The 72089-nt window shown below is 37.6% G+C and overlaps 3 protein-coding genes and 1 pseudogene across 4 annotated transcripts; 1 reads left to right on the top strand and 3 right to left on the bottom strand.

Moving 5' to 3' along the window:
- Positions 1-31452: 31452 nt before the first annotated feature.
- Positions 31453-36635, bottom strand: LOC132154915 (dermatan-sulfate epimerase-like protein). Its single transcript, XM_059563640.1, has one exon. The coding sequence runs from the start codon at positions 35877-35879 to the stop codon at positions 32310-32312; it is 3570 nt and encodes a 1189-aa protein (XP_059419623.1). The 5' UTR covers positions 35880-36635; the 3' UTR covers positions 31453-32309.
- Positions 36636-40569: 3934 nt separating this feature from the next.
- LOC132155419 (protein disulfide-isomerase TMX3-like) lies at positions 40570-43178 on the bottom strand (annotated as a pseudogene).
- Positions 43179-44209: 1031 nt separating this feature from the next.
- LOC132154914 (dual specificity testis-specific protein kinase 2-like) lies at positions 44210-69038 on the top strand. 2 transcript variants are annotated; one of them, XM_059563639.1, is made up of 11 exons: positions 44210-44286; positions 47296-47591; positions 53766-53887; positions 55981-56029; positions 62030-62176; positions 62977-63059; positions 64433-64517; positions 64612-64695; positions 64811-64897; positions 65086-65227; positions 67009-69038. In XM_059563639.1, the coding sequence occupies exons 2-11, from the start codon at positions 47367-47369 to the stop codon at positions 67917-67919; spliced, it is 1935 nt and encodes a 644-aa protein (XP_059419622.1). In that variant the 5' UTR covers positions 44210-44286; positions 47296-47366; the 3' UTR covers positions 67920-69038. The 2 variants fall into 2 exon arrangements, with proteins under 2 accessions (XP_059419622.1, XP_059419621.1); XM_059563638.1 differs by lacking the exon at positions 44210-44286 and adding an exon at positions 44293-44817.
- A 207-nt stretch (positions 69039-69245) lies between these two features.
- On the bottom strand, positions 69246-69904 carry LOC132155418 (target of EGR1 protein 1-like). The gene has a single exon (XM_059564268.1). It carries the CDS (start codon positions 69902-69904, stop codon positions 69452-69454), a length of 453 nt encoding a protein of 150 aa, XP_059420251.1. The 3' UTR covers positions 69246-69451.
- Between the last annotated feature and the right edge of the window lie 2185 nt (positions 69905-72089).

Below are 72089 nucleotides of genomic sequence, written 5' to 3'. Positions count from 1 at the left end.
ACAAACACTGTTTATCACATAATAATGCAGAATAGTTTCTATACTGTAATAAATACTATGTCAATCAGCACTGCATTGTTCATACTTTATTTATCACCTGCTGGAGATGACTTGAAGAACAATTTATTGTCGTGATCGTATAGCTATTAACGTATTCGTGTTTGCATAAGTTTCTGTTTTCCTATATATATATATATATATTATATATTATATATATATTCGAGTCCTGATCGGGAGGTAACGTCCGATTCCGATCGAGTTTGAAACCACGCGATCGGGCCGATTTCCGATCACGTGATCGGATCTGGACATCCCTATTTTTGATTTATTTTTTAAGTATAACCCAATTCGAACAACTGAAAGAGCCAAAGAGTTTAGCAGTCTGGTGGACACATGAATTGGGTGATGACTGCAGCAACAGAGGTGGCCTGGGGTGGAGTCAAATTCCGGCCTGATTTACTGTCCCAGTGTGTGTGTGTGTGTGTGTGTGTGTGTGTGTGTGTGTGTGTGTGTGTGTGAGAGAGAGAGAGAGATAGAGAGAGAGAGACGGTCACACGGTGGAGTTAGCTGTCTTAACCATCCGTGGCTTGTGTACTGCAAACACATAGGAGCTTCATCAGTGTGTCTGTCACGCCACTCTGTTCCCATTTCGTGCTTGAACTGATGGTAAAACTAAGGACATTATTAGCTGTCTTTACATTTATTTTGAAAGATGAAGCTTGTGATTGTGGAAAGGGGCGTTACATTTCCAACGAGTGCTTGCAGTGTTCGGCCAATCACAATGCACTGATTGGGGAAGTCATGGCCTTATGGTTAGAGAGTCGGACTCCCAATCGAAAGGTTGTGAGTTCGAGTCCCGGGCCGGCAGGAATTGTGGGTGGGGGGAGTGCATGTACAGTTCTCTCTCCACCCTCAATACCACGACTTAGGTGCCCTTGAGCAAGGCATCGAACCCCCAACTGCTCCCCGGGCGCCGCAGCATAAATGGCTGCCCACTGCTCCGGGTGTGTGCTCACAGTGTGTGTGTGTGTGTTCACTGCTCTGTGTGTGTGCATTTCGGATGGGTTAAATGCAGAGCACAAATTCTGAGTATGGGTCACCATACTTGGCTGAATGTCACTTCACTTTCACTTTCTTTCTTTCTGGGTCAGGTGCATAGGATCTACAATAATGTACAGTATTTGAAAAATAATGTGTTTTTCGAACATTAAAGCATGTCAACATATTCTGTTACACCAAATAGTGATCTTTAAAAAAGCATCATATGACCCCTTTTTAAAGTTGTGGTTGATGGTCAGTTTGTGCTTAAATGTGTTTTTTTTTTTTTAATGTCATCCCTAGCGAGAAATTAGTATTGTAGTAATTAAACATTTGCTTATTTATCACCACAGCTCCTTCTATTTTGTTGTAAATCTTTAAACATTTACGATGCCTCAGAAGCCTGTCCAAAATAAGTTTCCAGATGTACATGCACAAACACAGCCTGCAAAGTCATTGCCTAAGCTTTCGGATGCAGCCTACATTTACATTGTAATCGGGATGCATTTGAAAAGTTCGCTATTCTTCTGGAACAATCATTTTACTATCAAAATATCTCACGGCTTACTGGTGCATCCAGGGCCACTCAATTACCATAGCATGTATATTCAAATTTCTTAGTTTCCCTAATGTTTTGCCACAGGACAGCAATAACAAGTACATATTTTGTCTTCTTGCAGGAACACAATATGAAGTACAAAGTAAAGAATATATTTAGCAATGCCATGAAAGTGAATAGCACATAACCAGGACATATCACTAAACATATAATATTATTGGTACATTTTGCTTCACTTGAATGAGCATGCGTCATCATTTCCAATTACCTCCGTTTTCACAGTCCACACTACAATGTGTAAACAGTGTTTTTTAAATATATTCACTCTGGAAAGCATCTTCAGAAAGCTCAGTTTTTGCAGGACAACAATGCTGCTTCCGTGTGAACAGAAGGCTAAAAAGATTAGTTTTCAAATGTATCCAAAGATGCCTAGTTGAGTCCTTCAGCAATAAATGTCCACCATCATCATTCTCAGAAATTTGTTTAATAAACACATACATGCACACACACACACACACAAACACTGACAATTTATGTTTTTATTTTGAAGCATGCTACATTTTAATGTTCAGCACACAACTAGAATAATTCCAAAGTTATTCCAGTTATTCCAAAATCTTTCTAACCTCTGTTATGATGTGCTGTCCTACAACCCGAATTCCGGAAAAGTTGGGACGTTTTTTAAATTTTAATAAAATGAAAACTAAAGGAATTTCAAATCACATGAGCCAATATTTTATTCACAATAGAACATAGATAACGTAGCAAATGTTTAAACTGAGAAATTTTACACTTTTATCCACTTAATTAGCTCATTTAAAATTTAATGCCTGCTACAGGTCTCAAAAAAGTTGGCACGGGGGCAACAGATGGATAAAAAAGCAAGCAGTTTTGAAAAGATTCAGCTGGGAGAACATCTAGTGATTAATTAAGTTAATTGATATCAGGTCTGTAACATGATTAGCTATAAAAGCTTTGTCTTAGAGAAGCAGAGTCTCTCAGAAGTAAAGATCGGCAGAGGCTCTCCAATCTGTGAAAGACTGTGTAAAAAAATTGTGGAAAACTTTAAAAACAATCTTCCTCAACGTCAAATTGCAAAGGCTTTGCAAATCTCATCATCTACAGTGCATAACATCATCAAAAGATTCAGAGAAACTGGAGAAATCTCTGTGCGTAAGGGACAAGGCCGGAGACCTTTATTGGATGCCCGTGGTCTTCGGGCTCTCAGACGACACTGCATCACTCATCGGCATGATTGTGTCAATGACATTACTAAATGGGCCCAGGAATACTTTCAGAAACCACTGTCGGTAAACACAATCCGCCGTGCCATCAGCAGATGCCAACTAAAGCTCTATCATGCAAAAAGGAAGCCATATGTGAACATGGTCCAGAAGCGCCGTCGTGTCCTGTGGGCCAAGGCTCATTTAAAATGGACTATTTCAAAGTGGAATAGTGTTTTATGGTCAGACGAGTCCAAATTTGACATTCTTGTTGGAAATCACGGACGCCGTGTCCTCCTGGCTAAAGAGGAGGGAGACCTTCCAGCATGTTATCAGCGTTCAGTTCAAAAGCCAACATCTCTGATGGTATGGGGGTGCATAAGTGCATACGGTATGGGCAGCTTGCATGTTTTGGAAGGCTCTGTGAATGCTGAAAGGTATATAAAGGTTTTAGAGCAACATATGCTTCCCTCCAAACAACGTCTATTTCAGGGAAGGCCTTGTTTATTTCAGCAGGACAATGCAAAACCACATACTGCAGCTATAACAACAGCATGCCTCCATCGTAGAAGAGTCCGGGTGCTAACCTGGCCTGCCTGCAGTCCAGATCTTTCACCTATAGAGAACATTTGGCGCATCATTAAACGAAAAATACGTCAAAGACGACCACGAACTCTTCAGCAGCTGGAAATCTATATAAGGAAAGAATGGGACCAAATTCCAACAGCAAAACTCCAGCAACTCATAGCCTCAATGCCCAGACGTCTTCAAACTGTTTTGAAAAGAAAAGGAGATGCTACACCATGGTAAACATGCCCCGTCCCAACTATTTTGAGACCTGTAGCAGAAATCAAAATTGAAATGAGTTCATTTTGTGCATAAAATTGTAAACTTTCTCAGTTTAAACATTTGCTATGTTATCTATGTTCTATTGTGAATAAAATATTAGCTCATGTGATATGAAAGTCTTTTAGTTTTCATTTTATTAAAATTTAAAAAACGTCCCAACTTTTCCGGAATTCGGGTTGTACTAAATACGTGAATTATGGACATATTTGTATCATATTTAATATACTGAATTGAAATGATAAGGGGAAAAAGAAGGCAAAAGTTTATCTTTATGAATCATTGTAATGATGGATTAAAATAATACAACTGGAGCAACGTGAGCACAGTTTTAGAAATAAAATACAAAAACATTAAGCAGGATGAAGCTGCGAGGAGGACAATAACATTCTTTTTGGGGATGAGTTTAAACATTGATAAACTGCCTCATAACTTAATTTAACTCCCTTAGCTAGTCAATTATAAAGCCTGTCTAACAAAATTGTGAATAAGCTACACTAATGCAGAGACAAAAATCAGATTTTTGTGTAAGGTTATTGTATTTTCACATTCAGTATTTCTCACATAGCAATTCCTCTTTTAATGGCCCAGAGATTATACACTTCAATCACTGCAGCTGGACACTGACCCCCAGTTGATTCTATAGGCATTCTTGTGCACTAAGCAAACCCTTCCTAATAACACTCAAAAATGATCATTATATACCACATCAGCAGTTTTATGAGAGGCTGAGCGTTCTGGGAAAACAAATATATCTCTTAGTAATACATTTAAACAACGTGCATATGCTGATAAGAGATTAAGTTATGGTGAAAACACTTTGATTTGCTATTTAAGTGAGGAAAAATGTGAACTGCACTTGCATTACCCCCAAAATAAAGATAATGAAAAGTCTTTAACCCATACTCTAACTTGGTCTTTCATCAAATAAATTAATCTGTATCAACAATGTTATAACCAGCGCCAGATTTGTATGTGTGTGTGTGCTGTCAATATCTTCAAAAGTAATTATTTTATTGTTAACAGAATCAGTGATGTTGTAGTGAAGACACTCAATCAGCGACAACACCAATCATGTATCCGCACAGTTTGTTCATCATTCATTACGCCATGTTGCTCATCCAGCTCGCTGTCGTAAATGACTAATCACGAGTAGATGGATGAGGGAAGGAGAGTGCTATTTTCAGCAAATCACAAGACTGGCTGGCTTCTGAAAAAAAAGAGAGAAAAGAAAGGAGACATTTAAAACACTAGTAAGGTAACAGAAATCTCCTGAGGTTTGGATAATTTGTGGTATTAATTAATTTTTTTTTTCCCTTTTAATATTAATGCTAACTGTCACTAATTAATGGGTGGCAGTTTCCTTCGCTAATGAGAGTCTGGTGAAGTGATGCAGCCCATGAATAAAAAAAAAAAAACAGTGAAGTATTTTTTCCTTGACAATATTGGTATAGGTTTTTTTTTAATGCATTTAATATTCAGACCAAATTTTCCCCACAGCGCTTATAATTTGGTCAGAAAATCTTCTAATTGTCGAATAAGAATGGTCTTGCAAATTCTGCCGTGGTTTGAGCTAAATCATAATTGGAATGACAACATTTGCACCTCTCAGCCATGGCAGCATCTGTTTAATCTCTGATGGTTTGTGTCCGCTGAATTGGTCGGAGTTAATTGCAGTTTCACACTGAGGCAGAATGGCTTCTTGGTGAATATCTAAGTGGGTCATTGTATCTTTTGTTTGTGGGGAGCACTACATCACTCAATGGGGTATGTGTCTGTGATAGCCACAGGGTTCCCTGTTGATGATTTATGCGGTTAATACTAATGCTAGTAATAATAATAACAATGTTTTATTGGAATAAGAAATGAAAGTGGGTCAGCGCTAACCGACTGATTCAGTGTCGAACACAGGCATGCCTTCAGAGGCCAGACGCATAAAGACTCATCCATCAATAACATCCACCTAAATTTAGCTTGCTGAAATATAGCATCCTGCTCTTTTGCCTGCAACTGAGGGATTATTCATGAAGTCATACTTTGATTATATAACTTATTTTATAAAACAGCTCGTTCCAGTCTTTAGAATGCTAATATACAGTCCTTTTCAGTGTTTATACCCTTCTGCTTGTCTGAGATTGCACGTTTCAGAAGGCTTTTAATCTGTGCATTAATGGTGTGTTTTTTTCTTAGTGATCCTTTGTGCAGTTACATCAATATGCCAGTAGGTGGCTGTTTTTTGGAATCATTTACTGAACCAATTCATTCAAAACACTGATTCATTTAAGAATGAAACAAGTAGTTGTGTCCCACAGTATACAGTGTGCACTTAAACTCTGTACACTGCTGTCTAGTGTTTGACATTTAGACATCAAGTTTGGCATCCAGCATCGGTGTCTGATAGTCCTTCCCTCTCCACTAAATAATTAAATCTACGACCTTTAAAGTGAGTGAAGCTATTTAAGTTAATTAAGTGCATCATCCAGGTATTTGAAATGTGCTTCATATTGTTGAAATTTTCAGTGTGAACACACTAGTCCACTATTCATAACAAACGGCATTGAATAGTGCATAAGTACAGTATATGAACTGGGATAGTGTCTTTATGAGTGAGTCTTTAAATAATTCACTTAATCAACTCTTCCATTTAGGAATGCCACTACTGTATGTTCCAGCATTCCTACTTTGAATTAGTTTTTTTTTTTTTTTCTGATTTGCAGAGCAAAAATCAACTGCATACAATATTAGTAAATCAACCGTAACATATTTATTGAACTGTTATAAAAGCAATGATACATTTGTGTGCTGTTGTTCTGAATATCAACATAGATGTGATACTTTGTGATACTACTTCATAGGCTTTTGATTCTTTTCTTAATGAATGGGTATCATATCTCATTGTCAAGAAGGACAAGCATGAACTTGAATTGTTTTATTTTGTTAGTGTCTTCACTCCTGAGACACTGAAGATATTTTGGACATATGTTCAATTCCCATTGCATCATGGGTTTTCATAGACTAAAGTGCATCTGCATGAAGTCATTAATAATGGACAAGCTACATTAGATTTGTATTCCCTAGATGTTATTTTTTTCTCTCTCTCTCTTATGAAGGTCAAAGTAGAAATGATGCTCCATTTGACAACTAGTGCAAGACATTCATCTGTCTACAAAAGCCTGTGCATGTGTGTGAATGCAGGCATGCGTGCAGCACTTCTGTTAGAAGTAGGATAGCTCACAGGAGAGCAGCAGGAAGAGACAGGGAGTAAAAGGTGATGACAGACTCGTGAGGATGAAAGGGTCTAACCCTGTTAACAGCCCTACCTAAAGCCTCTAAATAAATGGAGTGTAAACTAGGTGACTAACTCAAGGAGGAGCGCTGCTCTCTCTGAACCAGACCAGACAAGTGCAGACAGATGTATCGCTGAAGCCTCTCGTTTCGTTAAACTGTCATCCCTCTGGCACAGCCCATCAGCTTCTTTGGATTAATTGTGTCTGACGGACTAATCTGAGTCATGCATGTGTTATGCTGATAATGAGTGCTTATAAACAGAACCTTGCTGTGGGAAGTGGGAACAGCTAAGCTCGCGTAGGTCCTTTGGGCAGTTGGGCTGCATCGCTCATGAGATCAACATTGGATATTTGAATGAAATTAAATAAACAAGGTCAACAGGCACAGAGCACCAGGCACAGTGTGAAAAACCAATTTCACGAGGCCCTGATGGGAAGCTCCATTTAATATGGCACACATGCCCATTGTGTATAGTCTTAAGCCATCTATCACGTTATGAACTTTATGGTTTTGGATATGGCGACACGTGTAAAGCTTGTCAATCCCAGCTCTCTGTCTATCCATCTACTGCTAAAACTTGCAAATGGTAAATGACTGTCTCTTGACATTGTGGTTAAGAAATGGTTTAGCTGAAATTGAGTAGGGCCTTTTTTAACTCAGCGGCAACATCAAAAAAGACAAGTGGAACCTCTAGGGAAAGGATGGTAGTAGGCTGGTTGTATTTCTGACATCGCTCACCTTCCTTTGGTTCGACTTGATATTAGTGGAGAATATTATGCACATAAGATTTTATTACAAGCTTTGAGGCTTGAATTCTTGTATATTTTTTTTATATTTTTTTTCATTACCACGTAAGCCATGATGTACCATAAAGGCAGAAAAGCACCATAAGGCTTTTTTGATTTCCATCTGTGTTTGGGGCAGGCTTCCACAGCCACTTACACAAGTCTGTGTTATGATTTGTGCAGTACTGCACTCTTTTGTAGCTATAGTAAACATGCTCAGGGGGGAAACTAACAAAAGAAAAAGAGAAGAGAATTGGCACTGAACTGGTTTTTTATAAAACATGAAATTGTTTGTGTTGCACTGGCTCTGCTCCTCTGTGATACACATTAGGTGTACTTTAACTAAAACACAACACTCTAAACAAACTGTAATGGCAGTATGAAGAGGTATTTCAAATAAATTATATATCTTTTCTATTTCTTTGTCTCCAGTGGTAATTTAATGTGTTAGAGCACTAACAGACTATGCCAGTGTATGAACGATCCATACATTTATATAAACGTTATGAATTGACAGTATCTGAGGTGTGTTTAGAACTTTCCACTAGAAAATTTGATTCGAATAACTAATTAGCTGCTGTAGAGGTGAAAAAAGCATGTTACTTGCCATTTCTTTGCAATTATTTGTGAAATTTGATAGCAATTTCTGAATGGCAATTGATTCTACACCAAATTTGTTTCAGTGTAGGCAGTGAAAGTGTGATATTTCAACATACACCCCATTTAGGTAAAAGTCATTAAAAACAATTTGTATTCTGTATAATTTATTAACATGCAATGATAATGCAAATTAGCAGATATTTAAATAATTTGACAGTTTAAACTTTATTATTTGATTGATTGATTGATTGTTCTAGTAGTAGAAATAGTATTATGCCAAATACACATGTGGCCAGAGCTTTCCCTATCCAATCTTTTTTTTTCTTTCCTTCTAAAAAAAATTCCATAAACAGCTTTGTCTCAATATATATTTGCATACACACGAAACAATTGAAACAGACTCAAAACGATGTGGTATACATGCCAGACCAGTATGTGGCGTTGTGATTCTGCCACAGAGATGCACTAAAAATGGAGAAGAAGACTTGAAGTGTGCAAAAACCTTATGCACTGTATACAAACAATTTTGCTTTAGTAAATTTATATTTTTCTTTAGTAAAGCTAATAAGCTCAGTAGCTTCTGCAGCACTAACACAAGCATGTCCGCCATTGTTGTTGTCGCTATTATGTGACGTAGTGGGGTCTGACTAGAGTTGAGACGTGAGGTGATGACATCATCATTTCACAAATTATATTATTAGTATTATTATTATAACAGGCACCCACCCATTTATTATTATTGTTATTGTTGTTGTTGTTGTTGTTGTTGTAAAGAGTACACATTATGAGCAAATGAATCCGTGCATTCTCATATTCAACAACACTTAACTATGCATGTGCAAAATGTAGCGGCAGGCAAAAAGACTTAACTGGTCTTTCAATTTAGGTGTTCTTCTTGTCAGATAAAAGCAGTGACTGAATAACCTGAAACCCACATTATGACGCACATTTTTGTTTTGTTGTGTGTCGTTAGATGAAACAAGGACAGAATAACCCCAAATCCACAGTATAAAACAAATTTTGGTTTTGTTGGGCCAAGCACGAAATCTGGAGCTTTTTGTATATCGCTACTAAAGCTGTCATTTGCTGTGGGCAGAGCAAATAGTCAAGCCTCCTTCAGGTGTAGGTGTATGTTGACCATGTCTGAGATCCTGTCCTGCTGTTTTCACGGCTAGCTCTAATACCTATTAATTTAATTTTGTGATGCAGCCTACACTCCTGTCAGGAGAAATATAATTAACAGGGTTTTGTTGCTGGTGTCTCTTTTACAGTCTAACTCACACATTTATATAACGAGCAGCCTCCTACATGACAGCTTGTGGTTGTGAATTATGATCATAAACCAACAGCAGCCCAGTGGTTAAACTTTCTCACTGATATAATGAATACACTCACAGAAACATGATGGCTTGTTGTCTTGAATTAAAGTGCTTGTTTCAGTCCAAAATCTGGTGTGAATAAACAAACAGGACAGGCTTTGTAGATAAATGTAATCAGGAACACAGCATTATGGGACTGTTTTATGCGCTTGAACTGTGATGATTTCCATGTTCCATAATTGCTGTTACTGGCAAGCTGTAAGAAGTGCCCTGAAATATCAACACTCTCTTGTATTTTTCTATTGACTCCACCCACATATTTTAAAACAAAATCTTTTGTTTTAGCCTGAGAGCTAATGAAGCTGGGTCATACATTTTTACAATTTTATAATGGTATTCCATGATTCTTTCTTTAAAGGCTAAACAGTTATAATTTAGTTTTACATGACCATTTCACCTTCCCTCCAACCCCTTTAGCCCTGTTCACACCTCTAGCAGATTGGGCGACAGTGTGACCAGAGCTCATTCATTTTCAATGAGATCTGGCAACATGAGCGACAGCAACCATTAGCGACAGGATATGGGCATGACCAGCAATATGACAAAGCAGAAAAAACTGTAACTTTAAATGACAATTATAATTGCTTTGTTCGGAGCTTGACGACCATTGTCTATCTGTCTGTCTGTCTTTCTATTAGACACACATACTTGTGTGTGTGTGTGTGTGTGTGTGTGTGTGTGTGTGTGTGTGTGTGTGTGTGTGTGTGTGTGTGTGTGTGTGTGTTTCTCTTATGTATAGGTGTATACTGTAAAGGTGTAGGTGTAACTGGTGTGTAAATATGAGACGTTGTGCTAATGTATTTATTTTCTTAACCTTAGTTTCAACAATAGTGACAATAGTGTTTTTGTTTTATTTTTTTATATTTTTCAGAATGTACAGGGAGTCTGTAATTTCAAAAGATAATATTTGCATTACTAACCAAGCCATTTTATTTGAAAATTCCATAATAAGCTGCCTTTAAGACAAGCTAGCTCAGTTACAGCCACATAAGTTGCATCTCAATAAATTAAAATGTCGTGGAAATGTTTATTTTCAGTAATTCAACTCAAACTGTGAAACTCAGGTATTTAATAAATTCAGTGCACACAGACTGAGTTGTTTAAGTTCATTGCCAAAGAAGCTGGCTGTTCACAGAGTGCTGTATCCAAGTATGTTAACAGAAAGTTGAGTGGAAGGAAAACGTGTGGAAGAAAAAGACGCATAACCAAGCGAGAGAACTGCAGATTATGATGATTGTCAGGCAAAATTTATTCAAGAATTTGAGTGAACTTCACAAGGAATGGACTGAGGCTGGGGTCAAGGCGCCAAGAGCCACCACACACAGATGTGTCAAGGAATTTGCTGAACCACAGACAACGTCAGAGGTGTCTTACCTGGGCTAAGGAGAAGAAGAACTGGACTGGACTGTCTTTTCAGATGAGAACAAGTTTTGTATTTCATTTGGAAACCAAGGTCCTAGAGTCTGGGGGAAGGGTGGAGAAGCTCAAGTGAAGTCCAGTGTTAAGTTTCCACAGTCTGTGATGATTTGGGGTACAATGTCATCTGCTGGTGTTGGTCCATTGTGTTTTTTGAAAACCAATGTCACTGCACGCATTTACCAAGAAATTTTGGAGCACTTCATGCTTCCTTCTGCTGACAGCTTTTTGAAGATGCTGATTTCATTTCCCAGCAGGATTTGGCACCTGCCCACACTGCCAAAAACACCAAAAGTGGGTTAAATGACCATCGTGTTGGTGTGCTTGACTGGCCAGCGAACTCACCAGACCTGCACCCATAGTGAATCTACAGGGGATTGTCAAGAGGAAAATGAGAAACCAGAGACTAAAAAATGCAGATGAGCTGAAGGCCACTGTCAAAGAAATCTGGGCTTCCATACCACCTCAGCAGTGCCACAAACTGATCACCTCCATGCCATGCTGAACTGAGGCAGTAATTAAAGCAAAATGGAGCCCCCATCAAGTATTGAGTACATTTACAGTAAGTGAACATACTTTCCAGAAGGCCAACAATTCACTACATTTTTTTTTTTTTTTATTGGTCTTATGAAGGATTCTAATTTGTTGAGATAGTGAATTGGTGGGTTTTTGTTTAATGTGAGACAAAATAATCACAATTAAAAGAACGAAAGACTTAAACTACTTCAGTCTGTGTGCACTGAATTTATTTAATACACAAGTTTCCCAATTAGAGTTGAATTACTAAAATAAATGAACTTTTCCACAACATTCTAATTTATTGAGATACATCCTACTTGAACAAAGCCTAAAACGCAATTATTCACTTCCTGGAAGTCATTTGAAAATCAAACCAGCTCATCAGGACATCATCAACTTTATTTCAGAAACCACATGCAGGACCACGTCAGACCACATTTTATTAACTTTTTTTTACCAGCTGTTGTGTTAACACGTTGTGCAAACATCTAGCACTGCTTGTCACATCACATAGACTAGTCTAGATTTGCATGGATTACAGGTGAAAAAAGATGGCTTTGATATGATAACGAGCGTGTGCTACTTTCTCAGAAATTCAGTAAGTGTCCCTCGTGTGGGTAGCAGCAGGGGTGGGCAGAGCCCCCATATCGTTCACATCAGTACATTACATATATGTTCATTTACATTCCCCTCTAATTTGAGTTTCTCTTTGTATCTAGGAAATTCAATCCAAATTTCGGGAGACAGCCATCATGTTGGTAATTACACTGAAGTCTGGACGTAATTAATTTTATTGGACCAGTTAATCGATTTTTGATGAAAAGGGAGATTAAACTGATAGCTCTCCTCTCCAGTCATCGGGGCTCCACTCTCCCTCACACAGGCATGCACACACGATTTAGCTAAGCCATTACTCCTAAATGAATCTGTAGCGTGTCGCTGGCTGTGAGCCAGGACAGAAATGCTCAGACTGTCTCAGTCCAAGCAGTTACGGCTCAATCTTTTCAGAGAGTGACCCAAATGTGTGACTGTCAGTGGTGAATTCTTCATGCACAATGTCTAAAAAGGTGTGGTACGTCTATAAATCAGATACAGGCATCAGTGTGCATTGCTCATAGTTTGGTGCAAGTAATAATTTAGTTATTGGGTGGACGGGTGTCGTTTTTCATGAGCTGTTTGTTGAAGTAATATTCTGCTCCTTTCTGCCTTTTCACATTGACTATGTGAACTAATTGCCAAAACCGGAGAAGATAAAGCCTCTAATGTGATAACATACAAATTAAACTTATCGCTTTAAATGATGGAGCACTAAGAGTTGTGAGCAAGCAAGCTAAATCAATTTAGTAAGAGTAGCGTGTTCGGGAAAAAGGAAGAAAATGACAAGGGAGATCATGGCGGCTGCTGTTGGGGAAGTGCAGATCCTGGGCGAATGTGAATAAATCTGGCATCTTGGTTTAATGATGAGAGACAGCATTCTGAGTGCCTTCTGGCAGCTTTGTATTACCTGCTAAAATGAGCTGACATTTGCATTTGAAAATCCTCCCTTCTGAAAAGATACAATTATTTTTTAACACCTAATTTTATTTGCTTGGCAAATCTGTGGCACAACAAACTCAAATTTAAGCCCTCTGTTGAGTATCTTGGCAGTAAATTTGCTCTGAACATGCAAGTTTCCTGTCCAATCTTCCAATCTAGTCACCTTGGAGCTCTTCGTAGACCTTGCCACTCCTTCGAGGCAGTACACAAAATTTGATATTCGTTTGTCATTCTCATTGGAGGACTTTATGTATTGGTTCCATTGTCAGGCTGTTCTCCAGGCACAGGAGGTGATTCTTGGCCAGATTTAGCTACATAGAAAAATGAGGAAATAACTGTGACATGTCAAGATGTTTCACTATTCTTGTAAACATCTGCTATCAGACAATACAATGTCTGGCATGCAGCCTTGTTGTTCGAAATTGGAGACAGCAATTCACCATCAGTCCATATTGAAATGCTTGTAGACACTTTTACTTACTCAATTCATTCAATTGCTTAGCAGTATTATGTGAGTGGAAAATAGTATTTACTAAAGCCTGAACGGATTGTTATAGAATCCTTATTGGATGAAAGAAAATGAAGAGACATTCAGAGGCATTTTTTTTTAAATCATTTCAATTAGAGGAACTTTGAGAAATGCCATATCTCAGTAGCACAGGCATTCAACCATTAGATTGTCACACAAAAACTTCACACAATTTCTAAAAAAAAAAAAAAAAACTTTTGCTTTTAGTTTTAGATTTTATTATTATTATTTGGGGGACATTGGTATAAAATAATGTTGGATAACCATTTAGTGTCTTTTTTTTAGGTGCAGGGAACTCCATTGCTTTGAATTGTTTGCCTTATGCATCAGATCCAGATGTACTTGATTCTTTGCATGCACTTGTAAAAGTATGTTTTATAGATTTATTCTTTATTTTTTGAGCATCCAACTACACCGGATGAAGTCAGTGATTGCTTTTGGCTCTGTAGCTCACATAAATCATTTGTTTAACATTTGAAAGATTTGAAATGGTTGTAACTGTTGCATCTGCCTGTTATTGTTACAGGCTCAAGGATGAAGGAGGTCAACAAAAGGTATTTTAATTCGAATATCCAGGAGACAGGTCAATACATCCACATGAGAGCAACAAATAAACATCAATGAGAACGGACAAAATACCAAACAGGAAGAAGACTTAAAGGCAGCTGACAAGGGAAAAACAGGTGGAGGGCGTTAACTAATAATGACTAATGAGCAAATTAATCAAAAATTATAGAAACAAACAAGGCAGGAGAAAGGGAATCATCATGGCTGTTTAAATTAAAAACATATGTTATAATGACAGTATTATGAATTACTTGATTTCTTAAAAATGTAATAAACCTATTTTAAAATAGCAGCTCTTAATGAAGTCAGTGAAAGGGGCAGGATAAAATTATGAGACATTTCTGACTCCCCGGCTTTAACAGCGCCAAAATGGTGTCAAACTGATATCGATGGCAAAGGTGCCCACGAGAACTATGAAAAGCAAATACATTTCTGCATTTACACTCTGAATTTGAATTACTCCTGGCAGGATAAGGTTGCAAAAATCACATCTACAGTTATCTGTGTCCTGGGTTGTAAGCATGACACTGCTCCGTAATCCTGCCAATCAATATTCATGCATCATTCTGCCAGGTTCTATCAGGACGAATTCTATTACCAGAGCCAAGGAAGCAGAGCCTCAGTAATACATTTAGATGGATCCTTATTATGTTTAAAACTTTTATATTTAAGATTGTAATAGCAGCTACATTATATTTAAGGCTGCACAGTGATTATCTTAAAGGGTCTCTTAGCTATTGTGTGGTTAAATGCATTTCCCACAAATAAAAAACATTCATGGGTCAATGGCATGATAAACATGCATAAAAATGTCATAATAAAAGTATAAAATAATACAAATATAATTATTTAAATACATTTTTTATATGATGACCATGTTATTTAATTCATGTTTTTTTTTGTTTTTTTTGGCTGGCATAAACTAAAAATATTATCTACATATATGTTACCTATACATTTAATAATTTTAACAGAACATCTTTACTGTTTATCAGTATTTGTAAAAATATTTGTCTGCATACATACATTGACCTTATATTTAATTTCCCCGGAACTGCTTAGTTTACAACAGTGAGCGCATGCTAGATTAAAGTGATTTTTACATTTTGAATATGCATATTTTTCTTACAAAAACGCAGCGATTCGCTACAGGAGGCCTTTGTTCACCCCCCGGAGCCGTGTTTTTATGGAAGGGCCACTTTTTTTTTTACTTATTTTGGACTGAAGTAATGCAACACCCACTGACTGCAATGATAGAGCTTGAAATATCAAAGACAATTTTTTTTATAACTCCAACCTATCAACCTATCAAGGGCAAGGTTGGGGGTTCGATTCCCCGGGAACACATGATAGGTAAAAATTGATAGCCTGAATGCAGTGTAAGTCGCTTTGGATAAAAGCGTCTGCTAAATGCATAAATTTAATTTTTAAATTTTTAATTTAATTTTTAATTTTAAATTTTATATATAGCCTATATATATATATATATTTTTTTTTTTTACTATGCAATATATTTATAGCTTTTTTTTACTATTATTAAAATGTGTACACAAAATGTACTTTTTTACTTGATAGTTACAAAATGTAAACTTTTCTTAAATGTTATAAATGTATTTGAAAACCAGATGAGGCCAACATGAGTACAAAGAAGGTACATTTCTAAACTAGATTTTTAACTATATTAGAGCTACCCTCCAAAAGATTTTTTTTTTCTTTAGCTGAAACACTTTTATAGTGTGTCTCATTGACCCTTCAAAATAAGAGTACTTTCATTTGTGCTGTTATGGTCAGTCTGCTGTTGATCTTCAGAACTGTGTTAAATGTTTCCACCCATTTGAGCTGTGATTCAGTTGTTACCTCCAGCAAAAACTGTCATCTCAGCAAGATGAGCTTGAGGGTCAGTATGACAATGAAGACTCACACACACATTCACACAGTAGTTTTTGGATCAACCAGCCTCTTTTTGTGGCATAAGCATTTGTTATGTGCTCCAATTCTGTTGTGTAGGTGGCTTGTTTTTTTATTGCTTAGGTATTTTCATCTTCTATAAAGCAATTTGTCAAGAGCATGTGATAGAACTGTTTATGAATAGCAGATCAAATTAGTGTCATCAACCTTGCGGTTGCAACTCATCTATTTGTATTCATACGGTGGTTTATCTGATGTTCACTGGGATGTGGCAGTGCTGCGAGGTTTGAAGTTCTCATGAATGCCAATGCATGCTTTATTTGTTGCATAAACATTGCTAAGCTAAAGCCCCAAACGTGTCTTACAAACATATAGTATAGCACTCTTTTGCACATTCTTCTGCACAACCAAACTGCAGTTTGTTTTATTAGAGTAATTTAAGAGTTCAAGCTGAATGAAAAGTAAAACCATGCAGTAACTAGCACTTTGCAGTGGATATTTATTATTATGATTATTTTTTCTTGAAACAAGAAGTGCATACATAATTACAAATAAAAAGGGCTATCATAAACACGGTGTGGTCTGTTTAACTTAATAAGCTTCCAGAGGGGGAAAAAATGAATAATGCATTACAGTTTTTCTATTTCTCTTTGTCTCAAGGTACCAATGGATAATTCAATTACTTTGAAGAGACCTGACCCAAATAATGCAATTAGATTTTTATAAGCCACACAGAATACAAAACCTGTCATAAACTTGTAATGCTGTGCTATGATATCAGATGCAAGTCCATTGCGAGGTCTAGTCTGAGAAAACTCTATGGAAAACATTATGGAATTAATCAGTCAATCGATGCACCTAGCTATTGGGGTGCATGACACAGGCAGCTCTTGTTGCTCTCATCTCTGAAGCCTGCAGAGATGAATGAATTGTGAAAGTCAGCTTTGTTTTGTCATCTTGAGTTTTTTCTATTTTATTATTTTATTTATGTTTAGTTTGAAAAAGTGCAGATGTGAATTGAAAATGCCTGAGCAACAGTAGGGGTGGAAACCAGTAAAGGTGTAAGTGGTGGCTGTGGGGCATTGGATTGCAGGCACAGGGATGTGTACTAGTCCTGGTGACACTAAGCAAACGTTAACCGGAACAACTATGAATTAATGAGAGCTTCAAATCCCCATGATAGAATGTATAATGTTATATTAATAATCTATATTACTGAGTGGAAGGACTTAATAAATAATAATCAATAAAATCAATAATGACAATCAATAACAAATTTCACTATTGATTTGTCAGGGCGGTGTGCTGCAGGGTTATTTTAGTATCATTAAGATAATATAATTTATATTGATACTTCAAATTAGTCTGTTTTAATTTGACGTTTTTAGTAATTTTGTTGTGTGTTTTTGTCATTTAGGTTTTGTTTTTTTAAATGTCTCTAAATAATTTTCATTCATTTTTATTTAAGTTTTAGTTTATGTACTAGTTTTGATTTAAATTGTAAATTTGATTTCATGCATTGAACATATGTGTGTGTGTGTGTGTGTGTGTGTGTGTGTGTGTGTGTGTGTGTGTGTGTGTGTGTGCTGACATATGCTAAATTTGCTTCAAGATGTTAAAAACGGATCTTTTACTGTTGTATATTTACAGTAGACTGTCAAGGAAAACATGGTTCTTTTAAGGATCAAAAGGGAGATGTGGTCTGGCTCCTCAGCTCAATAGTTTGCTCGCCTCCCTCACATTCTGAAAGCTGTGAGGCTGACTCTTGATCAGTGAAAAACAGGATCTATCACAGTGGTGCTGAGACCTCAAATGATGTGCAGGGTAAGACGTGAGTTTGTCAGTCGGATTCTCCTGTGAGAATTAAGCATCACTCTAGCTGCACACTAGCCTTTTGGTTCACTGTCTAGTGCAACAAATTTAAGGGTCTCAAGTGAAAATGTTGTACAGAACAAAGACCAAATCTCTCATGCTACAGTAGTTCTTTCATGAGGATTACGATTATCATTGATAATAATTGTGACGATTGGCATCTGCTGAGGGCATTGCACTCTGTTTTTCTGAAGACTGAGCTTAGATACTATGAACTGACGGATTGTATGGTAGGCTATTGTTTGACTTTACAATACAGTTGAATTAATGCAGTATGTATCATAAACTAGCACTGAACAATAACTGAACAGTAATTTTATAACATTTATTAATCCTGTGTACTGTGTATAGTGTAGGCCTACTTATGGATTTAAACATTTTTACTAATACATTTTTAAGTCTAAATCACAAAAAAAAAAAAATTTCAAACTAAAAACTAAGCACGCAATTCTGAACCTTAATTTAATACCCAAGAACAAATATTTAAGCAAAATTAACTTTAATCTAGATCTGCTTGTTGTAAGGAGGACCACCCTCTGTGTACTGTGTAAATTATTAACATTTACAGAAAAGTATATAACCTTACTGTAACTTATGTACTGGGAAAAACACACCTCAAAGGCCTTAAAACAATACACACATCTGTAAAGCACCAGATAAGGCAAGCTGTGTTTTTATTTGTATTTGTTAAGTGATTTAGACTTAAAAATGTGTTAGTAAAAATGTTTAAATGCATAAGTACACTGTACACTAGATTAGTTATTGTTCACTGCTAGTTTATGATACCTACTGCATTAATTCAACTGTATTTGTAAAGTCAAGAAATAGCCTAACATACAATCCTTCAGTATCTAAGCTCAGTCTTCAGAAAAACACTGTAACAGAGTGCAATGCCCTCAGCAGATGCCAATCATCAAAATTATTATTTATACTGATATGATCAGATAATCCTAATGAAAAGAACATGAGAACATGAAGCATGAGAGATCTGGTCTTTGTTCTGTACAACATTTTCACTTGAGACCCTTAAATTTGTTGCACTTGACAGTGAACCAAAAGGCTAGTGTGCAGCTAGAGTGATGCTTAATTCTCACAGGAGAATCCGACTGACAAACTCACGTCTTACCCTGCACATCATTTGAGGTCTCAGCACCACTGTGATAGATCCTGTTTTTCACTGATCAAGAGTCAGCCTCACAGCTTTCAGAATGTGAGGGAGGCGAGCAAACTATTGAGCTGAGGAGCCAGACCACATCTCCCTTTTGAACCATGAACCATGAGAACCATGTTTTCCTTGACAGCCAATATCAGTAGATTATCAATTTTTTTACATCTTGAAGCAAATGTAACATATGTCAGCATATGAACGTTCAAACATTACATGAATTGTAAAAAAAAAAAAAAAAAAAAAGCATTTAAAATCAATTGTGGATGAAACCTTTTAAAGGAATAGTTCACCCAAAAATGAAAATTTGCTACAAATTTCCAAGATGTGGATGAGTTTGTTTCTTCACTGGAATATTTGGAGAAATTTAGCATTACATTACTTGCCCATCAATGGATCTTCTGCAGTTAATGGGTGCTACCAGAATAAGAGTCCAAACAGCAGGTAATGAATCACAATAACCCACAAGTATTCCACACAACTCTACTGCATGTTTGTAAGAAGCAAAATGATAATTTCATAAAAGTCCATAATCATTAATAATGCTCACTTCAGTGGAAAAGTGCATCTCCTGTTGTCCTCTCGATATCCATTGACATATGTTTATAGCTGTTTTGGACTGTTTTACTCGTAAACAGTATTTGATCTGTGCATATTTCTTTACTGAATCATATGAGACCTTTTTTATCTTTACTGGGGTTTTTTTCACAGAAAAAAAGCAATATTATAGACTGAGGATTTGTATTTTAGCCAGAAACACGTTAAAAACATTTTAATGATGGATCTGTTTATTACAAACACACAGCTTGTCACTTCATAAGATGTTAACTGATGGTCTGAAGTCTTGTGGATTACTTATTATTTTGATGCTTTTGTCAGCTGTTTGAAGTCTCATTCTGACAGCATCCATTCACTGCAGGGGATCCATTTGTGAACAAGTGATGTAATGTCAAATTTCTCAGAAATCTGTTCCAAAGAAGAGTTTCGTTTCATTCCAAACATGGCATTCTTTCTTTTCAGTCGTGTTAGAGAGTCAGACTTGCAACCTGAAGGTTGCAGGTTCGAGTATCATGTCTGGCAGGAATTGTCATGGTGGGAGTGAATAACCAGTGCTCTCTTCCACCTTCAATACCACGACTGAGGTGAGACCCTTGAGCAAGACATTGAACCCCCAACTGCTCCCCGGGCGCCCAGCAATATAGCTGTCCACTACTCCGGGTGTGTGTTCACAGTGTGTGTGTGTGTGTGTGTGTGTGTGTGTGTGTGTGTTCACTGCTGTATGTGTGCACTTGGATGGGTTAAATGCAAAGCACAAATTCCGAGTATGGATCACCATACTTGGCCGCACATCACTTCACTTTTCTTTCTTTCATTCTTTCCTCTGTGGTCATTATTAACTGAATAAAACTGGACATTTTTCAAAATATCTTCTTTTGCATTCTGCAGAAAAAAAACTAAGAGATGCATTCATTGGGGTGAATACATGATGACGGAGTTGTCAGTTTTGACCCCACCCAATGAGAAGATGATGTGCCACAAAATATTAAAAATAAATAAATAACTGAAATTTGAAAAATCTACTTATTGTTAATATTTGTTTGGTAGCAAGCTAATCCTTGCTAGTCTACTGCATGTTCCATTCACTTGTTGTGCATTATGCTCTAAGCAGCCTGCTGAAAGAGAGAGAAACACTGCATATGAAGGTGGAGGGAAAGGAGATGAAGAACAAGAGAGAGACTGCTCTCGAGAGAAGCAGAAAAGGAGGGGGTTGTAAAGAAAACAGGAGGGAGAAAGAGGAGGGACACACACAACAGTGAGATCGCCCCTGGCCCCCTCCAAGCTCTTGCTGGCATCTCACGCTTCATTAGTTTTCAACCATTATGAACAATATTTGTCATCTTCTTTGCCCCCTAGAGCTGTTCGTTTACAAGCCACCTGATAGAAATAAGTACAAGACTTCACATGGAATTACATGTGCCGCGCTTTTCTCCTTTTTCCAAAGGCCATTTCTCTGTTTCCCCCATTTTTTTACATTCTGTCTTCTGCATGAATATTTTGTACAGGGGATTAAGAGCATTTGCCCTGTGGTCTCATGGGGCAACGTAACCTGAGCTGCACTTCATGCTCTGCAAAGGGGGGATGTGATGACCCCATAGTAGCTCAATTACAGTATAATCTCTCTAATTAAAAGTGTAACCAGCATGAAAATCATCTCAGTTAAGGGTCAGTCGGACAAACACCAACCGCTTCTTTGCTGGTGCCACATCAGAATAATAAGCATTAAGTTCGCCAAATCTCACCACTGACATTTCTCGAGCGCTATTCATTAGCCTGCATCAAAATTCCACCCACAAAAGAGTCTAACAGAGCGTATAATGCCTTAAAACATAATTGATTTCATAAATAACCTTTCACTGTTAAAGGAACTCCATCCCAAGCTCAGAGTTTATCATGTAATGTGCCGAACTGTAAGATTGAGTGAACCAATGTGCCTGAGCTAACAGATAGGATAGGCTAACAGGAAACCAAATGTTCTCTGTATTTACTCCCTAAGCCTGAACGTATCAGATGATCAATAAGACAGAAAAAGCATTATTATCATATCACAGTTCATAAGATTATGCTCTTCAGGATAATATCTTCTGCCTCTGCAAATTGATTGAGGAAATCTTTTAACTTGTCGCTTGGAGCTGCTATGAACTTATGAAAATGTTTCTATTAGAATAGCAGCTTATCCTCTGGGGTTTGTGAACCATCTTCCAATGCGATGGCACTTACTTGATTTACTCTGTGTGCTCACTGTTGATTCGAGGTGTGAGGAATGAGGCATTTTAAGAGATGTCTTTACTAGCTCCATCTGCAAAATCACTTCAAACTATTCTTAAGGATGGATGTTATTTCGCTGCTGGACCAAATTTGATATTAGAAAAGGGAATAGAATGTATACAGGAATTTCAAAATGGACTAATCTGGGAGTCCAAAACATATAGATGCATGTTTTCTTAGCAGAGCTCTGGAAGAGATGGGTAACAAAACAAAATGGAGAACAAATTGGTAAGAATTTTTAAAAAGATTAAGTGCTCTTTGAAAACCATCAGTCTAGAATCAAAATTCTCCTATTAGCAAGCCGAATAGTCCTCAGATTTCTAATCAAAATGCCATAATGCAACAGTTCCAGAGAGAGAAGCAATAATGTAAAATTCATGACATACAGATCAGAAGACACATTAGGTTTTAATCTTCACTGTTTCACCACACAGCTATTTCATGCATTCGTTGTTGGGGATTTAAAAGCTGTCAACCTCAGATGTCTATTACCGAGCCTTAGCTCATGCTTTTACATTGCATAAATATACTGTATATTCTTATTTTGAGTTCAAGTAGTTTGCCTTTATATTAGGTGAGGTTTAGTTGTTCTAATGTACTTTTTCAGAAATCTGAAATAGATTATTAGTCACCTTGACATGCTAAGATGCTAAAATTCTAAACACAATCGCAACCCAAGAAAGCACTTCAAACAATGTGGTTTAAAAATACACTCATTTGAAAATGCATTTGGTTACATCATAGCCCAAAGTTACACAGTTAGCACATTTTGATATGAAATTGTCTTCAAAACGACAGAATAAAAATGAAACTGATGCCCTTCCAACATATGTGCACCTTATGCAGCAACTTTTCCAACACATAAAACTAAAGCACCTGTGCTAGCTCTCTGTGACAATAGGGCAGCTTGTGAAAAGATTTCATTTTCACAAGTTGGGTGAGTCATCACCTGGAGGGTCCTGAGTGCCGCAGAGCAGATAAAGTCCCAACCGTTACAGATGGGCTTTAAAGCATTGTATGAAACCACACAGCAGGTGAACTGCTGGGTTCTGCAGGAGACTCTGGTTTTTTCACAATATTTCTACGGCTCATAATACTTGTACAAATTGGTCGCAACTGCAGGCAACCTGTAAACAATGAGTTATTAAAGATAAGCTATAAAACTTGAAATCACATATGTAATCAGGTGAAATTAATCTCATTCTACCACTGAAGGATAAATAACCCAAAAAGCTCCGAAAATCTGTTCAAGCTCACAAAAAAAAAAATTTTCTAATTAATTGTAATGTACGTCCACTGGAGGCAAGATGATTGAGAACCCATGTGCAGTTTAATAAAATCCAAAAGTGAGTAGAAACACAATGAACAAGATTAGACTTGGCAAACATGTGAACCAACTCACCAAATATTGGATTACACAAAAAAAGCTAGACAAGAGACAATGGCAACATGAGGGCTATATATATAGCCACCAAAATGGGTCACATGTCACAATCCAACCAATGAGAAGAAATAGGCTTGTCCATGGTGCATCGGCGCTGTGCAAACCGATCAAAGGACTGTGAGAGCAATTCAAAAGCATAACGAGTCATCTGGTCTCCAATCACTTTTTTGATTTTGTACACTGGTCGGTCTGGGCAGCGCCTATGCATCTCAAACAAGCCTAATAACATTATGACACATTGACTAAGGGAGCACATGGCAAGAACACATGAGGGAAAAGGAAATCACACGACAATGACAAAAAAAAATAAAATAAAAGACGAGAAACCTAAACCCAAAAAACAATATTAAATTTGTTAGCCAAGCCCTCTATGATAACACAAAACAAACACTAAAAATCAATAGAAGAAAACAAATTATACACACAAAGATACACAAGATCAGTAGGTGTTAAGCACTTCAAAAGAGTCAATCATTCAACAAAGAAATTTATTCAATAGTAAAAAAAATAAATAAACATTTTCATTACAAATTTATATTAAAGCTGTAGTCCATAAGTTTTGCCTCTTTGTCGCCATCTCTGTTTGAAAACCTGGGATTGCAGCTGTGTGCAGAATTATCTCCCTTGAGTGGGTTGTGCTCTGGCGGCTCCAGCATGGATGAATCTAATATTTTGAGGAGTATGTGTGGCAGTCAGTTACCGCACTGGTGTGGATATTTACTGTACTTCACAATCACAGATTCTAGCCTATGTCTTGGAATATATGACCCACATAAGAAACAAGTAACATGCCTGCCACGTTTGGTCTGATCAACTGAGGAAAAAAGCATTAAAATAAATTGCGCTACCAATGGTGATTAAGCATAATTATCGGTTAGTATCATATCATACAGTGCAAATTATTATTATTGTTAAATTTTATTCTCAAATTATTAATGTTAACAACATCAGCATTGCGTGACTATGAGTATAGTGAGTATCAGCGTATGATTTCAGGTTCTGTACAGTCTAATCTCTTATTGTGATGCAATGCCATGCTCGAATTTCCCGCGAAAACCTACCCGTACCACTCAAATTAGAAAACATTATTATAATCTTACCGTTGTGAATCAGGCTAAAGGCGATAGTTTTGAACACTGGCTGGTCATGTACTTGCTTAAATATTGATTTTGGATCATTTTTAACAGAAAAAAGTTACCGACTGCAGATTTAAGCAAACGCCATTTAAAGTGACTTATAAATTCAAGCATTAAAGTAACATAAAATGTATAAATATCAGATTTCAAGTCAAGTCACTTTTATTTATATAGCGCTTTAAACAAAATACATTGCGTCAAAGCAACTGAACAACATTCATTAGGAAAACAGTGTGTCAATAATGCAAAATGATAGTTAAAAGCATGTCATCATTGAATTCAGTGATGTCATCTCTGTTCAGTTAAATAGTGTCTGTGCATTTATTTGCAATCAAGTCAACGATATCGCTGTAAATGTTCATTTTGATATATTACTAACCAGTTAAAAGTCATTTTTAAGTTTAAATAAAAAAAGAAAAATCTAGGAATATTTCATAGAAAAAAGTCAAACAGCCTGAAGATGGAAAATGTTTATTTATTTATTTATTTATTTTTATATATATACTAAAGGCCTTTTACTTAATACAGTATCAACTATCAATCAGAGTCCAAAAGGTCATGTAGAAAATTTTGCAGGTTTTTCAGCAAAGTTTTGATCATGTTGATAATTTAGAGGTCTTAGTTAGAAATTCATGCATCAAATATGACACAATAGGCTTTACAGGGACGTACGTATCCAGTACGTATCCAGACCAGATGGTGGATCAGCACCTAGAAAGGACCTCTACATCCCTGAAAGACAGCGGAGACCAGGACAACTAGAGCCCCAGATACAGATCCCCTGTAAAGACCTTGTCTCAGAGGAGCACCAGGACAAGACCACAGGAAACAGATGATTCTTCTGCACAATCTGACTTTGCTGCAGCCTGGAATTGAACTACTGGTTTCGTCTGGTCAGAGGAGAACTGGCCCCCCAACTGAGCCTGGTTTCTCCCAAGGTTTTTTTTCTCCATTCTGTCACCGATGGAGTTTCGGTTCCTTGCCGCTGTCGCCTCTGGCTTGCTTAGTTGGGGACACTTCATCTACAGCGATATCGTTGACTTGATTGCAAATAAATGCACAGACACTATTTAACTGAACAGAGATGACATCACTGAATTCAATGATGACATGCTTTTAACTATCATTTTGCATTATTGACACACTGTTTTCCTAATGAATGTTGTTCAGTTGCTTTGACGCAATGTATTTTGTTTAAAGCGCTATATAAATAAAAGTGACTTGACTTGACAGGGTAAAATATTTAAAAACAATAAGCATTAAATGTAAAGTATCTACCAACAAGTATCAAAATATTGTGATATGTTTTGTTGCATTGAAACTGGAAAGGTCGCCAATATTTTTTAAATCAGTAGGCAGGCTTATTCGTAACACTGTGCATCGACATGCTTGTAGAGCACGTCCTATAATTCTGTTCTCCGCAACTTCCCACTCAGCCACGCAGCAGGCCGAAGTTACGCTACCCGCAGAGACAGTGTAGAACACGCAGTCTCCGCTTTAAAGGAGAACAGAAACACACTGAGATAGTTTAAGATGTATATGTCAAGGGGTTCTCAGGCTATTATGTTGTTATCAACACCAGTATATGTTTCCCTGGTAGGGAAAGACGCCTCAGGGAGGAGTAATTGACTGTTTGAAAGCAAGGTTTAAAAGATAAATATGTAGTGTCTCTGTTTGTTAGGTCTTGGTTCTTCTTTATATCTCCTTTGTACGATGGGTTATTTGCACCACATACTTAATATATAAAGGTGTTTTGATAAATGCTTCCTTTACATTCATCCTCATCACGTTTCACTAGCATGGCTGTAAAGACATACGGATCACACCATCTACTATACAACCAATGTTTCAATGGCAGCCACTACCAACATATGTGGTAAAAGTGGAGTTAAAGTATGACTGGCTGTGATTGATAGGTACACTGGAGTAGTTCTGGCCAACAGAGTGTGGCTCTCATTCAAACGACTGCCATACCACAGCATCTCTGTTTGCTCTTAAGATTTACTAATGCTGTTTCTGCCACTAGCTCCCGGTGCACTGCTGAGACCCGATGCTCTCAAACGGAAAGCTTTCAGAGAGCTCAGTTTAGAGATCAAATGCTTGTGATCCCCAAATTGCTGTATGGTTGCTGTATAAATATTACCAACCTGTGCCTCTTTGTTGTGACATTTTACATCTCACCAAATGCTGAATAGTAGTCAATGTGACTCATATCTGTGATTTATAAACGTGTAGACATTTATAACATTTTTATAAAAAAAAAAAAAAAAAAGATACATTGATATCATGAATGTAGCTTTTTTTTTTTTTACAAAGTCATTCTGGTTTGTACCATCATGAGGATAAATAAATGATTACAGAAATGTCACACAAGGTAGGGTCCGATGAGACAGAATGCATTTTTGCATTCCACTGCGCTGCTTTTTCGTAGTTTTTTCTATTTAAAGTGTGATATTTCTTTAATACAACAGTTCATTGAAGAAGTTAACAGTAAATTAGTCTACTGTTGAACGAAAATGGTTCCACACCAAGTAAAAGGATAATTAACTAGTAATGGAAACAAAACATTGCTTCTTGAAGCTTAAAACCTTTACAAATCTTTTGTTTCAAAACAGTGGTTCGGAGTCTGTTTCAAACACACCAAATCCTCTGATTTCGGCATATAATGATTTGCTATACAAATTTTACATAACCTTGATTTTTTATATGTAGATTAAATTTTATACTTTCATAAAAACATTTGCAATTGGTTTGTTAAAGGTGTTTAAGCAGAGGTTTCGCTGTATTTTAGACTGTTAAGTCTACAAAAAATTTGCCACATTTACATGGATACTTTTTGTTTAAATCAGAATGAAATCATTCCGATAAATTCGACATGCTCACACTGCATGAATATATAGAGTTTCTCGCTGTTCCGCATACTTACCATCCTCCTTTTGTTTTAAAAACTTAATATTTATCTATTTCAGGTCTGAATTAGGAGATGACAAGCATAAGAAGTTTTATGCAATGATGCTTATATTATATATCCCCAAAGACTTTTAATCCGGATTTTAAACTGATTGTAATAGGAATACAATGATCCATGTAAACACACCTATGGAATCATTTTGCAAAGTAATTTTTTTCAGTTGATTAAGAATGTCAAAAAGCTTTGTTTTTCCTATCATGGTCAACCTGTGCCCCGTCTCAGAGCAACTCATTGCAGTGGTGTTTCTGAAGGAATCAGTGTTGGGGAACAAATCATTTGAGTGAATCAATGATTCATTCAAAAAGACATTCACTGCATCTGAAAATGCCTTAGTCCATACTATATAGTAGGCAAAAAACAGTACGTAAAAAGAGTAGTATGTCAGAATTCATAGTATTTGAAAAACTGAATGCTAAAACTACCTGGATGACCTACTTCTGCTGAGATTCTGGATTTGTGAATGACAGTGAAACAAGTACCTACTAGACAGTATGTGATTTCGGATGCAGATACATATATATATATTTTTTTAATTGAATGCTTCTATTGTCCTCATTTGTAAATCGCTTTGGACAAAAGAGTCTGCTAAATGACTTAATGCAAGTGAATAATTCAGTGAGAACTTTAACTGTTGTTTAATTTTATTACCTTGTGAAACTCTCTTTTTTGATTGTGATTTTATCATTGTAGTTTCTAGTTAGAAAGGTGTGTGCAGATGTGTGTAACAGGTAATTGCTGTCAGATTAGAGGGGTGTCAGAACTGAATCTCTGGGGTCAAACCAATGGTTTTGAGAGAGTGACAGAGTAAAGCATTATTCTAGCATCTGCTAGAGTCTCTAACAGCACAGGTGAGAGCTGGAGAGATCTTGATGAAATATTAAAGGCCTGTGAGCTGACACAGGGCCAGGACAAGGGCACTTAGGGGGCACTGTCTCCTTAATTACTGTGTGCAGTGTTTTCACTATTTCATTTGGGAAAAATCTCAGATTGAGGTTATGTTCAAATTGCCCTTCTTATGCCACCGAGTGAACTGGACAACGGTGCCTGGAGGACACAGCTCACGATTTAATTAATGCTTGGGTGTGTTATGCCCTATGCTAGTAGGGGGTTTGACAAGTCATTAGATGATAATAATGGCCCCAATCTCTATTAAACAGCATATTTAAGAAACAATGGACACTAATCAATGGAATAAAGTTACAGTCAGAAGTATTTACGGTACAGTGTAAACAGTTCTTCACAGTAACGTTAATTATTTGCACAGATGAAATTAAGACAAAGTCTGACTTAAGGTCTTTCAGTGTGCCGAGTTTTAGAGATTGGCATAGTTAAAGACCCAGCAATGGCTATTAGTGTTATTAACGTAATCCCTCTCTCCACATGGTCTCCTGGAGCATTGATCCTCCAAAATGGAGTATGGATCCCACTTTATCCACTGTCTTAGAACAGTGTTACCTCACATTGTGTGTTCTGTATATCTCTTAATAGATTCTAGATATTCAAAGCTATAATAGCTAATCTGATGAGCTATATTGATGCAGATGCAAAACATATCATAGCTGCAGATGAAATGGCATAATCTAGGTACTGAATAAGTAACTAGTTAAATAGTTATGCTAAAATAATATGTTGGAAGTACATGTAGTGAAACTTTTCAGTCTTTTTTTTTTCAGTCATAAGAGAAAGGTCCACTGATCTCCAGTACTCAAACAAAGCCTCAACACTCTGTTCCCCTCGGACACCAGAGGATGCGGCAGAAAATCTGTCAGGCCTAGAATAGCTTGTTGTTGAAATTGATTAGCATTTAGATTGTATCTAGTTCGATTCAAAGGAGGAGAGCTGACAGACTTTGTTTGAAAGAAGCAGATTTAGAAATAGATTTTGAAATCTGTCCGAAAATGGATGCATTTCATTTCATGTTTTCTTTTAGGCCTGTGTATCCTTCACCCCCGGAACCGGGTCTGTTGTGTGAAGTCCTCTTTGGGCTGTCATTAATCATAATCACTTATCATATTTTTAGTTCATAGTATTTAACAGTGCATTCATCAACTTCATGAGGCTTCTCCTCTTTTAGGAGAAGCCTGAACTATGAGATTCGATCTTAGTTACTAATTTTATAATATGATACATTTATCTGTGTAAATTGAACATCCACTAAAACCGCATGACCATAAACTGAATGAAGTTCGTTCATCTTCTCCTTTCCGAGACCATGTGCATTCTTCATTGTAATGGATAATGCTAAAACATGTTCCTATCAGTATGCTCTTTCCAAGGGCTTGACATTAAGAAGAATAAATAGCACTGGTTTCACAACACAATCTAATTCATCAAAGTCGCTGCCACGGGACATGCCCAGTGTGAATGATCAAACACTAGCTGGGCTTTTGGCTCATGCTGAAGGCACCGGTGCATTAGAAGGTACAAGAACTGTCTGCTAATCAGGAATACTATCAATCCATTTCATGAGATGCATTAGAAGGCCACGGTTCTAAGGTTTCAATACAATAATCTGAAACCAATTCAGTTTTTCTGGCAAAATCTAGTGAGCTAGCATCAAGGCATGATTTGTTCATTTGAATGCATAAGCTGTTGCTGTAACTCTGTATTTAACACACTATCACTGTTTGGCTCTTCTGAATTAAACAGATTTGCAAAGTGTTAGGTTAGCACCTAGGAAACCACAGGAAGACTCAATACACTGTTTAAGACATTATGCATCTCAGCCTTATTAGTGCAAATGACAAGTATTTTGGAGTGTACAAAGGAATTGTTAAGTTGACAACAATGAGCAAGGTTTTTTACAGTCCCTACATGATTTGCTGCTGATAGTAGTGTAATACTAGCTACTGATGATACATTTCTGCTCAAGAGCATGTTGTAGGATCTTTATTTATCTGCTGCCCTCTGCTGGCGACATTTTATGAGGAATTCTAGGCTTTAAATCGTAGCAAGAATCCTTCATTCTCATCTTTTGTGATGTGACGTCTGTTACTGATTTACTGAATTCATTTGTATCCCCAGAAGCCAGCTAACAATGTTTTAACTCCAATGTGCTAATTTAATTAATTAATCAACAAATGTGTTATGTAGCAATGGTGTTATCCACTTAAAAGCAAAAGGTAAGAAGTCTATGTACTGAAAAGAGGAAAATAACATTTAAAGGAAAATACATTTTCCTAACCTGCCTTTATCAGTCAAATTAGTTTGAACAATATCAAATACAGCATCAAGGTTAATGTGGTTATACATTAATGTACATTTTCCTTTATGGTGCAAATAAAAAAGTTCATGTTACACTGTGTTTATGCCGTGCATCATCTTTTTACTTCTGGTTTTCAGAAACTCCTTTATGCCAATCATATAAAATAATAATAATAATAAACACCATATGGTAGACATGCTGGGGAACTACATAGCAATATGGCGTTATGTACAGACTGGTTCTACTTGCATTTAGCATTTTACTTAATATTCTTCATGCAGACTCTATTCTATGAAGAATTGCTTGCTGAGTTTAGTCCGAAAGCATGCTGGGCACAAAGGAGTGACTCCGCAAATAACACCCCACACACACACACAGAGAGAGAGAGAGAGACAAACAAAAAAGCCTTTGCAAATGTTTTAAAACATATAATATAAATTGTCGTTATTTTCCTCCATTTCAGTTATCCCACAGTGATGATTACTCTCCATATGCATGTGGTGCCATGGAAAATCCATTTGCATTGTGGCTTTTAAAACATTTCGCATTAGTTGTCTCTTAAAACTGTATTAAAAGGTTACCCATTAAGATGAGAAATATGACATTTTATGATTTACTTGTTTGGATTATTAAATGCTCTATTTATGATTACATCATAAGTGAAACATAACATTTTCAGAAAAGTAAGATGGATTTGCTACTGGTTTTTGATATATAGTTTATATAGGGATGCAAAGAAACAACAGAAAAACATACATTCACATACAAAAATATTCAATAGACAATTAATGTGTCAAGACACTTTTTCCCTTCAAGTCAATAAACTGATTTGATTGTACAGTCACAGAGTGAACACGTTTTGAACATTTATACACATGACCTGGTACCTCATCATATTAGGTCATACTTTTCTTATTTCAGAAAACAATTTATTTTCTGCATTCAGGCCCCATCTTCCTTGTTGGGCCCTTGGAATCCTAACCGCCCCCACCGTTACAGCACCCCTTGGGTGAGGCAGACTAACAACTTTGGGATTTTTAAACATGATTCTTCTAAATACAAATAATAATGTCTCTTGGTGGAAAAATGACTATGCAAATTACATTCAGTTTGCTTATAAAAACATAATTACAATAACATATCTCACAACGTAAGAAAATACTGTTAGCCAGCCATCTGGTGAGAAATACCATAATTTCGTCTTCCAGTCAAACTGGATGTATTTGTGATCCAAGTTTTGCATCTGTTCCCCATCTTCAATGGTGAGTAATCACTTTTTGTTCTTTAGAACATCTAAACATTCTAGCCCCAGTTTTGTCTGTAAGATTTAAATAATACATAAACATTGCCTAAATATATACTCAAAGCACAAAACAATTGGTCATATGACTTTGCAGAAAAGGCAACACTTGTTATTTGTCATACTGACAAAGCCTACTTCCCCCAAAAATATAACCTTCAGGCACAGTATGAAAAATGCAAAAACGTTTACAAAAATTAATGCCTGACTGTATGTCTTTTATAACCCAGCCTCTCCATCACAGGCCAGCATGTGTCTTCAATGAGTTTAATCTCATCTACAGCCATATTCTCCATCCAAATGTTGATATTGGCAGGTGATATATCCCCTTCATATATCAGATTATACAGATTTGTGGACGCGGCGAATGTCAGCTGGTTTAACGCAGCTGGTGCAACTGGTATTCCAAGAAAGTTATGTATTTTTCTCGCTGTCTCTTCAGGACAATATACAACATCTTCAAATTTGACTATAAGGTAAGTGTGTGGGGGGAGGCCAGCGCTCACCTTGAGTCCTGCTGAATTGTGAGCCAGCCATAGCTGAGCTAGAAGCTGTACAGGGTTTGAATCTGGCTGGGAAAAGATCTTCTTTAAAGGCAGGAATTGTGAGTCCACTATAGCACAGCCCTGATCCACACCATCAGTGTTCTGCTTAAAAATGTTGACGATGTGCCTTTTAATGTTCGTACGTAAATACAGGCTTGGCTTGCTGCTGTAGAGCATGAGATAAATCCATGCACGTGGGTCTCGTACCACATGAACTGAGCGAAGTGAGCGACCTATGACCTCTTGAAGATACGGCAGCTTCAAGAACCAGCCTTCACTGCCCATGTTCAGCACAGGCCGGGCATTTGGATACTTCACCAGGTGCTGCCTGAGCTCTTGTATGTATCTGATGTCCATATGGGTACTCTTGCCGCCCACTGTCCTCATTTGCTCTGACAGCAGCATTCTTCTCTTTCTTTGTCCTTTTTCTTTGACATTAATTTCTATTTCATCATTGCTCTGGTGCAATTGAATATTTTGCAGGTGTAGTTTCACATTGTGAACTATGGAATGGAACCATCCCTGAATGACTCGAAATCGTCCATTTTGCGCATCTGCTTTGGACCACTCGCAAGCATCCACCAGAGATACGAAAGGAGCTATGGGGTACCTAAGGTAGGCCGAAGGGATCCGGAGCAATACAAAGTCAGAGCTATTATCGAAAAGGTGCTGGAGGATCTCCGCGCCCGAGCCTGGCATGGATGTGATGGTGATGATGGGGAGGAGGTCATGGACGCTAGAGTCTGTTCCATCATATATGTTGCGGTCTTTTGATTTAACATTGCACAAGAGCTGTTTGCAGCCATAAAAATGATACAAAAGTTCAGTCATCCACAATAACAGCACACAGACCAGAGTGCAATGAATTAGCATATTGAACGACACATGAAACTTCCTTTTCTTCATTACGTAAACAAAAGCAAGACATAGAGTCAGTACCACAGAGATGTTAACCACCAATCCAAAGTCAAACACAAAATCTTTTGTGACTTGACTTGGCAAGGTTTGAATCCCCCGGCCAAACTGAACTATTCTTCTGTTGTCTTCTGTTTTAGCAAAGCCTGCAAAGCCCAAGTAGTCATGTCTAGCCTCAATGTCTTCGTAGTTTGTTACAATTGACACAACAGTTTCTGTGTCATTAAGAGTCACTGATATTTTTACTCCATTTTTACTGTTGTCTATGAATCTACAGTCCGAGACCTTGGCGTATGGGCCATGCATCAAATAAGCCACTCTAGTGACAGGTTTCTCCATGGGAAAGGTCACGTTTATGTACTGCGTCCATCTCTTTTTGAATTCGGCAGCCTGTTCTGCCTCTTGTATCTGGGAAACGGGGCTGGATCCTTGAGTGTCCAGCCAGAACATTTTGTAATGTGCATCCCACACATCCATCAGAGCCCCATTGTATCTTCCAAATGATCTGTGAGGAACATACCTGAAATCAATGTCAAGGTTGTGAAAAAACGCACTGAGAGAACTGAGAGGGGAGTGCTCGTGTTTCTCAATGTGGTCCAGAACAAGTAATGTTTGAGAGTTGAGAAGCACAAGTGCCCGATACACACTCTTTAGCTTCATGGCAGATGAATAGGCCGACACAGACTCTCCACTCACAAACAACATGTCCTGATGCGATGAAGCTGCAATGACCTCCCCAGCGGAATCCCCAACTTCCTTTTCTCCCCATCGTAACCACTTTGAACATTCCCCCAACTGTCCTTCCCATGGCTGATTACACTGGCTGGTGGGTGAGGGGGCAAAGACCAGCACGTTGTTAAGATAGCTGTATTTAGGACCATACAAGGCCTCAGAGACAAACACCTGTCCATTTGGTGCAAAAGTAAAGGAGTTTTGATCAGGGTGCTCGTGCCCGGGGTTAAAGTTCGTCCAGCCTTCTAACCAAGAGTACGGTTGTGCATGGACAATATCATACACTGCTCGCCCTCCTAATTTTCCAGATTTAAATGACACAAAAGTATTACCCTTAGTTTCTGGTAACCCTGCTCCATACGTCACCACACCCCAGTTGGAGAAAATGTGCATAGTTGCTTTATTAAAGTTAGGTGGAGGCTGTTGAGTTAAGTCGGAGTCATACCATATGTACTCTGTATGTAAAGTAGCCCAGCGTTGGGCTGCTGATTGCACCATGGGTCCATCTTTAGGACGATGATTCCTAATCTGCTCTGCCAGCCAGTTTCCTGAGCCATTTCGGAGCACGTATGCATCCAAAAACACAAGCTGGCTCTCTGGCCCATAGAACCAGTTGTAATTGGAGTCTGCAATGCCAACTGTTCTTTGAAATCCAGGAAGCAGTGTAGCAAAGTAAAACATGAAGTGAGCTCTGAGCCAGTTGTTCTGTGTGTTGTCTATCTGAAAATGACGCAATGCTAAGTAAACATACTGGGTGATGGATTTTGCTGTGTAGCTACCATATGCAACACCTTCATCGAGAGAGCCATCGACAATGTGGCTCAGAAGGAACAAGGTCTTTTCCATATAGTTGACTGATATTTGTTTCCATATCATGGTCTCTGGATCATTATGTTCCCCCACCACAAGAGCACCAATGAGAATGGCTAGTATATTAGTTGTCTGGTGGTTTTGTAGAAACTGTTTTCCCCATCCTCTGTACTTGGAAAGCTCGAAAAGCTCCTCGGTAACAGATCGTATTTTCTTGAGATATCGCAGTCTTCTTCGGGTGTCAAGAAAGGTGTAAATGAAATCATACGCTGTGGCAAACCCAGTGAGAGAGTGGGCTATTGGGACCTCATCATTTGGTGCACTGGACACCGTCCAATCTGGATACTCCACCATTCGGTCCATGTACTCAATCAAAAATTGAGAGGCGGTAGAATCCTCAGGTTGAAGCAGACAGTATAGTGCAAGAGGGGGCAAATTGTTACCATAGATCTCATTCCATTTCTTTCCGAAATCCTCATGGCTCACCGGAGGCTGGTAAACAGCTGCACTGGATAACATAATAGAAACAGCATTTCGAATAACTTTAAATATGTGTCTATGCGTGGTGGTGGCCCTCTGTTTGATCAAACGCAATTCTGTCTGATCAAAGTATAGCTTGGGGTGAAGATGTGAGGACAAGGTGGTATTGTCTGTTTGGTGTTCATTCAAAGGCACATATCTGTCTGAGGCAGACGAAATTCCACAGAAAGTAAGTCCCACAGCCAAGACACAGAGCAAAACCGCAGACCTCTGCATGTTCTCCATGACCACGATCCAAGAAACCGATGTGCTGCTTTTCTCTTCAAAAGCTCCTCCTCCAAAGCGACCAAAAATGTGTTATTAGTCCAACTTGTACTCACGTGAAGAGCTGCAGATATTTTTTTTCTTTCAGGCAAAAATCCAAATGACTATGGCGGTATTTATGTAGCCAGCAGGGAGCGTTCACATTTCCTTGAGAAAACATTCTTTTAACTCCCATAGACGGTTATCCGTCTAAACTAAAACTCGATAAACCCACGCAAAACAAAATTCTTTTGCCTTTATTTCCGTATTATTTAGACGGATGAAAATGATGTCCGTCTCGCTATTTGAAACGATGTCCGCACTAGATGTCATAACGGAAATATAATAAAATAAATGCAGGCTGTGTGTCAAAGAAACTTCCGTTTTCAGAATCCGACATTACAAGTTTGATCCTTTGATCCAGCGGGTCTCATGGAAGACAGTTTTCCAGAAAGTTGCAGCGTTCGGCAGTAACAATTCACAGAACCTTGTGAAGTGACTCTTAACGCCTTTTAATCATCTTGTGACACGAAAAAGCGAGATAATCCATTAATCCACTTTAAGGTGAAGGAAATGTCCCGCTTAGGCTACTGTGCCGTTTGTCTAAGTGCTGATGTTTTGTCATCTGAAGGAAAGACAGACAGAATCCAAAATGTCAGTTCAATGTCACTTTTTAGGCTCTATGGTAACATTTCCTCCATTAAATTTGTCTTCTGTCAAAAAAAGACAGTGTTGCAAGGCAAGACGCTTTTTCTAACTTCCAAGTTATGTAGTACAACTATCACTGTCTGCATTAGCAATTTTAATATGGTCGATAGATGGCGGCGTAATATCACATGAGTGGTTTTATTAAACATTGGCAGCATTCAGGTATTTGATATACAAATATAAAGTACATTTTATATCAAATATTTAATATAATTAAGGCAGAATAGTCAGAATATAGTTTGAGCAATTTTACTTTTAAGTAAAGCTCACAGTGATGAGTTGAGAAGCAAGCACACTCTTTCAAACTTACAAAAGTAATGAAAAAATACACAGGGAGCTCCAACGGAAAGTACAATAACAAAAGTATCATAGATATGAATAAAGGTGGAGTACATCATAGAGTGGGTATGTCTATATAGAAAAGACTCAACCCCCTTTAAAATAATCACATTTTGTTGCTTTGCAGCCAGAAATGAAGTTTTTGAAATGAAGAACATAGTTTTTGTTTTATCCTGCTGTATTTGCTGTATTGCAACTTAACACCTACAGTAAGTGAAAGATAGGCTATAACACCAACATGTCAGGAAAATAAATAAAGAATCACTGAGTTGGAAAAAGTTTCACCCCCTTGTGTCCGTATTTTGTTGAACCACCTTTTGCTTTAATTACAGCCTTTAGTCTGTTGGGATCGGTCTCTGTCTCTACTAACTTTGGACATTTATGTACACTGGGAAGACAATTTATAAAAAGGGAAAAACAATATTACATGTAATGATATGTTAAAGATTACCATGATCCTAAGTAAACAGTCCATGTTAATCCTCTTTCTTTCTGAGGTTTTTCTATGTCGTCAGGCTGCATTTCTTTTGCCTTCCTCACATGTGCATCTAAAGGACTTGCTGTAGCTCCTTCCACAGGTTTCTCATCATCTGCTGGTACAGCAGTACATGTACCCCAGATAACCAGCACAACTATACCCACTGTTAGTCCAAACAACAGGAGAAGAATGGAGCAGCCTGGAGCATCGACTGAGATCAGGAAGATTTATATTAGTTACTAGGACAACAGTGACCTAATTATAAGCCTCAAGTAAATATTTGATGAGGATGTGATCATGTGTTTTGGTTTTGGTGTGTAAAAATGAAATAAGAATCAATCCTTCTTCAAAAATAATAAAGAGTGTTAGTCAGTCTTACCCACCACAGTAGACCTTGCTTTATTAAAAACTTGTTTAGTGTGCTGCAAAATCCATTTCCTCAGAGTACCTGACAGGTAAGTATCTCAGTCCACATACCTTTGCACTGCCATCCAGAACACTATTTAAGAAGCGAAGTAAATCCTCAGTGGTCTCAATCTTACTTTCTGGTAAACAGTATCCATGAAGGGCATCTTAACTTCTCTGAGAAGAACATATTAGTGGTGATTATACAAAAATATATGCACACAGAATAGACTTCTGAAATGTATATATGTTTTTGTAGACTTGTGGAATACATATAACTTTGTTTTTATCAATGTCAGTGGCTTTAATACCGTTCCTGCTCTTTGCCAATTTAACTCACCCCATAATTAAACCATTGAATATATCAATGAGAACAAGCCGTCTGAAAAAAAGGCATTCGGTAAGCAACATTAGAAAATATGTTTATTTATTAATTTTTTTTCTCACTATTTCCCACTCTAACACTCAAAATCAATCTCTTTAGTTACAATATATATATACACACACAATATATAACAAATGTAAACAATTTTTTTTATATTTGCCATCTTCTCTTCATGCTCCATTTGCAAGTTACCTTTTGTAATGAATGACTCTGTATTCAGTTGACAGCATTTCCATCAGAGTTTTGTAACTAAAGAGATTGATTTTGAGTGTTAGAGTGGGAAATAGTGAGAATACCCACTCTTCCCTCAAGTTTACCTTTGAGGGAAGAGTGAGAAGTGTACAGCAATACACTAAATTATGTATGAACGCAAAGCTCACATAATCATAATCTGTTAAAGCATTATTTTCATACATACATACTGGATCTTGACAGAAAGTCGTCATGCCAGTTATGTTTTATCACCTAGTGGCAAAAAATATAGCAATCACAAAAAATGTGTTAATCAATAGTGCAGTTTAACTATAAAGTGTATAGGAAAATAAGACATATATATGTGTGTGTGTGTATGTGTGTGTGTGTGTGTCTGCGCTCTTGTTTTTGTGACATATCAGGACACAACTCTGTATAATGAGATGGGTATGACACAGGTATTACAAGGAGAGGGTTACTTATGAGGACATAACCCATGTCCCCATTTTTCAAAACGCTTATAAATCATACAGAATGTTTTTTTTTTTTTTTTTGAGAAAAGTAAAAATGCACAAAGTTTCCTGTGAGGGTTAGGGTTAGGTGTAGGGTTGCTGTAGGGCCATAGAATATAAAGTTTGTTCAGTATAAAAACCATTACGCCTATAGGATGTCCCCGCTTTTCACAAAAACAAACGTGTGTGTGTGTGTGTTTATAAAGAAAAACAGGCTTACTTATTTCTCCCATCTGATACATCTTAATTGATAGCAATTTGGAAGTAAGAGGGAAAACGTTCTCGATTTATCCAGGAAGACAAATTACAAATCTTCAAGCATTTCTATAGGAATGATAAGACAAGTGACATTAAAAATGCTCTTACTTCATGTACTGTACATGTAATGTTTTCATGTGTTAAACCACTTCAGCTGTTATTTTGATTTTTTGAGAATTAGGCATATGCAATATTGGACCCACCGGTGGGTCCCCAGAGTTGATGTGGTTAAATAGCCCTAAACTTGTAACCATCCAGCCTGTGCAAACGCAACCCAGTCTTATGGCAGTTCGTCATTGAGGACACGAAATTTAATCTATTGACTGGGTTGGCAAACAATATGCAAAGTAAAAGTCCTCAGAAATATTTAATCTAAAATGTGTAATCATAAGAAACAAATGATCTTTCATTTTATTAACAAAGCAAAATGTTTCTGTTCACTGGCAGTGCATTAAATTATGCAAAATATGTTACATGCACTCAGTCAAGCTGTTGACTTAAAGGGAGTGTACTGGAAGTTAGCCCAGGTGAAATGTTTAGAATAAGCCAGAAGTAACAGAAGAGAGCTAAAACACTTTACTGTCTCTGTATTCTCCTCTTATGGATTACAACAGTAAGATACCAATTATTGTAATTATAATATCTTCACAAAAGTATTTTTCATTTGTGAAAAATAAAAATGTAAAACCATTTAATTAAATAACAACTTTAATTCCAGTGCCCTAAATGGCCAAATTATACTGGGAAAATGTAAATGTGTATATCAAATATATTGGTATGCTGTGACCTGTAATAGTTTTAATATTTGTATTACAACTTTTTTTTCTTCCTGTTTATGCCTCTGTTTTTAGGTGGATTACATTATTTTATTTTATTTATTTATTTATTTATTTTTTACTTTAGGTTGAGCTGACGGTTACATGGATTTATATTAAAGGGTTACTTCACCCCAAAATGAAAGTTTTGTCATTAATCCCTTACCCCATGTCGTTCCAAACCCGTAAAAGCTCAGTTCGTCTGCACGGCTGAAGGCAGATGGAGTATTCTGACGATGACTTTTCATACCTTTTATAGACCTTGAGACTGTTAATTACTTGCCAGTCTATGGGTCAGTCTCAAGCCTCTATACGTTTTCATCCAAAATATCTTAAAATGTGTTCTGAAGACGAATGGAGCTTTTATATGTTAGGAATTATATGTTATATGTTTTGGGTCCAGGTTCAGTGTGCTGATCCCTTTCTACTAAACTACTGGCTTCAAAAGACCTTCTTTAACAATGGTGAAGTCCAGCAGATCAACACCCTGAGGATAAATGGCTATCGTGAGCTAATGTTTATTTTGAGGGTGCTGCATCGTTCTTCACGCCTCCCTAATTCTCATTATTGGTGCCCTTTCCTAGTGAAACTCTGCCTCGATGCCCTGGCATTTCACTACCACCTCCCCTCTGTTCCCCAGTGGAACAGCACTCTTCGAGAGGCGATGAGAGGAAACTGCCTGGAGCTCAGACGCTGAGAGATTATGAGATTTTACTGCTTACAGATCCTATTGCTTAATAAAGTGATGCACTGCAAGTAGTACATCTAACCATTGTAAAGGTAGTTAGTGTCGTCTTTGAACACAGCAATGGTGGGAACATCCTGTAGAGTGACCGCCTATGGAGAAAATCAATAATGAATTGAATCTGTTTTTTTGTTTTTAAGAAGCTGATTATTTTACAGAGGTATTTTACTCAGATTTAACAGATTTTACTCAGAAAATCTTACCTTTGGGAGGAATTCCTCAGATGGTGTAAAAAACATATGTGTGGACATTAAACTCAGTTTTTCACTAGTAATATATTATACTAACTCTAAATCTATTCACAAAGTATGTTTAGAAAACAAAACAACTTTAAAATAAAATCCTATCCAGTAGCAGTGCTAGTTGTGAACTCATGCTCCAGTGTTCAATAGTTTGCATTTAATTCCTATTCCATCATAATCAATTCGCTGTATGTAAATGTGACCGAAATTAATTTTACGTAATGTTTACCTTAAGGAGCGACTCCCCTCCAATGTAAATCTAGATTAGATCATGATGACTCATAACATGCTGGAACAACTGAACACTAGAGAGTGGTCTTATCACAGGTCTTGATTAAAGAAAAAAGGTCAAGGGGGTAACATGAGGAGAATTACAAACAGTAACGACATGAGACTAAAATCTATGCAGCACACGAAAGACACAAGGCAGGTCATTATGGTGAAATTTACCACAAAATTACCCTGAAACTCTGTTTGTGAATTCAATAATAGCATCCTTTGTTCTAGGACGGTCCTTTGTAGTCAAAAGACAGATCTCCTTTAAGCCTTATTAAAAGAACAGAACAGAGTCAAATACATCATACAGCTATACAGCATGAACAATTCTTGGCTATAATAATGTTTTTGTGTATGTGTATATATACACACACACACACACACACACACACATATATATATACATATACATAATAATTTGGCATTAACTCACAGTTTTATGGTTGGATATCCATGAATATTAAACTGAAGCAATACCTAAATACAGAGAGATTAAGCATTATAGTTTTTGCAAGCATTATTTCTGTTTATTCTATTTATAAATCAGTAAACAAACATTATATTGGAGGGAACAATAGCAGTACTATTCATGTTATTAGCTAAAGTGTTATGTTAGCTATACCATTAGCAAATCACAATTAATAATTGTTAATTAGCTTTGATTTAAAAAAAAACAGTCTAGTCTAGTCTAATTAATAACAGAGTGTATTCATGGCAGGGGGTAAAACACAAGACATGGGCTACATTTCATTTACACAGAAAGCTTATGCGTAAACTTAAAATTAAGAAGATTATGCAGTCGGAAGACAATGGCAGCAAAAGGCAGACACTGAACAATCTAATTCCAAGAAACTAAAGAGACTTCTAATTGCTGGAATGCAATTTATGCCATATGGCCATCTGGTTAACAAGAAACAGACTCAACGCAGACTATGTCTACAATTCAGCGATCTGAGTCTCATGAACTAATCCCATTAAACAGCAGGTAAGCCTATCCTGCAATTTAAGTAGCAAACTAATTGGTTGCTAAGCAATGGCCTGGTGCAGCATTACCATTACTGTCATCTCAAACCAAACTACAACAGGAGACATAACTTTCATCTAGAGGGGGTACGGCACAACTGCAGTTTTTGCTAAGCTAATGTATGATTTTGGTATGCAATCAATGTAATTAAAGCTTTCCAACATGCACACTTTTACAGACATGTGAACTGAACCCACTTGAGTGCACTGTGGTATCAATCTTGCCAACATTAACAGGAGAGCCCATACTCTTCGGCTCTGCACCAACTTCATACCGTATTGACTCAAATGTGTGACAGTATCGCCACCATGGTGCATAAAACTGCAAAATAAACAATCAAACAAGCATGATATCACACAGCGGGCATGACACAAATTTACAAAGTAAACATATTACACAACATAAAACTGCATAGATTAAACTGCACTCTCACCTCCACCAGCCAGAGTTAATTTTTTAGGTATTCCTTAAACCTGTAAAAGGGAAATGTTAAATGCAGTCAGTCACACACACACACACACATATATATATATATATGTATGTATCTATGTATGTACAGTATATGCAATAAGTAATGACAAACCAAAGGCCTTAACAAATTAGAGTTGCCTACATGCAACCCTTTTAGCTGTGACTATTTACAAAGCAGCAGGCCTTGTGTACCTTATTACTTTTAAAAAATGGTTCCCACATAATAAATATAGTTGTGATAAAGAATATTAAAAACACAAATTTCCATCAATCCCACTTTTCATTAAGTGGACTCATTAAGTGCAATTTCTTCCAGTAGATCTCCACTCGTTGCTATGCAGCACAAATAACGACGCTGCACTGACAACACATCCACTACTAAAGCAGTTCTTATCCACGTAGAACACTTACGTGTCATCGAGCTCCTCCATCCTGACACCATACAAAGTCAACTGCATAATAACATGTTCTGTGATAAAACTACTGTTAAATCTTTAAATAATTTGATCACTAACTAAAACTCTCCCATTATTAAATTAAAAATTTACTTTTAAATTAAATTATTTCTCCAATTATTATTATTATTATTATTGTTGTTATTATTATTATTATTATTATTATATTGTTCTTGTTGTCATTAACCCTTTTTATTTAGATGTCTTTAACTGTATTAACGTCAAAACAAATAAATTAATTATTGATTTGGCTTTAGGGTAAATTAGGGGGCAGGAATCAACAGTTCAACTCTAAGAAATTAATTAAGCAACATGTAGTTGCATGCAGGTAGCCTATATTTAAAAAAGATAATAGTGCATTGTAATATACATTGTATCAGTTGATTAATTTAAATGTTTGAAAGTTTAATATAAAGTAAGTAAATTGTTGTTGTTGTTGTTGTTGTTGTTGTTATACAACTGGCAACTCTATTGCAAACTGTTTTTAGCATGGTAATTCAATTTTAATTTTACCTGCTGAAGTATTCCCTAGAAAAAAGAAAAAAAAAGTTTATTTCTCTCCCGAAAGATGGCGCCATATTAATCCAGCTACTACGTATTTTATTAGAATGCACAGCTCTACTAAAATAATTGGGCGTCCTTACATTGATCCTGTGTTCAATACAATTTACGCACAGTGGATTTGTCGTTTGGTTAAACAATTTCTAACGAAATAAATGCTGTAAATGTTGTCAGTGCATTCGTTTTTCTCAGCTGTTTATTGTTCTTACAATTGTTTTCGATCCCATAATAGCATGTAATGCATTTAAAGCCTTCACAGACGTTTAGAAAACGGCCTTATAACTTTTTATTATTGTGAATCTATCTTTGTTGATGTATTTTAATATGCCATTCAAGCAAGCTTGTCATTGGACAGCTGTTCCTTGAGGAAACATTTTTGATTCGAGCAAGATCAAGTCAATCAATCACAATACCCGCCCACAGTGCAGTCTGCTTCCCGGTGATTGGTTCAAAACAGTACCGTTTAAGGAGTCTCTTTTATCTCTATGGCTGACGTAGACGTCTATCTCCATCAAATGGAAACGTAAGTTTGGTCCGTGGGGAGAGGCAACTGTTATGGAAGTGGTTGTCTCTTGAATTTACTTTATTGTATTTTCACTCACCCTAAAGGGAATAACGTCTTTGGGGATCCACTGCTTGTTAATTTAGTTCGGGAAATAGAAACCGAGCGAAAGGCCTTTCGTGATATAGAAAGAACTCTCTGGAAAGAGCTCGCGCGTTATTTATTTTGTGGTGACCGCTTCGTGTTTGTGGACAGCGCGACAAAACATACGCAGTTGTCTACTTGTGTTTGTTAAAATTGGGTTTCTACCGGAAAGTTTGGGATAGTCTCGGTAAATTAAGTTTTAAGAAGCGCACACGGTGATTGTGTTATTTAATTCGTATTGGAGTTCAAATATAGCCGACGCTTGGTCAACACAAGCAGTAATATCTGCATGAAAATATATGGATTGTAGTATATGGCCCTCGTCTGCTCTTGCAAAATGCAATGGGACTAAGTGAGGCATTTCGACCGCCAGAATATATGTGCTTCACTTTCAAGCCTGATGAGCAGGTAAGACACTGAACTTTGTGTATGATAAGGTGTTTTCTTTTTCGTTTTAAAGTGCGTTCAACTTGAGAACCAGGCGCATGTGTCAATCAATAAAGTGCGCTTTGGTGTCCACCTAACATTATGTGTAACAGTTTAATGACAGCATGCAGTTGCACCTGATCACTGTTCTCTGCGGTATGCAGGCGCTTATTGTTTAACCGAGTTCACTTTCGGTCAGCATCAATCATGCGATCTCCGATTGCAACACTTGCACTTCCGATATGTTTTTCGCGGCCGCTTTGTGCTGTCTTCCCTAGTAACTAAGCAAACAGTGTTAAAAATACACACACACACACACACATCAGCATGACTAGTTTATCATATACTCACAATTAGCGTGCAAAGCTGTCTGCAATTGCATAATGGATCGCTAGGAACCGTTACCATAGTTTTATTCAAGTATTTGTTCCTGGCAATAAAAAATGAGGAAGGGTTAGTTTACATTAAACAAAATCAATTGCATAGTTCACTTTTAAATAAATGGTTATTGTAATTTTATATAAGTGCATTATGTCTTTAACCTTGTAAACTGTGGTCATTAATAGGCCTATTTGAGTCTAGATTTTAAGTGTTAAGCAGATTCATGATAAACACAGCCCTACTGTAAAGTATGTTAAAAGCATGCATGCAAAAAAAATGTGTGGTATGAGCTGAAAAATCTGTACAAGATGTTCAAGTTCTTATTTCTAATCTTTGAAATGCCCGACATACTGTTTGTTCACCTCATCAATGAGTAAATGGGGTTGCAATGTCTAATCACCTGATTTAAAATACCTGTGAATGACCTGTAGAATGTGAAGGCATTACAACCTCTTTTGGAATTTTTGTCTTTTTGGTTGCTAGTGATCATGAGATATCAGTTAAAAATGAGAGTAATGCTGCTAGATCAGAATAAGGTCTTATTGTGTAATGTTTGCAGTCAGCTTTCTTTTTGTTGATGTTTTCGTGAAACCCCTTTGTAGTAACCCAGTGCATAATTTTTGACCCTACGTGACATGCTTATTTCCAGGCGGAGCGTGTTATTTTGGGAAAATAGTGATTTGTATGTGGGTGCAATCATGCAGTAAGCTGAGCATTGAATGTTGGCTGGCCTTAAGGCTGTCCCAGCTGAGGGTCAAGCTTGAAATGAGCTCTATGGAATGTTGCCACTGGAATCATGACCTTAAACAGTAGTCCTACCATTCTTACACTCTCTAAATCCCCTAGCTTTCTACTGTAAATCACATAATTTATTGTATGTTTATAGAAATAAAAATACAGGGACAGTCCACCTTAACTGTTATTGAAGGTTAGACATATGATTGGCTCCTTCATTACAAGGGAGGATGGGGTGGGGGGGCGGGGTCTACAGAAATGGACTGAGTTGATTCATCACACTGTAGTGAGTGAGTAGAACCAGCTGTTGAGCAGCCTAAAGGTGATGATACATGGGGCAGCTTTTATGAGCAATGTTGCTAGGGCACTTTCCCCATTAAGAAAAGGCAACACATAGGCATCTGGATACTTTAGATGGGTTGTGGGCCCTGTGTCTCACCTGGTTACTCGTTGACGCGACATTGCCCAGCAACATATCTTAAAAAGTTGCCCTATGTATCATCATCTTTAGGCCTGAATGTTTGATCCTTTTAAAGTGGCTTTTTACTGGGGTGTGTGGCACTCAAATGTAAGTGGGAGGCAGTGTTTAGATCCTGGCTGAGTTTTGTGTTTATTTATTTCCCTATTTCATTCCTAAGCTTACAACTGGAATGTTGCAGGAGACAGTTTATCCTGTATCCGTCCTGTTTCGTTTTTCTCGTTTAGTTATTTTTCTAATGACTGAGGGGAAATGAGTGTGAATGGTTTGATTCTGTCTTCATTTTCAGAAAATATAGTCTAGATTTATTTTCATACCATTGGGTATTGTTTGTTTGGATACTGTAAGAAATGTAAAATTTAATCACTTGGCAGGTGTGTTTACTACCCCAACCCTATTTCCACATGTTTTGCTTAATTTTGTCTTAAACAATTGGGCAAAAAGTGCTAAATAATCAAATTAAAATCAAAAGTATAGTTGATAATGGTTACTACATCAAAAAGTGTTTTTTTAGATTTTCTTTCAAGGATTTAAAAGCTATTAAAGAAAATGTCTAAACAGTGTTTTTATTCTCAATTAAAGTTGGCATGGATTGAGTCTTTATTCCCTATTAAATATTTTTCTACTTCTGTATATTTTTTATTTTTTTAAATAGGAATAGGATATTTTCTGGAACTTGGATCAAGAACATCCATTTTCATAATCAACTTTTTAAAGTCTACCATTTATTTTTGTTTTTCCTTCATTGTTGTTCACTCAAATAGAAGCAATACAGATGTTCAGTTATTGTAAAATGGGAATTATAATAGGACATGGTATTGTTAACAATGTTTTACTTATCCATTTATCTGTTTATTCCTTTGTAGGTCTAGCAAGGACAGTCAAAAATGTGAACCGGTTATTGATACGCTACCAGATTAGTTGTGCACCAGTAGCAATGGAGCGGAGCAAACGCAACTCCATTGCTGGGTTCCCCATGCGGTCAGATTGGCTGGAGGACCTGGATTGTGGTGGAGGAGGAGCAGAAACCGGTCCGGCACCGCTGGACAGAGTGTGTCCCTCATCTTACCGGGCCCTCATCAGTGCCTTTTCTTGCCTGACCCGACTTGATGACTTCATCTGCGAGTGGATTGGCTCTGGGTTTTTTTCAGAGGTCTACAAGGTAAGATGGTTGTGTGATGTCAATGTCAATGTCACCTTTATTTATATAGCGCTTTAAACAAAATACATTGCGTCAAAGCAACTGAACAACATTCATTAGGAAAACAGTTTCAATAATGCAAAAATGATAGTTAAAGGCAGTTCATCATTGGATTCAGTTATGTCATCTCTGTTCAGTTAAATAGTGTCTGTGCATTTATTTGCAATCAAGTCAACGATATCGCTGTAGATGAAGTGTCCCCAACTAAGCAAGCCAGAGGCGACAGCGGCAAGGAACCGAAACTCCATCGGTGACAGAATGGAGAAAAAAAACCTTGGGAGAAACCAGGCTCAGTTGGGGGGCCAGTTCTCCTCTGACCAGACGAAACCAGTAGTTCAATTCCAGACTGCAGCAAAGTCAGATTGTGCAGAAGAATCATCTGTTTCCTGTGGTCTTGTCCTGGTGCTCCTCTGAGACAAGGTCTTTACAGGGGATCTGTATCTGGGGCTCTAGTTGTCCTGGTCTCCGCTGTCTTTCAGGGATGTAGAGGTCCTTTCTAGGTGCTGATCCAGCATCTGGTCTGGATACGTACTGGATCCGGGTGACTGCAGTGACCCTCTGATCTGGACACAGACTGGATCTGGTGGCCACGGTGACCTCGGAACAAGAGAGAAACAGACAAATATTAGCGTAGATGCCATTCTTCTAATGATGTAGCAAGTACATAGGTTGTTATGGGAAGTGTTTCCGGTTCCGGTTTACCTAATTAATGCAGCCTAAAAATCCTTTAACGGATTTGGATAATAAAAGCATATTAGTATGTTATGTGTATGCCAGGTTAAAGAGATGGGTCTTTAATCTAGATTTAAACTGCAAGAGTGTGTCTGCCTCCCGAACAATGTTAGGTAGGTTATTCCAGAGTTTGGGCGCCAAATAGGAAAAGGATCTGCCGCCTGCAGTTGATTTTGATATTCTAGGTATTATCAAATTGCCTGGATTGATGACTAAGTCATTTCGATTTCAGTTATTAGTCACTTGGTTTTACCAAATCACCCACAGAGTTGAGTTCAGAGATAATTCTTCATTAAAAGTGTAAGGGAACATGAAAACATTGATTATCTGATTCAACGGTTTGATAACTCCTACCAGTGATGCGCGGGTCAATGTATTAACAACCCGACCGATGTTTTCAACTAACCCGCCCGCAACTCGGACCGCAAAAAAATGAAAATTAAATATTTTACCCGACCCGCTTCCTGACCCGCATTTTTTAAAAATAGTAAATGCGTCGCCCCTTTATATTAATATAATTACTTAAATAGGCTTTAGCCTACAGGATAATAAGCGTTATGACCGCGCACATAAGGCTTGCCACAAAGAACCGGTTAAAGTAATGATTATTCATGTGTCTAAATTAGCAAGGAGACATTTAATTGTTTAGTAATAAACTGGTGTTTTCAGTGTCGCTGCTAAGATGAAGTTGACGATGTGGACTCACCATGAACGCCAGAGAGAAATGCACATTTCATATGGATTACATCATCAGAGAGTAGCCTATTTATTTTGGTTTGAATATTTTAGTTTAAAAGGAGACATTTCAAGCTTTCTGTAATATATTGCCTATATTTCTTTTTAAACCCACCGACTAAAAAATAAGACACTACCTGACCCAAAATATCACCCAAAGTTTCTACAGCTTTTTTCTTAGCTATTTCAGAATCTGGAAAAATGACTGGGGCAAACTTGTTACTGCAGTCATGTACGGCATGATAAATGCTCATCACTTCTGCTGCCCAAACTTTGTCAGCCTGTGGGACATTTGGTTTATTGAAAAACGATTGCACTGATTTGCATGTTTCTTGATGATGTGCTTTTTTTCTGTGGTACTCACATGCACCATTTCGCTTCACGTCGTATTCTCCTCCATGTCCCACAGAAAAAAAGCTCTCTCTGCTTCACCATCTACAGGTCTTAATCAAGGGTATGCTGCGGTCCATTCACTATTAAAAGTGCATCTTCTCTTTTTTGTTGCCATTAACCTGACCGAACAGCGCGCGCGTCAACAGTTTGATTAATGTACGACTCATCCTATTGACTAACGCTTTTATTTCTCTCCTCTGAACTATTTGACATAAGTTAACAGTACGCCTATGGAAGTATCCGTGTATTTATTAGGCAGGGTCGAATGAAAAAGTGGGACAGATGCTCAGTTTGTGTGAGGCGGGACAAAGGGTAAATTTGCTGTACAACGTAAAGCGGGACAGGTTGTCACTCTATTCGCGCCAGTTATTCAGCCAATAAAGTGTAGGCCTATATATTTCAAAATTGTGTATAGTACTATATAAATTACAAAGGTTTAATTGGCATCTTTATTTCAAGGGACCCGACCGGCTGCGACCCGAATATCATTAAAAATATTTTTGGATGATTCGTAACCGCTGGTGACTGCAGGCACCTGCTCATTTTGGATCAACCCGCGCATCACTGACTCCTACAGTTTTTGCACACCAGGAGGTGAGAGTTGTGTAACATTTTTTCAAAGAAAGACGGAGATTTAGTGGAAAAGGTCCTAAAGGATTCAGTTGATGATTGTCATCTAGGTTTTAATGTCAGATAGGTGTGCATATTTTGGCATGTAAAATTCAATGTTGTTGGTTTAAAAGTGATGATATTACAGTACTTGCTATTTGATTACAATATGTAGTTAACTTGTGCAAAGGAAGAATAGTAGCCTATAGGCTAGTAAAGATCACCATAATGATGGTATATGCTTAAGAGAGTGAGTCTTTCAGTATGATATGATATCAAAGTTAGAAGTTAATGAAGATGAAAGATTTTAGTTAACACTTTGAAAGATTCAGGTTTGTGTCCAAGTTAAAATGCAGTAAATCTGTCTGCTTTTAGTCCATTTAGATACTGTTGGGCCTGAAGTATTGCATAGCAATGCCTGCCATTGGCTGACAGTGACACAGGTTTAAATGCGGCCTGATATCATTCCTGATATCAGTTCATATACTGATATCGTACCCTTCTCTCTTACCCAATAGTTTCCTGTTTTTCCGCACTTTATCCTGTCAAATGAAGTCATTTAAAAGTCCATTAAAAAGCCTGTTTAGATACTATTACCTTTTATAGGATAGATTTAGTTTAGTCCCTTAACCTTTGTTTTCTACAGTAACATGCATAAAGTAGCTTTCAGAGTGAGAGTCAGTGCCTCATCTGTGATTTCTCTCTGTTCTTCAAACTAATGTAGCAGACTGGTATCTTTCATTGAAACAAGCATGACAGTGAACACTGACATGTCAAATAGTTGCCATTCCTGATGATTAACATGATGCTGAGCATCAGTAGTACAGTTTAGAATCTATTCACTGTGAATAGTTAAATGAAGTTTGGCGGTCAGACAAGCCCTGGGAGAACAGTGCATGATGATGCCCATTACCAAGATCAATTTCTTTATCATAGCATGTAACAGCCACTTAAATACTGTTCCTGCCACAAATGTCAGCGTGCCTTTAAGAGAACTTCTGTGGTTGTATGCTGTTACTTTTAATGCACGCATTGTGTTGTGAACTAGTGTGTTTTGTACTCGCTCTTTTACATGTGAGATGAGTATGTCGATGAAGAAACATCTGTAAAGTCTCGTGGTACTACTAGCTGGCTGCCTTGAGTTTTCATTCTCTCCCCCCTGCCTTCTGTTTTCTCCGGGTAGACTCTAACTCTGGCACATTACAAGCAGTGAACTCTTTCAGTCACAAGCAGTATTGGTCTCTGCAGAGCGTCTCTGTACATGCACGTGCTGCATCAGGTTTTATTTTAGATTGTGTTTTTTTCATAAATGGGCAAAGTTTGTCCTCTAAGGCCAGGTATTAAGTCATTTAGAGATCAGAGCTCAACCAGTTTTAGATCAAACTGTGTCTGGAGAGATGCAAGAATTGTAGACCCTGCAACTTCGACGCCTCTATTGGCTTATTTTAATTCTGTCCATATAGAGTTACCTACTGTAGAATGTGTTGTATTTGTTGTAAGCCAGTCAGAGCAGATAAACAAACCTGTTACCAAGGGTTTTTTTTATTTATATATATATATATATATATATATATATATTAATTTTTTTTTTTTTTTTACTGCTGATAATATCCATGTACTCTGCACTGTAAGGAAAAAAAAACCTAACGATAAATAAGTTATAAAGATTTTCCTTTCCGTTGTACCACTAAATGTTTGCACATTTTCTGTGAGGGAAGTTTTTTTATGCAGTTTGTTTGAAATGCAAATTCTTAAGCCGTTTGTGAACTTTAAATTGAGCATGCAAATAGTTTTTTGCAGTTTAAATAATAATAATAATAATAAAAATTAATTCAATAAATAATAAATAAAAAATTAATTAAAAATTATTAAAAAATTATTTCAGTTAAACTAGTATTGCCTCAGGTGTGTGAAGCTAAAACGATTCGGACAAAAAAGGCAAAAGTTAATTGTTTGCATAGTTATTTATATACTGGAAAATAAAAAGTGCAGTGAATTGAAATCAAAAAGTACTTCAACTATTGTTTCTGTGTAAATAAATTATTATGGAGCCCTTGTTGAGCTATGGTTTTGAACCCCTGAACCTGCTTCCCTTAAGATCGATGAGCATTGCTTGTTAGTGATTTGTTATATGTCCATTTAGAATATTTTCACACAGGTTGCTGAGATTTAAAGCAGAGTGAGTGGTTTTAGGATGGCAGGCAGGGGGTGTCTGCATATGAGCCAAATACCAGCTGTGCTGGGGGTCTGAAAGAGCCTGTCTGGGAAACTAATTCAATAATTCTTTTTAGTTTATTTGAACAAATGAGTTTCGATCTGTACCAATATGGCAGGCTCAAATAAACATCTAAAAACCCCACAGCAATATGTCAATCCCTAAATAATCATATTGCTCAATGCTGCAATCCATCTACATTTGAGGAACCAAAACATTTTCCTAGGACGCTGGATTTGTTGCATGTGCAGCAAGCTGTGATTTGAAAATAGCAGAACAGATTGAGAGATTGGGTGCTTTAGCGGAGGCATCTGCTGGGTCCATGTCTGACAGGTGGCTCTCACTGTAGGTGGGCACACGGAATGGGCTCTTCCTAGGATGCTGATTCCCCAGACTGAGATTGGTTGCAGTACGGTCACCAACATGCTTTTAAAATAAAAGGAAATGCTAAATTTTTTTTTGCTATGTGTTACAAATACAACATTCACAGTTTTCATTGTGTTGGTTCCCTAGCACAGAATTTTGAGTAGTTCATTTTGTTGAGTCTTTTCAACACTGCATACAGTTTGAGGAAGTCAGCATTTTACAGACATAGAAGATTATAATTTTTTTGTACTCATGAGGAAATCCTGTGGTTGATATCTTTTTTTCTAAATGTCTTTTTATTGGTCAGTGAGATGAAAGCACAATGCAGAAACTAGGAAACTGATCTGCAAAGCAGATTTCAGAAATGTTGTGAAACCCAGTACATAGCCAAAAGTCCATTGTGCAGTGTTTGTCACTTTTCTTTCTTCACCATGTGCTAAAAAATAATTGGCTGTGTAATAACGATTTTTAATAATGACTGTTCTTTCAGATCTCATTTGCTATGGCACTTCCACTCTGAGTAGTATTGTTGGTCCGATGCCGTGGCTTTCACTTTCTTTGATGACATTTTTAGATGGTAGCACGTGAGAAGCAATGGTCCGAGGTGCACTGAACAAAAAGCTGCAGTATTTGCATTCCTTTCAAAATGAACATTCAAAGCATAAATGAGTTCCTCTTAAGCCTGTGTTATACTTTTGGACAAGTACGTGCGGTCAGTAGGCCACTGCATATGCGCAGGCTGTGTGAAGAAGCCCGTTGCTACTCAAACATGTACAATCCATCTATAAAACTATATAAAGCCAGATGTGCAATAACCCAGGTCAATTGTTTGTTCACATGTTTTGTTTACTGTTTAAGCCAATCTACTGCGTATGTATGGAACACATTCGCGGAGCGGACCACCCATGCATGATTTCGGTAGTATAAATACAAGTAGTCCGTATCGCGCTGTCAGTGTACACGTCCTGATTGCTCACGCGGAAAGTATAACAAAGGCTTTACATTTTTTCATTTTGTCAGAATGGTTTAGGTTAAATTCAGAGTAAGACTAAATTAACATTTCTCATTTTCTTTGTTTGTTTTAGGTGCGTCACAAAGCTTCGGACCAGGTAATGGCCCTAAAGATGAACAAGCTGAGTAGTAATCGTGCCAACATGCTGCGAGAAGTTCAACTCATGAACAGACTCTCTCACCCCAACATACTCAGGTTTGTTTCAGTACCACACCATTGTCACAGTGCATTAATGCATTTTTTGATTGGATTAAAATTATCGTGCTGACAGCCTTTTTGCAAGGTTTATTCCAAAAAGAGAGTATATCAAATGATGGGCTGAGAGGTGTAACAGGATTGCAAAAAGTCCAAGGCTCCGAGCTAGGTCATGGCTTCAATGTGCAAGGAAGAGTTTATAGCAAATTCCAGACCAGTCTCCTTTCAAGTTCTCTGCTGCCGTGTGTCTCTGTGTAGTTACTTTACGAAGCTGGTTTTTGCAGTTGTGGTTTACGTTAACAAGAAACGAAGGAGCTAATGCCAATAAAAGTACATTTAAGGAGCTTGTAACTAAACGGGAAAATTGAAATAACATGTTTTTCAAAGAGAAACTTGACTGCAGTATTCATATAAAGCAGTGGCTGATGTATCTTAATATTATGTTTCGTACTCTTTGAACAAGGAGTGTGCCTTGCTTTATGCACTGCCAGTGGCTCAAAATGAATGCAGTCTTTGAAACTGTGGGAGTGTTGCTTTCAATGTGAATCTTTCTCTCCTTTGTAATTGAAAAGCAGAGATGACCTCTTCCTCCACGTTCCACAGAAATCCATTAACAATAGATGGAGTGAAACGGCATCCTGAGTTTAGATTTCACTGAGATCAAAAAGCAGTTTTCTTGATTCTCGACTTTTGCTCTGTGAAGAATTAGTGAGTTTTGTCAACTGAGAAGGCACGTATCTGGGAAATTGGATCTTTTTGTTATTTCTGTTTGTTTTATTATTTTATTTATTTGTTATTATATTTTTAATATTGGAATCAGTGTGTTTTTGTGATAAAATGCCACCCAGAATAATAAAGCAGTTGTCTTTCAAACAATGCTGCAGTACACATTTGGTTTACTGGTTAAATATGTCTGGTACTGCTTCAATTTTTGTGATACTTGGCTTGTTTGTAGAGCAGAATGTGAGTCTGTGAGTGGATAAAGGAGTGTGAGAGGGTCTGTGTGTGGTTTACAATCGCACCATTGTTACGTCTTATTGAATGGGGGTGGAGGGACTCTAGTGCAGACAGGAGAAAGCTAAGGGGAGCTTTGTTGAAGAAATCCCAACACAGACCCGCAATAAAAGCCAGGCCTGGGCTTTATGGGGCCATAACTTTGAAAACACAGACAAATTTCTATCCTTACTAATGACTCGTGTGAGGTGGCCATTCAGAGGCACTTTGATATATTGTGTCATTGCTGAGAACCAATTAGTGAAAGGCTACTGCATGTCTATATCGTCTGGGACTCACACTGCCATTTCAGAAGCCATTACTCCAGTCTTCAGGGTCACGTGATCCTTCAGAAATCTTTTGAATGCTGATTTGTTGCTCAAGAAACATTTCTAATTACCAGTGTTGAAAGCAGATGTTGCTTAAAAAATTTTCTTCGAATTAATAGTTTAAAAGAAGAACATTTATATGAAATGGAAAACTTTTGTAACAATTTTACTGTCACTTTTGATTAATTTCATGTACTCTTGCTGAACAAAAGTGTTAATTTCTTAATGCAATTGACAGAGATATTGTAATGTTGTAACTATTATAATGTACAGTTTTACTGTTTTGCTTCTCTTTAACAAAATTACACTTGTTTGCACTCTTTGCTACATCTTCCATCCCTGAAAGATGAAGCAGACATTTGTATTTATAGCAGAAATCTTGCCTTTACTGTGCCATTGTGCCTGTTTACATCAGAGTTTCACCCTCCAGTTGACTGGGGACAGTATACTTTTTATAGCTTGTGTTGCAGCACAGCACCATAAACCTGTCTGAGTTTAGGGTGTCATTTGTAAAAGCCATTTTTGACACAAGAAATGAACGTAGACCATAAAATGAGCCCATTGGACAGCAGCCTCAGAGAAAGTCAGCGCTGGTGTAGACAGCAGCAGCTCATTCTAGTTGATAAATGCTGAATTTGCACTTACGCCATTGACTGCACATTGCACTTTTTTTTTCAACGTCCTAGAAATCTCCTCAAACTCTTAACTGCTGCTGATTCAGAACATTAAACTGACATCAACCTTTCTTCTTTTTTTGTTTTTGTGGTGTAGATTTATGGGGGTGTGTGTACAGGAAGGTCAGCTCCATGCTCTCACAGAGGTAAGTCACATCTGAATCATGTGTTTTATTCACCACACATCTCCTGTGAGACAGTTGACTTTTCTTCAGTAGCTGTACCCAAAACAAAACTTCTTTATAACAGTGATGACATTGCAACATGACTTCCTTCTAGCTTGAAAAAAAAAAAAAAAAATAAATAAGCAGAAGATAACTTTTATAAGATAGCCTTTTGTACCTATTGTATTGAATTTATGTTTGAATAATACTTGCACTACTGGAAAACATTGGCCTGAGAGTGCTTGCAGGGCACCTTTTGATTCCTAAATCTGTGCCATTTCCCTCTGAATCAACTGTGACACTGAACAGTTCAGTCTTTGTTCGCAATGGCCCGAGGGGAAGTATACTATTAGAGAGCCCACTGGCAGTCCCCTAAAGGCATGTTGTATTTTCACCATCTCAAACTGTGGGGGTGTGTTATGCTTGTATGAATGTTACTTTGCTATATAGTCTTATGCTCAAGATGAACACTGATTTCACAGGAAAGAGGGTTTTACTTGTTAAGCAGGAAGTGTGTGTGTGTGTGTGTGTGTGTGTGTGTATATTAGTACTTGAATTACACATGTTGCTTTGGAAGTAGCCTGTATGTTCAGGAATTTTAGGCAATGTAGGTATCAATGTTTGTGTGTAACTTCTATTGTGATTTTAAAATATCAAACATTTTCAAAGATAGAGTAGTCATAAAATGTTTTAGAGATAGGCATAACTAGAAAAATTTATAATTAATTATAAAAATGCCCATGGCTTTTCCAGGGGCCTGTACCATGAAGCTAGATTAGCTGGCTAAATGCAGGCTTGATGAGCAGAAGAAACTTCTTTCAAAAACATTAAAAATAGTAATGTTTCCAAACTTTTGGTTTGATCTCTATCTATCTATCTATCTATCTATCTATCTATCTATCTATCTATCTATCTATCTATCTATCTATCTATCTATCTATCTATCTATCTATCTATCTATCTATCTATCTATCTATCTATCTATCTATCTATCTATCTATCTATCTATCTATCTATCTATCATTATCATATTATTAAGAATATTCTAACTACAAGCAACAGCACAAATAAATACAATAGAGTAAAGATACAAATTAAAATAAACTGACTTTCAGGGTTTTTTTTAGGTAGGTCTTGCATTAGTTTTTAGGTACAGAAATTAAAGTAATCAAATATAAAACAGCATTGCATTTTGGACTATAAATGAAAGATTATTCTTTATTAAAGTAAAAAAGCTTTTTAATCAAGAGCAGTGAGTGATTTCTTTGCTGTTGCTGTTCGATTAATATAAAGACTGCCACTTTAAGAGAATGCACTGATACAGTGTTCGTATTAGTATTGAACAAGAGTGAATGATTTGTAGAGGGTTTTTTTTCATCTTTGATGTTGTAATGTCTGGGAATCCAGAATGCGCTTCCATCAACAGAAAGATATATTAGCTGAATCCTGTTTGTTTTTATGTGTTATTTATAGTAAACCATATTACAGATGCTTTGTCAGATTTAAGTTGAACAGCGGTCCCAGCGCGTGTCGAACCGTGTGTGCTAAACTGATCGGTTCGTTTTTTTCAGTGAACCCTCCCATCCCTAAATATAAATGTAATTCTGACCGACCTGCTCCCTTACTGGGGAACATGGCTGGGATTTTGCAGCAACTTGCTGCGTCTGTGGCCAGGGCTTTTCTCATTTATATACGTTCCGTCTCTGCTCCTCATTTGCGTTTACGCTCCATTTTTTGGCGTGATTTTCTAAGATAAAGCCTGCCTCTGGATATAGCCAATTAGACAGTGCTTCGCTGATGTTTGGTCATGTGGTGGTGTCATTTTCACTCCGCGATCGTCTGATTCGTAGATTCATAAGTCTGTCAATTAATTCGCAGTTGCATACCAGCCTATTGCTCGTCAGCCTGATCGACTGCACAGTGGCAGCTGGCAGGCCAGAATGACCGTCAGGCCACCGGGAAATGTCCCGGTGCTCCCGATGGCCAGTCCGCCCCTAATGGTACCAACAAAGCCGGATTGGAGAGGTTTGGTTTTGTCAACTCAAATCTAATCCTGTAACTCCGAATTTGTTCAGCTACCATCATGGTACAGGCCCCAGGTCTTGGAGGAAGTTTAGTTAGTTTAGTTTTCACAAGACAGAAGTTCACCACAAAAAGTCTGGTAAACACTACTGTAATGTACTAGTTTGTAATGTTCTAGATATCTGACATGAGTTCTACAGTTCACATTCTGTGTCAGAAGGTCTGTTTTTGTTTTGGTCTGTTTCCGCCCACTGCCAGTTTTTCCAGTAGTATTTAAAACATCCCACTTTGCCAGAGAACGGAAAACAGCGTATCGCAGCCATGGAAGTGAGCAAACAAACTGGGTCACAGATCTCAGATTCTACCTGACCTAAAAAGCCTCACCATCAATCTAAAAAGCTCTAAGACCAGAGGCATATTAAAGCAAAGATAAATCAACTCATCAACTTTTCTACTCATTTTCTACGCCTACCATTGTCAGTTGCGCTCCTTCTTGTTGCGTGTCTTCAATCTGACCACTCGCTATAGCATCGTGACTGAGGAAAAAGTGGGTGTCCCTCACGCGTTCTGAAAAGTGAAGCTGTGGGCTCTTTGATCGCCCCCTGGTTGCTGGCTGCAGTACAGGTCATAAACCCCGCCCTCTCCATGTAAACAAATGGGACTCGAGTCAAAACAAACAAAAATTAATTACACTTCCAATACAACTTTCTGAAAGATGGTTTTGGTCATTTAAGGTAGATGTTATCATGCTTCTATCTGTTCAGTTGTTCATTTTTGTGATAAGTTCAATTTTAGCTAGTATTTTAATGCTATAAAAATGGGCCGTGTTATGGTTGATTTGGTCTATGGGAGTTTGATACCACAGCTCCACCTCACAACACACTCAACAATCTCTGCCACGCAGACTCTGCTGCAAATGGCGTAATTTACTCCAGATGGCACAGGCCATACTCAGATGCTTTGGCTTTATTTTTCTATAGTGGAAGGAAGTGGAGACACGTCGTCCATCTTTTTTTTTAAGTCTATGGGAGGAAAGGGCGGGAGAAACCACATTTTGAATTTGGATTGCAGTACCCATTTTAACTGCTAGCTGTCAGTATTACATACTGCATCTTTAAATGAATGGTTCTCTTTCATTTACACATCCTCTTCTTGTTCCAAACCTGAGTTTCCTTCTTCTGTTATCACAATAGAAAATATTTTGAAAAATGTTAGTATCCGAACAGTTGATGGGCACCATTAACTTCCATAGTAGGGAAAAAAATACTGCCCATAAACTGTTCAAATACTAAAAAATTTCAAAATAGCATTTTTTTGTGTTCAACAGAAGAAAGAAACTCATACAGTTTTGGAACAAGTAGAGGGTGAGTAAATAATGACAGAATTTTCATTCTGAAAGTGAACTACTCCTTTAAGTCATTGAAGGTCACTTGTTCTTACATTGCCCTGTGACCTTTGCTCTGCTTTTTTGATGCATGTTGACAGAAAGAGGTATTAGTGCAGTGGTAATCACTGGCCTGCTAAGGGATTATACTATTTTTCGAAGCCACTGAGGCCTTATGTTGCTCATGCCATTAAGAATTCCTGGTCCTGTTTTTCCCCATAAAGACACTTCATTTATTAAAGGCCAGTGAGTGAGTTGCCAGTGTATTACGTAAGCTCTCTCATCACACAACGGTTTTGAAATCAGCCCCGCAGGAAGGTTTTAATCCTTTGTTGTAACCTGCATTAGCACCCAACACATTCAATGTTACTGATTCACCAAGTGGATTAGCTCTATATCGGCATGCACATTAGTCACCTAATCACCTGGAGAAACACAGCTTTAGACCTAACCTAGGCTATTCCTTTTTGTTCTGTTTAATCAGTCTGGCAGTACATCCTATAGTCAACGCTGACAAAATGGTGTGATGTAGGATTAGTTTTAACCCACTGAAAGATGAAGCCAAAAGAGATCAGAAGCAGAGCACTTCCAAATGAAAGATTTCCTGACCTGGGTTTGGAATAGATGCTGGGCATGAGATCAGGTCTGTAAGAAGAGAGGCAAATAGGATTAGACGGAACTGCCAGCCAGATTTGGCTTAGCTGATTGTTTACCATTTACAAAAAAAAAGCCTGGTAAAGGTCTCAAAAGAACTAATTAGTATTTCTGCAAAACTGTTGAATCCAGTCATAGCAACTTAGCAACTGTTATATTTTACATTGAGTGGGTCATCTCATGGGTGCGGTCATGTTGCGATCACATGACCAGCTACTGTAAATACTATTTGCTTTGAGTAACCTATTATAAGACACCTTTTTCTTACAGAATAAATTACAGCTGCTTGCAAATTGTTCATTTCTAAAATAGCATTGATAACTGAAAAATTAGCTTTTGCTTTATGCTGCTATGTGTCCTTGACATTTTTGTCGAGCTTTCAGAGCACTATAAGCCAACATCCCACGAAGGAAAGTGTTGACTCATTTGAGGAACGAAAGGGCTGTGTGTGCCAGTTGGGACAGGGCTAAGTTTTCATTTTGTCAACTTGAAGTTCCAGGGAATTCAGATAATTAGATGCTTTGCTGGTGTTTTTTTTATAAATGTTGATCTCAATGTTATGCCATGGACCGCAAATTTTGAGAGAGTAACTAGAGAGTGCTGTACCTCAAGATTTTACTTTTGCCTGTAAATGTGATACTGAGTCCATAAAGACTACAAATACACAACCCTATTTTGTTATTTTATTCACTCTGATTATAGGGTAGGAGCCATTAAAATGGATAAGGGGCCAAGGAGTAGCTAGTAGTAGAGATGCTGTCATTTTGACTCAGCCGTCTTGTCTGCCTGTTGATATCTCGCCGTGCTTACTGCATACTAAGATCCCCCTGTGATTAGTCAGCCATGGCTAATTTTGTTAGCTAAATGTGGAGCCCTTTATCTGTCAGCACAGATCATTTCAGGCAACCCAAAGTTAGGACACTGTTGAGACCAGTGCCCTGTGGTGAAAGCATCAGGCTCCTAGTTAGTAGCATGTGTGCAACATTAACTAATCTTTTAGACTTGTTTTAAAGTTAATCACACACAAACCATTCACTGCACTGCAAAAGAATAGTTCATATGTCTCTTGCAGAATAATTGCCTAATTATTAGATGGTGCTGTCATCCAAATTCACAATGTGAAACAGAAGCACTTAAAGGGTTCTTGCTGGGCTCGGCTAATCTGCATGCTTTTGGGACTTGAAAACCAATCCACTTGAGAGTTGGCATGAAATACTTTTACCCACAGGAAACTGATTGGATTCACTTCAGTATTGTAAACACAATGTACTAAGACCATCTGAATAATTATAATCCCCATGTTGCTACAGATTTCATTATTGCACATTATTGTTGTACATATCAGATAATTATTTAATCAGATTCAGAGTCGTGTGCATTGCGTTTTTTTGCATACCCGGTCAAATTTAACCCATCATCCTATCTATTGTACCCTCCTGAAAACAAAATGGACAATTTTTAAACTTCAAAAAGATGGAGACAGTGAAATCTGTTGCATGATATGTGACCCTGGACCACAAAACCAGTCTGGGGTATATTTTTAACAATAGCCAAAAAAACATTGTATGAGTCAAAATTATCTATTTTTCTTTTATGCCAAAAATCATTAAGATATTAAGTAAAGATCATGTTCCATGAAGATATTTAGTAAATTTCCTACCGTAAATATATAGAAACTTAATTTTTTTTTATTGGTAATATGCATTGCTTAGAATTAATTTGGACAACTTCAAAGGCGATTTTCTCAGTATTTTGATATTTTTGCACCCTCAGATTCCAGATTTTCAAATAGTTGTATCTTGGCCAAATATTTTCGGATCATAATAAATCATACATCAATGGAAAGCTTATTTATTCAGCTTTCATATTAATGAAAATTGATATAAAAGTTATTTTTTTGTCTTCTCTCTTTTTTTTCTCAGTATATTAATGGTGGCAACTTGGAACAACTGCTGGAAAGCAATCAATACCTGAGCTGGGCCACACGGGTCAAAATGGCCTCCGATATCGCCATGGGCCTCAGTTACCTACACTCCAAGGGCATTTTTCACAGAGATCTCACCTCCAAGGTACAGGACACTGTCATCCTATTTATTGCATTCAATAGTGACATTTTAATCTATTTTAAAATGTAATTTATTCCTGTGTTGACAGCTAAATTTTCAGCATCATTACTCCAATCTTCGGTGTCACGTGATCCTTCAGAAATCATTCTAATGTGCTGATTTGGTGCTCAAGAAACAGTTGTGCTACTTAATATTTTTACACAAGTCATGCTATCTTTTTTCAGGGTTTTCCATTTCAAAAGATATCAAAAAAATAACTAGCTTTTTTATTTGAGAGATTTTTTTTTTGTAACATTTCACATGACTTTCGGTACATTTAATGCTTCTTTGCAGAATAAAAGTATTAATTATTTTAAAAATCTTACTGACACCACACTTATGAATGGTAGTGTATGTAATGTCATAAATAATCATTACATTTCTAGATTTTGTTAGCTTTATGAAGGTAGTCAATTACAGGATATACTGAAGGAACACTTGTCCTGTGGGTTAATGATGTAACTTTATAAACAAGAAGAATATGTCAGTCAGCACTGAAACAGGTGCTTTTGATTTAGTCTTCACAGTGCTCTTGCAGGTGCCATGCGCTGACATGCTGTCTTTACCTCCAGCTGTTGCGTTCTCTCCTAAGCACTTCTGGGACTTCCCATAATTATACGCTGTGGGAATCACCCCATGGCTTTTTTCACTACATCATTACTTTCTGTTTAAGTGATTCTAATTGACTGAATCTCAAGTGTAAAGTATCCTGTGGGAGGAGCAATATGTTCTTCTAGTTACTGTTTCTTTTGATGTTCTCTCAGAACTGCCTGATCAAGTTTGATGATAATGGATTCACTGCGATCGTTGGAGACTTTGGCCTTGCTGAGAAAATCCCCAGTCATGAGTGAGTAACGGGCAACATGGAGACTTGCAAAACAAGTAAAACATGCACTTATTTCGCAATGTGCTGATTATAACAACAGCAGAGTGGGCATCCTTCTGTTTTGCTAATCTGAAAGGAAGCAATGGTGAGATGCAAACTGTACTGGCAGGGGGTGGTGCTATCTGTTTTGGAAGGAACATACCGTCCAAAGTCAACTTTTAGGAGCGCTAATAATACCAGAGCAGCTCAAGACCCTTTCTCTCTCATGACCTTCTCACTACTAGTGCAATACTACATATTTTCAATAAAAACGAATAGTCGATTTGTTTACCTGAACAACTAGTCAAGTAATCTCTGTAAACTGAAAGCCCTGATTTCAGGTTCACCGGACCCCAATTGGACTCATTTTTTGTTAATGCTTGAATAACATGTGCTTTTAAAAGCAGCTAGACTGAGCATGACAGAATAGAGCCAACTGCAGGATTTGCTTTATTTTTAACCTATAAATCCTTTTGTACGTTTTAAAGGGTCAGTTCACCCAAAAATAAAAATTGTCATAAATTATTCACCCTTATGTTGTTCCAAACCTATAACACTTACATACATTTTCCAAACAAAATGAATGAAACAGTCCACTGAAATATTTGTAATATAATTTCTGTTCCTCCATTTAATATCCTTTCAACCAAAACTTTGGCTATTTTGGCTAAAAATGAAGTAATTGTAAAAGTAATCCGCATGAATGGAGAGGTTTAATACAAGTCTTCTGAAGGACACTTTATATGATTCAAGGATTTAATTTAGACATTTAGAGCACATCAAAAATAAGCTTTCATCATGCTTTCATGATGTGAGAAAACAAGGTTTTTACTGCATGTCGTGTAAGCAAGTTTGAGTTTTGGCAAAAAACAATGAGGTTTGTTGTCACATTTCAAATCTAAATTATCATCTAAATCATCTATCAACTGTGATGTCTAATTAGAGATTAATTAATTATTAAGAGATTTAATTATTTAAATTTGTGTTTAATTGTTACATTTTTTGGGGTCAACTTTCCATTTTAATGTGCGGTGAATGCCAATGCCAAAACGTGCAAGACAGTGTTGTGTATAACGGTCTGACAATGTTCTATTTAAAGCACTCCCACTAAAAACATTGAAACTTAAAAAAGGGGGAAAATCAGACAAAGCTACTTGAGAAGTTGTGTTGTTGATCTACTGGTCACCCGTTCCCTATTTAACACATTGTTCAAAGACTTCCCTTTTCAAAGTACAGCTGCCTCAGATGAACTTTCAGGTGCCATTTAGTCATTGTAAGGGCTTAAGTGCCTGTATTTCTATAATGTGTGAAAGCATTTTGACATGGCAGTCTTTTGACCATTATTCTGTGTTCAGTTTTGAGGGGGAAAAGCTCTCCGTGGTGGGATCCCCATTCTGGATGGCTCCAGAAGTGTTGAGAAACGAGCCGTATAATGAAAAGGTTGGATTCTCAGTTGCAGTCCGCACTATCACAAGGATTGTTTCTTGCCAGCATCTTTCAGAACGCATTATAATTTCTCTGTATTAATTTCTAGGCTGATGTCTTTTCGTACGGCATTATTTTGTGTGAGATAATTGCAAGGATACAGGCTGACCCTGACTACCTACCACGCACTGAAGTGAGCAGTCATTTTTAATTGGAGATCAACTTTGTAACGACATCACTTGTTGTGCTAGTCATTAAAGCCTCTTTGTCTTGAGTATGACATTTACCCCCACATTTGCTCCTTGCAGAACTTTGGCCTGGATTACCATGCCTTCCAGCACATGGTTGGAGATTGTCCCCCAGACTTCCTGCAGCTTGCCTTCAACTGTTGCAATGTGAGTTTCTATTTTCCAATCCATTAGTGACTCTTGTAATACTTTGAGAAAGCACCAAGTAATTGATCCTAACTATATTATTAACATATACTATATTTTTGTTTAATAGTTATATTGTTATAGTTTCCTAATGAATAATACCATGCTGATGTGTTTTTATGTTCTTGTTGTCTCCACTTATATCCCAGATGGATCCAAAGCTCAGGCCCTCGTTCCCAGATACAGTAAAGAGACTGGAAGACATCCAGAAAAAGCTTAAAGATGATGACTCTGAGAGGGAGAGGATGCTACTAACCACCGGAGAGGTGGAGAAAAAGCCCTTGCCCAAAGGTGTGTGTTTATTCACACAGTTATTTCACTCCCAGTATTGATTTGTCTAACCTGCAAACTGTCAATGTGATCATGAAAACTACAGGTGTCCATGGCATAACATTTCATTCACTATTTCTGGCACTAACCCAAAAGCTTTGGTGTGCTTTGAACACATCTTTTATGCGAGTTGTTTTGACGGAGAGCTAGTACATCCTGTCACCCCCTGAGGCTTTGCTCATATCATCCAGCACTCTCTTTCCATGTAATACCACGAGGCCAATGACTTCTAAGTGCAAGGAATCTGGAAAACGAACAGGATTGGAGACATTACAACTGCAAAGAGAATACTTTTTGTTAGTGAAGAAAACAAAAATAACGACTTTATTCAACAATTCGTCTTCTCTGTCTCTCCCCACATCACGGTTACACAGGCTGCGTATACTTTTCTGTGTCAGCTGTGCCACAAGGATGCACTGTTTTCTCATCACTTCAAAGCATTACTTGGCAGTTTATGGGTCAGTCTCAAGCCTCCCAGTTTTCATCCAAAACATCTTAAATTGTGATGTGATGAACAAAGCTTTTACAGGTTTGGAACGACATGAGAGTAAATTGTTTAATGACAAAAAATAATAATTTTGGGGTGGAGTATCCCTTTAAAGGAACACTCCACTTTTTTGAAAATAGGCTCATTTTCCAACTCCCTCAGAGTTAAACAGTTGAGTTTTACTGTTTTTCGATCCATTCAGCTGATCTCCGGGTCTGGCGTTAGCCCTTTTAGCTTAGCTTAGCACAGATAATTAAATCTGATTACACCGTTAGCATGCCACGCGGAAATAACCAAAGAGTTTTGATGTTAAACATGATTAAGCTCTTTGCCTTCCACGTAATCAAATGAACATTAGTGATTGTCACCCCCTGCTGTTCAAGATTATTATTTCATGCTCAAGTGTGTCTTCTATTTGGTGACTAGCAAAAATATTGTTTTTAAACAGGGTTTCGGAACATTCCTTGCGTCTGCCATTGCTCAACAAATAGTTAGCTACACTTTAAACTTACTCCATTGGTTGAGCCAGTATTGTTATATCAGGCTCTGGTCAATATGCTCAGACTAACACAGCAATGTTTTTACACTTCTTCAGTGCTGTACTGTGTTTACACTTTTCAAGTTAATGAATAAATATCAGTACATTAGCTAATTCATGTGGTATGATCATACACTTACTTAAGATGAACATCTATTCTTACAGTATTTTTTAATATAAAATGGATTGTTTTATTTATTTTTTTCATGTCATTACAATTAAAATAACTTTATTTTAATATATTTTAGTATAATTTATTCATGTGATGGCAAAGCTGCATTTTCAGCAACTCCAGTCTTCATTGTCACATGATTTTTCAGAAATAATTCTCATATGATAATTTGCTGCTCAAGAAACATGTCTTATTATTATCAGTGTCGAAAACAGTTGTGCTTTTTCATATTTTTGTGGAAAACATTTTTACTATTTTCAGAATTCTTAGAACACAAAATGTAAAAGAACAGCATTTATACGCACTTAAATCTTTTGTAAAATTTTAAATGTCCCTGTTGATCAATTTAATACATCCTTGCTGAATAAAATAATTTTAATAGAAAATAAATAAAATACTTACCTCAAACTTTGGAATGGTAGTGAAGGTGAATGTTAATTTATATTGAGTTGAAATGGTAAAATGTATTAGTATAAATAGAATTAATTTATTCAGATAATATTATCTTATTAATTTGTCTAACGTCTCTCTTATTGTTGTTCTAGGTCCAGGTGAAAAGGATATAAAGAGGTTAAATACTCCGGATGACAAGATTCCACCCAAGTCCCCCCCTCCACATCGCAACATCTGGCTTTCCCGAAGCCAGTCTGACATTTTCTCTCGTAAGCCCCCCCGTAAAGTGAACGTCCAGGACCCCTACTACAACCCAGGACCTAGAGGCTTCATACACGGGCAACCGAAGGTCAACCCTTTCAGTGCCAGAGAGGACTTAAAAGGTGGCAAGATCAAGTTTTACGACATGCCCAGCAAGTCGGTCTTCTCACTCATGTTTGATTTGCACTCGCCTCACGGCAGTCAAAGCTCATACCAGCCTCACCCCAACACCAGCACAGGAGCCTCCGGCAACAACTGCTTCCCATCCTGGCCAGAGACCTGGCAGCTGCCCGGTCGGCAGTGCTACTCGCTTCCCGTCTCACCCCTGCTGCCCCACTCGGATGTCTTATTCCCATCGCACCTCACGTCCAAGAACGAGGCCGGACAGCCCGGTGGTGAAAGCAAGCAAAAAGCATTGAGCAGCTGGGCTAAGAAGTACACTGTTACCGAGATCCCTCCATACATGCTGCGAGCTGAAAGACAGGAGGAAGTGGGAGCGGCTGAGGATTGGTCATCTCTGGTACCCTCTGAGGGAGGAGAAGCGGAGAAGGCCATGGACTGCTCCAGCAGCAGAGGAAGCCCTGCAGACGATAGAGACACAATCCTCAGCCAGATACAGAACGGAAGCCTCGGCGGCTTATGCAAGGACATGAAGGCTGAAGACCAGGATGGCTTGATGATCTCCAACAAGAACTCACTCACGCTGAGCATGTCTGTGGAGCCACAGGAACTCTGTCCGATAGTCCTCACAGCCTGCAAAGCTCAATCTTCAGGAGAACGCATCTCCAGATGTGATATCTAGATGGTTGAGGACACTTACTCAAGTTTGAATTGATCAAATGCCACGCAAAAGATTATATTCATTAAATATTTAATAATGATTGTGTATATATATTTTTTTTCTTTGAGGGAAAGTAAACCCTTGTAACTTAAGCTAAAAGGGTGGCTTGGATTGAACAAAAGAAAAAGGTGTGCAACACTGATCCGGTCCATCACACTATGAAGAACTCCAACAGTGGGAGATACAGTGGACGTCACCTCACACAGATCTAATGATGAGATGCATTCTGTGATGTTTTTTTTTCTTTATATTACATGCTATTGGTTGCACATACCACAAATGCTGTTTTTGTTGTTGTTTTTTGTCCACAAACAGTATCTAGTGCTTATTCAGGTGAGCAGCTTTGGCCATTTCTACATGATTTTATTTATTTTTATTTTTCAGAAGTTAACGAAGAACAAATCTTGGAGGAAGGTGATCGAGTGTATTTTTTATTTAATTTTTTTGCACTGCATGGGCCTAAAAAATCATTCCATGTCATCTCACATCTTAAAAAGGTCCTGTTTTGATCCTATTCTAACGGTGTGTGCCATGGTAATTTCAAAACCAAGATCATATTCACTCTGACCTCTCAGGTCTTCAAAAAAAAAAAAAAACCCATGTCTGTATCTACTTAATCTATAATTGCACTTGAAATAAGTTAAATGCTTTGAACTTTTTTTTTTTTATATATTTGTCACTACATTTCTATGCAATAAATTTAACCAAGGCCTGATCGTTTTATAGAGAGATTTATTTTGATATTTATAAGGAGAAAAAGTAATTTTACTATGTCTTCATGTCTGTGAACTGTTTGAACTGTGTTACTGTTTATACAATCTGATGAATAGAGATTTCTGTACATGTTGAAAATGGTTATTTCTCGCTAGTTTATTCTCTCTATTTTTCTGCTTTTTCAGTCCTGACTGTTTTCTCAACACTTTTAGATTGTAGATTTGTAACTGAATCAGAGATGTATATTTCTACAAGAGACAGATCAGGACTTCAGATCACCTCCCCCATTTATATGACTTTAATTCTTTAAATGCATATGTATTCCCATTTGTTTAAAATAAATTCAAAATGCCTTGTTGATTTTTATTGTGGCTATGCTTTTTGTACTTTTTGTTCATTAACCATATACAGTTCTGCAAATAAGATTTGCAAAGTTAGCATAAAAACAGATCCCAACAGACTAAAGACTGTAATTAAGCAAAAGCTAGTTCAACCAAATACGGACAAGAGGGGGTGTTCCTTTTTTTCCCTATTCCCATTGTAGTAAACCCAACCCATCATCAGCCTTGCATTTAAAGGCTCTTTCATAGTATCTACTTAGTCTACTCTAGCAAACTGTCAAGAATACTAAGTTTAGATTTAAAATCAGAAGACGAAAAACAACCATGCCGTGGTCAGAAAACAGTAAAAAAAATAAATAAAAAAAACCTTTGATTTTATTTGAACAAAAGTGTACACAAATATTGAAATCTGAAAATCTAAGGTTTCTATGCTGTTCCCTAAGGTTTTACAGCAGAGCTTTTTCCCCAGACATAGTCCATCTTGTGCACATGAGCCTTTGAAGACTTGGAGAAGGTGCTGTTAGCTAGATGTAGAGGAACAGACTTGCCACTGAGGAAAAGTTTATTGAGACATGCGGGGATGAGGGGAGCAGTGCTGGGTTCTTCTGAGTTTTTTGTCAGATTTCTGGCATAAGCAAAAATATAGCCCATCATGAAAGCATCAAACCCTGCTCGGTGAGTTCCTCCTTCCACTTTCTTCTCTTTTGGTCTATCGGGAGCTTCAGAAGGTGCTTCTGGCTGAGATTCCTCATTTCCATTCTTGCTGGCTGTTTTCCCAGGTTCAAACACATGCGCAGCATCTGTTGGCTCAGAACTCACTGTCTTCTCCTGATGTTCAGGGAGTGCTGGTTCAGATATGGGCACTGCCTGGTCCACAATGGGGAACTGCATGTCTTGGTTTTGATTTCTGAACAGTAGTAGTGTATAGTTGAGGAACTCACAGAGAACTGAACACAGATGTTGAGGGCATCATGCTGATTCTGGTAATCCAAGCAGGGCCTGTAGTCTATGTAGCTCTGCATGTTGCTTGTATATTTATAAAACTCTATGAACACATGACTCCCATTGCCACCTCCTGCGATGGCTTTGCTATTTCCCAGCTTACTGTGGAGGACAAAGAAAATACCTTACATTTGAAGTACTGAACAGACATGTACACTTTGTTGTACTTTTGACATAAGAGATATTACACATACCACTTCTTATAGGCATATTCCAGGTATGAGGCTGTAAACCTCAGCTCATACTCTGTTGCATACTTAGTGTCATAGATGCCTAAGGGAAAAATCTAGGACAGATCGGCAATGAAGATGCCCAGTCCCTCAGGTAGATGGGCATAGAAGCACTGGTACAGGAAGACCATGTCTATCAGACCATTATGGACCACTAAAGGCTTGTTGGCCCTGAGCAGTTCTACAAAAGAGCGCATGTTTACCCCATGGGCATCACCTCCCTAAAACAAGCACAAAACACACTTAAGTTTCCAAATTTTAAAGTTCTTGATTAAAAAAAAAAAGTTTCAATATTTTTTGAATAGGTTCAATCATACTTACTTAATCATTACCCTTATAATAAGCAATGCCTTCAGCATATTGTTTGTTGAAGTCAAATCCATGTTGTACAAGGAACTGCACTGACTGAGGTTCAATGATGTTCTCCTCTGAGCAAAGCAAGGTCATGTAATGACAGGTAATGACCAAGAGGTGTCATTGTTGGACTGGTAATGATCTAGAGTGAATATACAGAGCTGAAGAAGAGAGACAGTTTGTTTCAGTTGTTGTTCATGCTGAAAAGCTAATAAACCGAACACAGAGAGAACTCACGAGTGATCGTCTTTAAAGTATTAATAGATGCCTGTTAAGGATATATACAGACGTTACATGGTATCAGAATAAGCTGTGTGTCGGTACCCTTATAGAAGACATGGAGAAGTTTAGCCCACCGAGCGAGTTTAAGTTTGAGAGCCCAACCGAATGGCCAGAGTGGAAACAGAGATTTTGCCGCTATCGGTTAGCCACAAAGTTAAACAAAGATGATGGCGAGACTCAAGTAAGTTCGCTGATCTACGCGATGGGCAGTGAAGCTGAAAAGATATTCAGTTCATTTGAGTTTGCAGAGGAAGATGACAAGAAGAAATTTGAAGTGGTCATAAAAAAATTTGACGACTACTTTATTCCACGACGCAACATCATACACGAGCGCGCATGTTTCTACCAACGGAGTCAGCAATCCGGAGAAACGGCAGAAATGTACATTAGGACATTATATGAGTTAGCAGAGCACTGTCAATTCGGGACTACAAGAGATGAACACATAAGGGATCGTCTTGTGGTGGGAATAGCAGACAAGGAACTTTCACACCAGTTCCAGCTCAAAGCAGACCTGACGCTGACTCAAGTGATTGAAAGTGTGCGTCAGACAGAGGCAATAACGCGGCAGGTTAATCTTCAAACCAATCGACCAGACGCTCAGCTGGACAATGTAAATGCTGTCAAAGGGAAGGTTGGACAGTATAGGAAAAAGTTTCAGCGACGTGAGAACAACAGCCATGGACCCAACACAAAAGAGGAGTGTGGGAGGTGCGGTAAGCCACAACATTCTGATGAAAGGCATTGTCCTGCATTAAAAAGCAAGTGTAATAAGTGTCACAAAAGAGGACATTGGGAGCGTAAATGTCATTCTAAAGCAGTGAGAGAAGTCACAAGCGAACAGCCTGGACAGACATACTTCCTAGGAGCAGTGGATAAGGAAGATAATGTTGATACATGGACTGTAGGCTTACCTGTAAATAATGTGGTAGTAACCTTTAAAATTGATACAGGAGCCGACGCTACCATTATCGATAAAAATACATTTAAAAAGATGACTCCAGACACACGTTTTGTTAGCCCAGGGGGCGATCTCAGCTGCATAGGCATGTTCCAGGGTACCACCAGCTATAAAGAGAGAAAGTACTCCCTAAAGGTGTATGTGACAGATGGAAAAAGCTGTTTACTGGCCCGCAAGGAAGCAGTGGAAATGGGACTAGTGAAGAAGATGGATGAGGTTAGTGGTGTGTTTGGATCAAGCGGATTAT

This window comes from Carassius carassius, chromosome 12 (genome assembly GCF_963082965.1).
Source record: "Carassius carassius chromosome 12, fCarCar2.1, whole genome shotgun sequence".
Taxonomy (NCBI): Eukaryota; Metazoa; Chordata; class Actinopteri; order Cypriniformes; family Cyprinidae; genus Carassius; species Carassius carassius.
This window is presented reverse-complemented; position numbering and strand designations above follow the sequence as displayed.

Excerpts from the sequence above, each read along its gene's own strand:
- LOC132154915 (XM_059563640.1), bottom strand. The coding sequence starts at position 35,879 with ATGGAGAACATGCAGAGGTCTGCGGTTTTGCTCTGTGTCTTGGCTGTG.
- LOC132154914 (XM_059563639.1), top strand. The coding sequence starts at position 47,367 with ATGGAGCGGAGCAAACGCAACTCCATTGCTGGGTTCCCCATGCGGTCA. Across the intron at positions 63,060-64,432 it reads GAGAAAATCCCCAGTCATGA|TTTTGAGGGGGAAAAGCTCT; the intron begins GTGAGTAACGGG and ends TTCTGTGTTCAG. Across the intron at positions 64,518-64,611 it reads ACGAGCCGTATAATGAAAAG|GCTGATGTCTTTTCGTACGG; the intron begins GTTGGATTCTCA and ends ATTAATTTCTAG.
- LOC132155418 (XM_059564268.1), bottom strand. The coding sequence starts at position 69,904 with ATGCAGTTCCCCATTGTGGACCAGGCAGTGCCCATATCTGAACCAGCA.